Genomic DNA, 72,089 nt, shown 5'->3' on the forward strand with positions numbered 1-72,089 from the left:
TTTTTACGGGTGTTTAAAAGAAGATGGAGCGAATTGGGGGCCTCTTGTAAGCAGCTCTTGAGCATCGGGGGTAGGTGTTTGTGGCATAGTGGAATGTGCAGGGCTCAAGGAGCTTTTCACTCAGGGGTTTAGGATCATCTTCCTCAGCTGTAAAAAAAAACAAAAAAAGAAAAGAAACTCGAAGGCCAAAGCTGTTTTATTCTGCCATAAAGGGGCCTCCTGCCGCACAGCGCTGTTTACTCAAATGACTTTTATGTAAAGTCGCCAAACTACCAGTGATGGCATTAAGAATGCTCCAATAGATTGTTTCCCACTTCAAAGCGGAGGGAAAGCATACCTCATGGAAATGAATTGGCCTTGAGCTGAGACTATTAGCGACAGCGCCATCGTTGGTGACGATGTCTGCCCGTGAGCCAAAAATGAGGTTTGAGGTTTACTGTCAAATATAAAAATAGTGAAAAACCTTCAAGGGGGAGGCCACCCAAAGACTTTCTTTACAAGAATATGTATTATGCAGGCCCACTAAACGAAACACAGCATTCTGATTAATATGGCGTTTGTTGAACATTAGTTAAGCAGTAAAATCCACCCTTTTTAAGCCATCTCTGGGGCAGCCACCAAAAAATTTGGAACATGTTGAACATGGCCAGGACAAGTCATTCCTCAATATTGAAAATTTGATGGCTACAAGAAATATTGTTTGCAACCGTTAAAACAGTTTGCAAATGTCTGGTGACTTTGAACAAACGCTGATGAAGAGTCAACATTCACTATGTGCGCAAAAACGTGCAAACCTTCGCCGCTCAGTGGGATACGGCCTTAAGCATTGTAAAGCTGTGCAAATGATGCGGAGAGTCAAGCAAAATAAAGTGACCAGTAGTGCAATGACTGATGAATGATACTACGATGATTGTGCAAACAATGCAAAGTAAATAGATAAATAAATAAATGAACATCAATAGCTAACAGATGGATTTAAATGGGATTTAGTGAACTCTCAGCAAGTGCACTCTCAGCAAGTCATTGACTATAGGAATGCCCCATATTTATCCAAGCTTAAAATACTTAAGATTTATTAGTCCTAGAACTTTATAGGTACAAAGGTACTTTGATGTTCAAGATTAAATGTTTTCATGACCAAGCTTGTACTTATACAGTATGTCAAATTAATATCCCCCATTGAAATGAACTGGAATGTCATTAATCCAGCATCCAAAAAGCACCACATTTTTTACATTTTTTAAAAAAATACTACAATATTTTGGTTTGAAAACCTTTGTTAAGGAAAATTTGGATATTTTATGTTCTCTGATTTATGGCAGAATACTATAGTTTTTGACTTATTGTTTGTGTCATCTAGCAGGTTCTTTGTCTCAATTTCCCTTGTATAGCAGTATTTCAATAGCATTTCTTCAGACTGGTCTTCAAAATAAAGACTTCCGAGAATCAATTTACTGAATAAAGAATAGTGGGCAGGCGAAGCCTACCGGGGTCAATTGGGATCAAAGCCGGATTAGAGTGAAGCTGTCGTTTGCAGATTCTTTCTTATATGGATAGAGAAATAGTCTGCCGTTATGACCACCTCAGTCGCGGAAGATTTGAATCCATGTTGTATATCATGGACTATTACAGTTCGTTGTAGTCAGAAGGTGATGAAGGAAAACTCATTCAAACGTCTTTGTGAAAATTAGGACTTGATCCAGTTTAATGTCTGCAGTAATTTATTTTGACATTCTGTAGGTATCAAAGTGAATCAGTTTTTGAACAGTCAACGGGAAGCCCGTTTATTTTCGTCGAGAAGATTAAGCCGATTACAGTTATACTAAAATCCTGGAACAGCCATCATGACTAATTGCCGTCACTGAGAGTATGGCTCTGTCACTGGTCTCGATGCAGATGAGAGCAGCTGTACAGCTTTGCTCTGTTAAAGCACATGGCATCTTAAACCTCTGGTGTACAATCAGGATAAACAAACTAGTAAGCAAAAGGGGTAAATCACTGCTAAGCCCGGTAAAGATGACTGCTGTTGTAATAAACCTTGGCAGCTAGAGAGTTGGAGAGCACTCTTACTTGCCAAGATTCTCTTTTTACAAAATTCATGTCTACTTTGCTGTCTTCAGGTCCATGTGAAGACTCATCTAGTGTCCAAAGACTGTTTTTACTGCCATCTTCAGTACGCACAGAATGTGTTAAGAAATGCCACCTCACAAATATGTGATTTTCACCAATTTTCATTTCATTTTATTTATGAACCTCTCATTAATTCCTGACTTAATGAGTCATGAATGAGAAGTATATATATATATATATATATATATATATATATATATATATATATATATATATATATATATATATATATATATATATATATATATATATATATATATACACACAGCATTACAGAATCCAGTTCATTTGGTTGGTCCGTCTTTTCAAACCTTGTTTTTTTTCTGTTTTTTTTTTTTTCATCCTCGCCGTTTGCCTCTCCTTGCAGAGAAATCCATGGGGGTTATGACAATCCCACCTGCAGAGAGAATAATATCCTAAATCCATATTAGTGCTCTTTCCCAAAAGCTTTGGTTAACAGATGGTTTACCCAAATCTCCTGGACCTCCATTCCAAAAAGCCCACCCCCGCCCCATTTGACTGAGTTGGTTGGGACCTCTTATAACAAAGGAGAACCCTAATTCCCTTTGAAAGTGTTTTATCATTTTTTTAATGGTCATCATTATTTGAAGCAAAGACTGAAAGGTAATATTTTTCTGCATCTCACATATGTATATACACCGCATTAGTCATGCGTATTTGACCTTCAGAAGGCCAGAAATGTACAAATTACCAATCGTCAAAGCTGTTTAATCATGTGCTGCTCCGTCAGAATTTTCTGCAATAGGCATGTTTTGATTCACACTTCACTGCTGAAAAATTTCAGTTGGCTATGAGATAAGCAGTGAGGATTGCCGTGCCAGAACCAATTAGGCCTAAACCGGCACTGCTCAGGAAGTGTCCCCGCTGCTGGGCTTTTGCAGCACTTGGTCATTAAGCCTCAACAGGAGTGACCAGTTAATTGTAATCCTTGGGCGCTGGAAAAACAGCTACACTGTGGTGAACGCAGTCCAGTTCAAATTACGTTTTGCCTTTCAAATGGTTTTGTCGCGGATGACTTTTCCTGGCAAAGAGCAGAAGCAAATCAGCACTGAGCAACAGCCATGCTAGACAAGAGAAGGCATGAAACACAAAATTCTTGAATAATTCTGTATTCTGTCATTCTGTATGGTAATATTCTTGTTTAAGCATATCTACTTGTTAAACCTGATGCTCCCATGAAAAAAAAAAAACAGTACCATTTTATATTACCATCTGGACTATCTAATGGCTCTCCTGACTGTTTATCTCCCAGTGTTCTTGACAGTGCCCCACTTACAGTAGCAGGACAGTGTTTTTTGTTAAAACTTGCCTGAGGAATGTTGTCTTGTTGGTCCCATTCGGTGGGGTCCTGTTTGTGTGTTCCAGGGAGGAATGCCAGAAATGGAGGCGTTGACACATGCACGCATCAGGGGACATGCCATGCCAAAAGAAGAGAGACTGATTGATGCACTTAGGTTAAATCTAAACACGGTTAATGGTATTTCATACTATTGTCGAACTGTTTGCATTAGTCTTGACATTAGGACTAGCTCTGACGATATAGCTGAAAAGTCTAGCTTGATTTATTTATTTATTTATTCATTTATTTATTTATCAAAATATGGACCTAGTGGGAAAAAAAATCTGGATTCAGGAAGTTTTATTTTAACATTAACCTTTAATAGGAGGTCAACCCAACTATGAAAAAGTCAAATAAACTGGTCAATATAAAGATAAATAAATAAATGCCTTTTAAACATAATGTGATTAGTAGGGCTGGGCGATGTGGCTTTCATATCAGTCGATATTGATGATTATTGATTCTATTTAAAGGGGAAGTCAACCCCCCAAAATGATTTGCAAAATATGCTCCATGTGCCTTCTCTAGTCTAAACTTGGTGTAAACTGCTTAACTTACTGTATATTCCACAAACGCAATATTAATCAGAATGCTGTGTTTCGAATAGTGGGCCTACATAGAACATATTATTGTATAGAACATTTTCGGGTTGACCGCCGTCTTTCAAATGAGCAAAACAATGACATGTACCGGTATTAAACAATCAAATTGATTAAAAATCAAAATAAATAAAGCACAGTCATTACGAGGAAAAATACCATTGAAAATATATGGTAGTAAAACAAATTTTCAACGAATGTGTACACTGTTTTGTGTACATTGTAATGTAGTGAAATGTGCAAACTTGTTTCTCCAGCAGTGTACCATAAAAGCTTATTTATGGAAGATGCTTCACCAAAGCAGTATCGTTGACACAATACAAATGTAGCGAACTAATACGCTCTTGGAGTGCAGGCATTACAGTTGACCACACCATTTTAGGACTATTCTATATTTTTACCGGGTTCATTATTGCCATAGTCAGTGCTAAGAAAGTTCAGTTTATTCGTGAACTTGTTAAAAGTTCACCACACACATCTTAAAATGAGTCCATAATTGACATTTTTTTTAACGAAGTTCATCGTTCCAAAAATGAACTAGTTCATAGCCATCCCCACCGCCCCCCCCCCCCCCCTACCTCCCCATTGTGTTGCTGCAAGCTGTTACCCTCTGGCATACTGGCATTGGACCATTGTTGCCACGCATTCAGTCCACACTAGTATCCATATGTAGTTATCAACCTAAAAAAAAAAAATAGAAAACATATTACTTGAGTTGTCGTTATTAATGAATTAAAAGAAAAACAGGACTATGGTCCTAAATGTGCAAACGGAGCCGCTACTGTACGCTATTATTGTTTTTTTTTTTATTGTTTTTTTTAATGATCTGTTTTGACTCACCGTTGCCATTTCTTTTTACTTTTTTATTTTTTTTAGTCGCCAACACATACCGCGAAAGACTAGCAGGGAGTCTAAATCAATGTGGTCTTTCAGGTTCTCTATTGATGTAATTTAAAGTCTGTATTTGCTTTTTGAAACCGGGCGGCATGGCTTACACAAAAATGTTAGATTTTTTTTGTCTGCCTTATGCCCAATAATACACGGACAACAACTGCGTGCTAAAGGTTACTTTATTCATTCTAGATGTTTTAGAACAACAGCAGTTTACAGCACTCTGTCATTACCTTCGTAAACACCTCACACAGAATACGGCATACGGTCACATTGAAGTGATGAGTAATATTTTTTCTTGTTTTGTTTCAATGACGGTCCTGCAAAATGTCATCACACAGTCAGTGGCATTATTTGGGGACCGCTGTTATATAGTTAACAAACAAAAAATTATACCTTGTGCTTTTGCATTGTTGGAATGTCAGTGCTTGTTAATACTTTTGTCATGAATTCTTTGTCCCTAGGTTCAAGAGTGTTTTCTTTTCAGGCTCCAGTACTCTGGAATGCCCTACCCACAGAAATTAGAGTCGCTACCTCAGTAGAAATATTTAAAACTCAACTTAAGACTTATTTTTATACGCTTGCATTTAGTTGAACTGCATGTTGGCCTGTTTGACTGCCACTTCGTCTCTTTCTCCTGCCTCCTCCTCCTTGGTGAGGGGGCTCGGCGACGATGACCGAATTAGATGTCATTGTACGGATTCTGCACCGGACAAAGTCTGAAGTAGACCATCTCCTGGCAGGCGCTGCTATGGACCGGCCGCGGCCCACCGGGGAAAACATCCCCATAGGCCAGTCCGCCCCTGTTGTATGCTAGGACACTGTACAGAGCAACATGCTATACTACCCTTACACTGTATAATATACTGTACATGTCCACAGTGTTAGCACAGTACAATTCAGCATTCACATTGTTACTAGCGTCACATGTAAATTTGATCTGTTTGATCTCTGGAGGAGCCGTTAACCGCATGGGATTGTGACACTCCTACTGTACCCGTCAGTGTGTAGTGTCACCTCATGATGGTTGCGGCGTCCAAAGTTAACACGCAATCTTGTGTCTGCCACTTTCAAGCTGCTGCAGGTGCTTCCAACATTGCCTTTCCCACACTGAAGGGCACTGGGTGGGGGGATGGACACCTTAGCCGCCTATTCAAGCAAAACAGTGTAGGGCAAGCAGCAAGGTCAGGCCCCTCCCCTCTCAATAGTACAGAACCGCTCTTCTCCACATAGATGAACAATGGGCAAAACTATTACTGCCTGGCTACACAAGCTAGGGTGTGGGCCCGCCAAGAGCTCATAAAAGACACTGTTACTTCATCACAAGCAAGATATTCCTTTATGAAACCCAAAACAGGCTTTCCCACTCGCTTGGCTCCTTCCATCAGGGTTTACCACTATTCATTCGGATGATTTGTTTTTATAGCTTGAGGCGTTCAACCTTGGAGGTATGTCTAGTGGAAGCAATAATATTACAAGGTGGTTCCATACAAAGATAACATTGTATATACAATATACTGAAAAGAAACTGACAACTACATTTAATGTACTGACTATTTCAAGGAATTTAGTGCTACGTTTATATGACTGTAGACATATAAACATCATCTGTGGCATAAATGCACTTCAAGAAGCAACGCGGTATATTGGCACATATCTTCAATATGTGAACACGAGTTGGTCGACAATGGTATTTTTGTTGTATGTCGGTTCTCTTAACCCCTAACCCTCAACAACAGGCTCATGTGATTCATTTGCCTTTGTTATTCTCAAAATACTTCCTTGGCTTCAAAGATTAGCTTCTCAATGTTTAGCTAACAAGTGTTGAGTTTAGTCATAAAAGGGATTTTCCCCAACAAATATGGAATTGTTACTGGTGCTAAGCTTGCATACAATAAGTTCATTCTCCATCGAAGTCTTAATTTTTCTTGGCCAGAGACCTTGGAAGGAAAGCTTGATGACAAAACATGATTTTGTCCTTTCCTGTCTAGTTCCCTCAAAACCCATTGAGAATTCATTAATACAGAGATTAATGTTGTAATGTGGTTTGGAATGTGGCACTGCAAACATTAACATGCTAATGCCCACTTTTGCAATACAACTATGCAGGCCTCAGGCCATAAAATCTTTAATTTACCCTGCTCTAAATACATACTACGACTACTACTACTTTCATCCATCAACTATTGTAGAATGCACAAAACAAAGAACACATGCCAGTTTTACACTTAATAGAGGCACTGATGGATTTATGACGGCATGAGTCATAGCTCTACTCTTGTTTTGGCAGCACATTGGAAAAATCAATTTAAATGCAACAACATATATGTTCATTATTTCACTTTGAGCATGCAGTCACCGTGGCTCAAGTAAATCTCTGGGGAAACCATAAAGCAGCTTCTAACACAGCACCTCACTGTACACATTTGGCTCTTTTGTCACTTTCATGAGGGGAAAATGTTTTTTTCTGAAATCACTTTTGAGACTGTACTGAATGCCTCGTATGTGGCTGATCTCCCTTGTGGCACTGTCATAAAAATTACAAGTGTTTTCCTCATTCTGATGACGGAGTATGTGCATTTATTCATTTTGACAACAGTATGAAAGTGTGATCCAGAAATCAGCGGAAATAATGAGTGATGTTTTTATGATGCGACACAATTAATTTCAATATATTAATCCGAAATGGTTTCCGGTGCTGCAGACACTGAGAAAGGATCCAGACATGCTGTCTTTATCAAGGACCACTGCATTTTCTTGCATGCTTTCGTTTAAGTAGATTTTTTTTTTTTTTACTAAAAGGTTTTCTTTTGAAGCACCATTTTCTGAGTAAAGCCTTTTCAAGAAAATGGGAGCTTGGTGAGAAAGGTAAATGCTAGAAGATATAAAGTGGAGGCTCAGAAGGGATCGAGCCTTTCCTATGGAATGGCCTTCCATTAGGCAATCCTCCTCTCTGTCCATTTTTAAAACTTGACTTAAGACACTGTTTTATTCTTAGGCTTTCAACTCAGCATGAGGATTGGCATTGTTCTAGTGATTTATTGTGTCTGCTGTATTTGAGTTAGTTAGTTAGTTAGTTAGTTAGTTAGTTAGTTAGTTAGTTAGTTAGTTAGTTAGTCAGTGTTAGGGCGAGGGTTAGGGTTAAACATGTTTTTTTCAAGAATATGTTCTATGCAGGCCCACTAGTTGAAACACGGCATTGTGATTAATATTGCGTTTGTGGATTATGAGATAAGAAGCAAAATCCATCCTTTTTTAGCCATCTCTGGGGGTGGCCATTTTGTGACACTGAAGATGACACTGAAGTTTCTCAGGGCTCAGATAACCAATCATGGCTGACCTGTTTTCTGAAGCTGAGCCGTGATTGATCGTTACCTGAGCCCTTAGCAGTTGTGATGTCATTTTCAGTCAAAAGAAGTGAAACGGGTGGATTAACTCTTATTCCACAAACACAATATTTGTCAGAATGCATTGTTTCAACTAGTGTGCTTGCATAGAACATATTCTTGAAAAAAATATATGTTTGGGCTGACATCCGCTTTATCAATCAATTATCAGTTAATTCATACCAAATACTGAAAGACAACAGATCAACAACAACTGCAACAGACACATGCAAAACATCTTAGAAGCAAAATGCAGGACAATAGTGACACATACATTAACAGGCAGATCTAACGAGACATGTTCTTATTCAAAGCCCTGATGGCATTTGTTTGAAGGCAAGTGCTGAAAACAGGTGCAAAGACCAAGAACAATTTAGTACCAAATTGTTGAAATATTATATAAAACTCTTTTTCACCTTCTCAGTTGTCTGTATATTTGGGGCAGAGCTAAAACGAGGCCAGATGATGCAACCAGGCCTCTGGCTTGAGTCACCCGTCCCTTTTTATATAACTACAAGATAGAAGATCTGAGGTTGACTACTGATAATCAAAGGGTAAAAATAATTAGGTCAAATAAAACCACTTGAGAGGACCCCAACAGCAGCCGGTGCAAAGATGTCTGTGTGACAGTCCTGCTTTAATCGTGATCTTTAAAAGGTTGTACAGTATTTGAAGAAAAACTAATAATGTGCAGAACAGCGCAGTGTTTACAGGTTCTCGACACTGTGAAAGTACTCTGGATGCACCACGTTGTTGCATAGTAAGCCTGTAGTGTATGTGATTCAGCCATCCTTTAAGCTGTTTATTGACACCCCAGTTGGAGTTTTTATGTAAAACTAAATACACAATGAAAATAATTGCACACATTGTATGTTTAAATAAAAAACATGCTTCGTTCTTAAAACTTTGCTAGCGCTAATACTAAAGTCAATGTCCCATTGAAATGCCAATGTAGTTTTTTTTATTTATTTTTTCAGTCATTGACGTTTCAAGTTGTTTTTAAAGTTGAGTTTTCAAGAATTCTAGGAATTGTCCTTTCCTCAAAATTCAAGGATACAAAGATGTGAGGACTTTTTTTGTTGTACCAACACACATTTCCACATGATATGGAACGAGATACAACCCCTGAAATCCCAGGTTAGCCACGTAAGTCTCAAGACTTACTTGAAATAACATAAGATAAAAATAATTATGATTAAGAGGTAAGGGTAATGCTTATTCAAGGCTTCAATGTATGCAAAGATGCAAGGCATCAAACGTGTGGATGTAACAGTACGATAATGCAAGAGCTTGAATTTCACTTGATATTTACAGGGTAATTTGTATTCGACAAAAATAAACTGTTCAATGTGCAAGGATGAATAGGCGTGAGGCTATGATTTATTCCTGGTTTATTCTTAAAGACTGTCATGCATGCACTCACGCACATATACACACTTGCACACACACAATGTATATAGTATGTAGCAGAGGTGGCCATTCCGTCTGACTGACTGAACGGTCTGTCTGTCCATCACTCACGGATGCCCGTTTTGATGACGTTAGACGATTGACGGAAAATATATACATATATATTTTTTCTTTAAAAAGTCGGACTAAGCACAGACGGAAATGGACTTTCATTTGTCTATGCAATCATCACTAATCTGGTCAAGTCCCGACGGACCTCACAGTGCATCATTGACGAACGCCTATTTTGCTGACGAGAGACGGAAACGCGATCCGCTTGTCTCGAGTGTGTTGTTTTGAAGGCATGCTTCCGCTTCCTGAAGTAGACTGCATTAACTGAATATGTACAGTAGGTGGGGGTAGGCACCAAAGAGAGAATCATGAGTTAAGCTGGCTGTAGGGCAAGAACTAATTATGCGCTAAGAGCTAATAAAGTAGCATTGAATAAAGAGACAGTTTTCCACAGAAGTTCTTGTGAGTTAAGGTTGACATTTCTATTTTAATTTTTTGGAAAGAGTAGGGTTAGGAGTGTTTTGCAGCCCCCCACACTCCATTTTAGAAGGTGGCAGTAATGCACCAAAAATTGTATGCCAACCGCTGAATGATAATAATAAGAAGAAAATGAATTTGAAGAAAAAAAACATTCATTTATTGTAATGGCCAGAGGTGGGCATTTTACTAAAGTTTGCCCGCCCGTCAATCTTCATCCATCTGCAGCCTGGGTAGCCGTCCAACATATGTCCATCCATCTATTTTTCAAGCCGGACCAAAACTGTAATCAGTAATGTAATCATCGGTCAGTCCACCCATTATTTTAACCGCGCTTCAATTATCGCTTCCATGATAGACGAATACATAGACGTTTGAAAATCCACTTCCGCTTATGCTTGGTCCTTTTTTTTAAGTTTCCTGTTTATCGCCTGCAAAAATTGACGATTGAAGGACTGGCGGACCTTTGATGTTTACTGATGAAAGCGTGGTTAAAATAACGTGACATTAGCACGCTAGTTCCTTGTAATGTCTTTATTAGCCTCTTGCTTAAGCCCCTATCCCACTGATGGGCGAAGATTTCCGACTGTTGGCGAAGTCAGCTAAATGCGCATTCATGTCATGGTTCGTCAGGTTTCGTTCAAGGTCGCAAATGATCGCCAAATGGCCGTCAGACGTTCACGTATACTTTTCACATTGCAAGGGAATTTTGAACATGTTCAAAATTTCCTGGCGACAAGAGAAATTGCTAAAACTCTTGACGAACGTCTGGAGAATGTTTTGCAAACATTTGCGACATTGAACGAACCCTGACGAACTCTGACGTGAAGGCAACATTCACTATCTTCAAAAATTCTTGCAATTGTTCGCCGCTCGGTGGGATAGGGACTTTACATGATGGATTGCTTCAGTATTTTTTGACATTAGAAAAGTAAGATTGTTTATTTTGTTTTTGATAAAACTAGAGGTGGAGAGCAGTTTGCAATTGTTATTAGCCTCCTGCTAAGATGCTTGTTCACAAAAGCATTTAAAGCAAGTGACCAATCCTCTTAGCAAGAGGCTAATGAGGGGCCTTCAAGGATTTATAAAAAATGGAGTGAGAGATCTATCATTGTTGATTGCTCTCCTGTTGTCAGCCACACAGAACAGTTGTCAGTTTTGAGTCAAATTGAAAGAAAGAGCCACCCCTTGTTAAACAACATTTCATGGAATTTTTAGAGGCATTGCCATGGACAAATGTTTGGTATCTCTGATTTTAAATAAATTGGAGAAATGAGAAATTCCACTTGAAGACTGCAGAGGACAATGGACTTGCACGGCATCTCATTAGGTATTTCCTGTGGAAAGATTCGGAGGCATACGAGCTTCCGGTCTTTGTTTATTCCAAACTACCAGGACGCCACCTGGAGCAAAACTAACCTCATTCTTTAAAATTGTGTTAACGTGGGTTTTTGTAATAGATATATTCTATAGCTTGGACCTGGTTCTTTTCTAAGTGGACATGTCTTCCGAAGTAGTAGCTTTTTGAAGAAGAAGGAATAGCTCATCCAACCAACTCTGTGGTGTGTCGGCTTTTTATATAAACACGTTTACCAGTCAGCCGGTACTACCAAGGACATAGAACGTTTATACAGTCGGGGAGACAATTTAACAATTGCAACATCAAATCGACGATGGTCCTCTGTCCATCTTTTTTTTTTGTTTCTCAATGGCTCGGCTTCCCGGCGAGTGACAAAGCTTTAGTCTTTCTCACTCCCTCTGTCCCCCACCGTTCATGCGAGGCACCCGGCTACAGCTAGGCGATGATGTCGGCAGTCCCGTCACAAAGCTTCGTGGGAACATTTATCCTCATTCTGCGGTTAGTTGTATCGTAGTCGTCCTGTGAAAAACACATATGTCCAATTTTGGAATTATTTTAAATTGTCACGTTAATGCAATGTCTGTAATGTGGAAATGTATATACAATATGCTTGTCATTATTCTTTTTGTTATTGTTTGTTGTCTTTTATTGTTTCCATAAGATCAATTTTGTTGCATCTGCAACATACAACGTGACAATAAAGTCTTACTATTTTGTTTATGGTTGTTTTTGTGCCCTCTAAACAAAATTCAGTTGAGTGTGTCAAAATAAGGCATAACATCAAACGGCCCTGCCTGTACTGTGAAACAGCAAATGGCTCATTAAATCAGATATGGTGCTTTGATCGCTTCGCCGACACTTAACTGGAACAATTAATAAGATAATACATCATTTACGATAACTTGACATAATTTCAGCAGACTGCGAGTTTATTTTAAAGTGTTTGATGCTATCGCTGTGCATTAGACTAGCGACTACAGTAAAAATTAGTATGCCTCCATACCCTAAATGCGGGAATGTTGTGTGCATCGACTCCATTGTATGATAATGAGGCCAACATGTGAAGAAAAACAAGGTGGTTCAAGCCATGCTCTTAAAAAAATCCCACAGATCTTTCTGGGCCATGTGGGGCACACACGCTTCCAAGGAATCAATTGATGCCATAAGAAACTTTGTCGTCTTTCAAAAGTTTAGTACAATGCAAATATTAAAAGTGCACTAGATTTAAGCATTTTACTCCACATTTGCATATAATGCATTCTGTTGTAGTGCAGTTTGAAACAGATCAAGCACATTTGACCACAAAGCTAGAGGAGCTGTCTATCCTCTCTGCTTAGCTGGAACTAATTGGCGCTAGGCTATCTTGCACCACACCAGCAGCGAACTGCGACTGGATGGCTAACACAGCTAAAACACTGTCCTTTCACAATGCAGAGCCACTCCTGATCCTTGCCTTCATTGCAGCAAATAAGCAACACTTCTCAAGGTCTTTTTTGTTACTAAAGGAGGATGAGCCGTAATTAACAGGAGAAGACGGAGTAAAACTGCTAAGCTCTTGTGAATTGTACTGGTGAAACACCAAAACGAGAGTGCTTGGAAGTAATATTTAATATATTAGAACATCAGCAATGTTATTTATGTTTGTTTTCACCAAAGAGTGCTGAATTTTAATTTTGAGTTTTGAGATCTGCACAACAAATGTTCTCAAAATTACATCATCATTAACACAAAGTAACACAGGCAGAACAAAAGCAAATAAAAATATGAAAAATGTGGTGTGCCGAACAACTGATTGGTTGTTACCTGAGACCTGAGCAACTATGATGGCATTTTCAGTCGACAGCAAGTGGCAAAATGGCCGCCCCCAGAGATGGACAAAAATGGGTGGATTTTATTGCTTAACTCATATCGTACAAACACAATATGAATCAGAATGCCCTGTTTTGACTAGCAGGGCTGCATAGACCATAATTCTTGCAAAGAAAATTTGGGGGTTGACTTCCGCTTTAACCTAAAAAATTTCAACTTGGTCTCATCTGATCAAAGCACCTTCTTCCACATGCGGTTTCCCGTACATTGCAAACGGGACTTCTTATGCCTTTCTTTCAACAGTGGCGTTTTCCTTGTCACTCTTCCGTAAAGGCCAGACTTGTGAAGTGTACAACTTGTACTTGTTCTGTGAACAGATTCACCCACTTGAACTGTGGATATCTGCAACTCCAAGAATGTAAACATTATAATGTGAATTTTAGCTGCTACTCCGACCAATGCTCTCCTCTTTGGTGCTCCTACACCTAACATTGCTTTAACTTTACCCCTGACCTGTGAGTTCTTTGGTCTTTATGATGCTGTTGTTCACTAGTGTTCTTTAACAAACCACTGAGGCTGTCATAGAACAGGTGTTTGTGTCAGTCAGTCATTCTCCGAACCGTTTATCCTCACCCGGGTACTGAGAGTAAATTATACACAGTTGGACTCTTTTTACTGATTAGGTGAAATGATGAAGAACGTTGAAACAACGCTGCAGTGATGATGGTTGTTTTCGCAGAGCGTAAAAATATGAGTATTGTTATATGGTATCTATTTGTTGCTGTGCCATATGTGTATAAATATCAATTGTTTATAACTACACTGGTATTGATGGATTTCCAAATCAAGTGTTAGCATTCAGCTAGAGGACTTTTATTAGAAAATGTTATGCGATTTGGTTCAATATATTATGTGTAATTCTCTTTGATGTATGTTTCCTATTGTAGTAAATGTCAACTGGGAGTGGCAATGAACAGGTGACACATGTCGACAGTACATATAGGCATTCAAACCCTGGCGCACAGCAATGTACAGCATTAGAAAATAAAATTATATTGGATTGTTTGACCAGAGCTACTGCACTGAAATATACAGTATTTTGGAACATTTGGAATATTGGGCACCTCGACTAGTTGCACTTGATTTGATAGTTTCAAAACCATTTAGATATAGATGGAAATGACCAGATGATGAAAATGATCGCATATTTTTTACTAAATCTGTAGTTTGAACTCTAATACCTACAGTATATGTAATTGTTTAAAGAGTCATGATTGATGCCACTGCATATGTAAAGATTAGTTATCATTGTTAATTATAAAAACATGAATTGAAATGTTGTATGTTTTATATTACAATAGGTAAATATATCTCATTCAGTTGTTTGTCGTCTGTGAGTCAGGGATCGTAGCAAAATGGCAGTGGGAAATTGGTGAAATGCAATTACACAGTAATTACTGATTACCTCTTCCGTGCCTTCTCCTCCCAACCCTCCTCCAGCCTTTCTGTAATCCTTCTCAATCCTCCCCTGCAGTCAAAGTAACTCCCCCAATTATCTGATCAACTAAGGGGGTTTATTTAATGTGGATTACAAGGTGCATCTTGTCATACACCTTTAATTTGGCAGGGTATGAAGTTTAGAAAAGGGCATTTTGTGGTACTTGATGTTTTCTCCCTGCTGATGGAGGTCATTAAAACAAATATGTACATAACTTAAAATATAAACGAAAACCAATAAGACATTTTGTAATATACCTTTACACAGAGCTGGGCACTTGACCCTTTTTTGCCGGTCCAGCCGCGACCCTCCACCCTTGACCTGGGTACCCTTCCGGCCTCGACCCCCCGCCCTCATTCATAAAAATTATCACCCCCCGCCCCGTTCCGCCCCATGCCCCAAAAAAAACAACAACAAAAAACATGGATGACGCCTCCACGGGAGAGATGCTAACGGCAGAGGTTTATTTAAAGATGATTAGCTGGCCAATTTACTATTCAAACCCGTTGTGGACATGCTTCAAATGTACTTACCAAACTACACGTGCTTACTTCCATTGCGAGCCCCGGGGTTGGTTTTGTCGTATTGTACAATTATTTCGGTCCAACAGACAGCATGAAGTCGCAGTCAACAAGTTACTTATTTACTTTCCACATTTCCCCTCCTTCACACTTACCGGCCTTCAAACTAAAAGCATTCCAACAAACCACTACACAGCAGGTTTGCTACGGCATATTTCCGGAAGTAGGGAAGACGCCAGAAGAAGTGCATGAACTCCACCTTGATGTGGCAGCATCATCCTTGAGTGCTGTGCACAGCTTGACTATACTCGTGGACACAAGTTGTTTTGAAACAGTTACGTTCCAAGTCGGGGGGCGTCGCTTCAAAAAGACAGCGACAACAATGGATATCGTGCCTGCTACAGCCATAAAGAGACCGAGATGTCTAGACGATGCATTTCATTTTATTGCGAAAACGATCTGGAAGGTGGTGGCTAAGGGGGAACGTGGGTGAGTAGCTTCTTTACACACACATACGTGATATAACACCCATGCCGCTGCCAAACTAGTTTGCTTTGCAGCAGCAACGAGCTGCGTGGTGCATTCTCTCCTCCGTGTGGGAAACTGTATGTCATCGCAACATGTGACATAATGGACTGGTCAGAGAAGCAACAATTCCTGATGTGTGCGTGGCATGTGTTGCAGACCTGTCGCCAACATCACAATGCATCGGTCATGTGAATCAATGCGGCAGTTGTCGCTTGCGCCGACGCAGGAGTATAAAGAAGCCTAAAAAGAAGCCTTTCACCGTAGGCGGAGATGAAATTTGGCCGCCTCGCGACCACGTCACACGCATGAGGGCAGATTAGTGGCCGGACGAAAATCCACTTCCGGCCATGCTTAGCCCAGCCCTTTTTTAAAATTTGTCAGCCCCCACCCCAAAAATGGGCATCCGGCCGGGTCGGAGGGTCCAACTAGTCCGGCCCTGGGATGGACTGCCCAGCTCTGCCTGAGTAATATCCAGAGATGGGCACTTTACCCATTTAACCCTTTAACCCTAGCACTAACTAACTATTAACACTAACATCAATAACGTCAGGTACATTTAACCCAATATAATATTCCAGATAAAATACAGTTTTCATCAATTTCAAATTGGAAGTTGTCTTCTTTAATTTCCCAATACAAAATCCATCCATCCATCCATTATTTGCGCTTATCTGAGATCGGGTCACGGGGGCAGCAGCTTCAACAGGGAAGCCCAGACTTCTTTCTCCCCAGCCACGTCTTCCAGCTCTTCCGGAGAGATCCCAAGGCGTTCCCAGGCCAGCCAGGAAACATAGTCTCTCCTGGGTCGTACTTGGGGCCTCCTACTGGTGCGACGCACCCGGAACACCTCACCAGGGAGGTGTCCAGGAGGCATCCTAATCAGATGCCCGAACCACCTCATCTGGCACCTCTCAACGTGAAGGAGCATCGGCTCGACTCTGAGTCCCTCCCGGATGACAGAGCTTCTCACCCTATCTCTAAGGGAGAGCCCGGAGACCCTGCGAAGGAAACCCATTTTGGCTGCTTGTATCTGGGATGATACACGACCCACAGCTCATGACCGTAGGTGAGGGTAGAAACGCAGATCGACTGATAAATTGAGAGCTTCGCCTTTCGGCTCGGCTCCTTCTTCAACACAACTGATACAGAGTCCGCATCACAGCAGATGCTGCACCGATCCGCCTGTCAATCACCCGTTGTATACTCCACTCCACTCGTGAACGAGGCCCCAAGATACTTGAACTCCTCCACTTGGGGCAGAATCTCATCCCCAAGCTGGAGAGGGCACTCCACTCTTTCCCCACTGCGGCCTCCCTGTGTGGAGTTTTCATGTTCTCCCCGTGCCTGCCTGCGTGGGTTTTCTCCGGGTGCAGTGGCATTTCGCACAGGCAGTCATGCAGTCCTCTTCACAAATGTATTTTATACTTAATACTAAGTGGGATTCACTTCCTTTTAAGTATGTATGACTGTTTTATGACAACAACGAAAAAAAGAAAGGATTGTAGCCTAGGGCGGCACTGTGACCGACTGGTTAGCACACCTGCCTCACAGTTCAGAAGTTGTGGGTTCGATCCCGGCTCCGGCCCTGGAGTTTGCATGTTTTCCCCGTTCCTGCCTGGGTTTTCTCCGGGTACTCCGGTTTCCTCCCACATTCCAAAACCATGCATGGTAAGTTGATTGGACACTCTAAATTGCCCCTAGGTGTGATTGTGAGTGCGGATGTTTGTTTGTTTCCATGTGCCCTGCGATTGGCTGGCAACCAATTCAGGGAAGAGCGGTTTGGATAATGGATGGATGGATATATATATATATATATATATATATATATATATATATATATATATATATATATATATATATATATATATATATATATGTCTTTTTGATACACATTTTAAGGATATATTTGCTACTGCAGGACATGAAAATATCAAAGAGAGTAAGGAAGATATTACAGTTTTGTGGGTACAATTTTTAAATGTTTGGCACAATCAAGGGAGAAGTAAAAGTGTGTTTTGCAGCAATTAATGTACAGAACAGAACACGGTTAGAGAAAAACAGAATTCTTTTAAGGTCTCATTGGTCTAACATTAAATATTCACTGGTTTGGTTGAGGCAACTAAAACAAGGAGTCTGCACTCAAGTACAAATGCATGCTGTGAATGTGAAGATTGTAACCAGTGACCTTTAACCCATCCTATTGTCGTATCCCCCAAATCATATGTCTGCACGACATTGCTAAGTCCTGCTGTCCCAGGTCGATCCGAAAACAGGGTTCTCCATGAGACTGCACTAACAGTAACATCCTTATTTGTTCAACCTCCCCAACATATGATTGTGGATATGGCTCCTTGCATATCACTGTTGTTAAATGTAGGCTTAGAACTCTTGGACATGTTTGAGTAAATGTTCAATAAATTGGCTGGGGGTGGGTGTTGTGTCAGTGTTGACATGGGTAACCTCTGTGACCCTCAGGCCTATGTCCCTTGAATAAGTGTTGCCCTCCCCAATGGTAACAGAATGGTCAAACATTATGTCAAGGGTAATTAAGGTCCAAATGCTCCTGACCCTGATATAATCCCCTTTGAAAGGATCTCCAACTGTTTGCTGTGATTAACAAGGACTGCTACACTGGGAGGATCTGCCTCTGGTGAGAAGGCTTTATTGGTCCCTTTTTTATCACCATATAAAGCGGCCTCCAAGAGCTTCATGAGATGTCCACAGGTCCCACAGACAACAAGTCGGTGCTTTGAGCTGTCATTGAACATTACTGACCAAATGGCTGCCTTGTAACAGACTTGGTAGGCTATAAAGGACTCCCCCAGGTCTGAGCACATCTAAAGAGGCCTGTAAGCAATCTACTCACAGTGTCTGAATCTCACCATTCTAAAGGGATGTTGCATTGCCATAAATCCTTAACAGGTACACATGGATTGAAAACTCTCATATGAACCATTTTGCACCCTCTTTTAATAACTTTAATGACTTTTAAAAAGACTTTCAGAATCAAAAATATAAATACCCAGCAGTCAATGAGCAATGTTTGAATTTTTCTTCTTGGCATAATCCTTTGACAAATAAACCCCGCACCCCACACACTAAATGACAAACAAACACTGACCACACGCACAATCTATTTGTCCAGGGGGACTTAAATGATAAGCTATCCTTGCCCACTAACGGTCACTCTAATGCCCTACAGGTCATGTGATTAGTTTCAGGGGTCATCTTGCAGGTCTGGAGTTTTTAATATGAATTGGATACCAAAAGGTCTGTGTCCAGGGGAGTGAGTGAATGAACGATGATGAGATCCACCACACATGCACATAGAGGCCCGCTTTGCCCCTTTCCCCAGAACCAAAACCCAAATCCCCACCCTTTGCCCCCCTCCTCCTTGCAACATCCACTCCACCCATCTCCCCACGAGGACACCATCACCCCATCGTCCATCCTTTATCTCTTGGGGTAGCGCAAGTCATGCAGAACTCACGAGAGCAACATGCTGTGTGAGCTCATCAGATTAGGATACAAGATAGGGGTGGAGTGCCTCAGAGAGAGCTGGCGTCGCTGCTACCTCTACTTCATATCCTTTTTCTTCACAGTCAATATTTGCAAACACTCAAGACATGAGACAAAATAAGCCAAAAATCAAAACACCCAAATGTATCATAATGTCAAAGAAATCCTGACGGAAAGGATGTGCCACTTGTTAAAAATTTTCAAAAAACAGATTAATCTAAACCCTAAGGATGTTACCAAAAGTTTGGCTGCCTAGTTCTTGTTTTGTATAACAAGCACAGATCCTCCACCCTGCCCTGAGCTCTTTTTCCTTTATTTAATGTAGGAGCAGTCCAAAACAGGAAGAAACAAACTGTAAACTGTGTCTAAATTCATTATCTGGAGAAATGAAAAACCAATTCATTAGGAATAGTCCAAGTCACAATGGTCATTTGTGTTGTAACTTAGTGAATAGAGATGGCCACGTGAGAGTGGAAAATAAACATAATACGCCACAGGTCCCAGTTAGGTGCAAATATGGTACAGTTCAAGGATCAAAAATGAGTCCGACTAAGAGTTAACATTACATCAGATTTCGGGATGCTTTGTTAGGTGTGCTCAACAATTTCATTTTCTTACTTTCTTACGACAGGAGCAGTGATCTGTGTTGAATCAGATGAGCATATTTCTTTTGGAGTAACACAAGAAAACCTAGAAAAGAGGCAGGAACTTTGCAGTGCCGAAAATATTAACCAGAAGTAGTGGCGGATAAAACGGGCGATAAAAAAAAGCACTCGATCACTTATGATGACAACTTTATCACAATCAATCCAGTGACCAGCACAAATGATAATCAACATCCCTGGACTCTGGTCCCAATTTGCAAGGCCCCATGACTCCAGCCAAATGAGGCAATTTCTCTTACTGAACGTCTCTTTATATCTTAGCATTATAGCATGCCAATCTGTCAATGAATATTAGTATTTATTGATAGGGCCTGGTGTAAAGGCAATTTCTGATAATCATTTGATGTTTTGAGATTTTAAAAAAAGTTGATTGTAAATAGGTCATTCTATTTGGATGGGCGTTGAGCATTTCTGGTCTGGATAGAGACTATAAGCTTTGCCAAAAAGTGGCCTCCAATTGTATCTTTTTAATGGGCAAAGAAAACACAACCATGTAAATTGGCATTGTTAAAATCAATTGCCTTTCTTGTCTTATTAAATTATGGCTTGGCTTTACAGATAATTGTGTCATCTGATCTTTTTCCAGACACATAAACAGCAGATTTTTATCAGAGATACAAAAGCCTACAATATTCCAAAGAGACTGGATTCAAGTTCATACTCTTCTCCCTATGTTGCAGATTAATATAGCTTTATAAGGTGACATACAGTAGCTCTGGACATGGTCAACATTGTATTTCCCCACTTACAGTATTCCCCCATGTTGCACGCAAAGGTGTCACCGTGAGCAAGCCTCGAGCCCCACCGCAGCCAGGCCGCACTTCGGAGGCTACGTTGAATCTTTCGATTCGAAAAGCGCTCAGGGTTTGGGGAATGTGACGTGGTCAGATGAGTCGAAACATTGAACTTTTGGCTTCGAACACCACTCGCCGTGTTTGGAGGAAGAAGAATTCTGAGTTTCATCGCAAGAACACCATTCCTACTGTGAAGCATGGTGATGGAAACATCATGCTTTGGGGATGCTTTTCTGCAAAAGGGACAGGAAGTATCAATGGCAAGATGAATGGGGCCATGTATTGTGCCATTTTGGGTAAAAACCTCCTTCCCTCGGTCAAAGAATTGAAGATGACACGCGGCTGGGTCTTCCAGCATGATAACGATCCAAAGCACACAGCCAGGAAAACCAAGGAGTGGCTCCGTAAAAAGTACAATCTGTACAGAGTGGGCCAACATACCGACCAAAGTGTGTGTAGACCACGGGTACCCACACTTTTTCAGCCTTAGCGCTACTTATGACATGACCCAGTCAAAAATGATCTACCACCTACTAAAAATGCAAAACACATTATTTATAAATATATTGAGAATTATTTTTATATGTACCGTAGAGGTGGGCGATATATATCGTCATCGATATCATCGTCAATCTTGCTTTCACGATGTGTATTTTACATTATCGAATATTAATACTGCCTCGAAAAGCATAACTAGTCAGTCGATGGCCGCAAAGTATGAGGAAATGCTGAAATCCTCATTCGGCGAATCGGGGTGCATTGACGGCAGAGGAGGAGGAAGTGATAATCATTCACCCAATCAGTGGGCAGGACCCAGTCACGTGACTCTGTCCGCACTGCAGCCGCTTCGTTTCAAGTATGGAGGAGTGTCCAGTGGGGAATCATAGCAAGGTGCAAGTCCACGTCGTCCGTAGTAGTCTGTAAATGGTTTGAGCTTGACAAAACTGACGTCGGTGCGAATAACATTGTTCAATGTGCCAAAACGGTCACCGGGAAGAGCAATTCTGTTCCACCATGGGCCATATGGATTACGAGGAAAACTTGGCGACCGCGCAAGCATTCTAAACAAAAGCTTAGTAAACACACACACACTCAGAAAACAGTCGCCGAATTGAGCCAACAAACACAAACACACACCCATTTCTTTCTCATTCTGATTGCTCTAGTAGTTGGCAGTGGTACACCAGTACTTACTGCAGCTCAAAATGTCACATCATTATGGAATAACAGCAGAGACATTTAAATGACATAAAAACAGCATTCCCAAAAATCAATGTAAGTCAATACATAATTTTTTGTTTTTATTGTTAAATATTGTCGTAGAATATCATTATGTTTTGCAGAAGCTTACATTCTCTCCAATTCAAACGCGCCGCCAGAAACGCTCCCAACGCAGTTTGTGTGAACGTAGCACGAATGTAGCAATACAAGAGTGAGGACGGATGATAGGCTGGCGATCTACCCGCAATGCCTTTGCAATCGACCGGTCGATCGCGATCGACGTAATGGGCACCCCTGGTGTAGACACTTTGCTCAAGAACTACAGGAACCATTTGAACTCTGCCATTGCCAACCAAGGCTACATTACAACATATTAGAAGTAATTTTGCTAGCTGCCTAATACTTATTAGCCCACAATCAACTTTGTGTGCCAGATAGTCTTATGGGAAAATGGTTGTGACAAAAAAAGCCAGGCAATTGTGTTTTGGGGATGAGTGGTTGCACAAGTTGACCTGGCTGAGGGATGTAAGGGAGATAAATTCAATGAACTGCAGATTTTGCTGTCAATATCCACAACATGCAGGCAACATGAAATTTGCTCATAAAACTGGCACTAGGGTCACACTTCACATACAGTGTCTGCATTTAATGTTAAAAGTATTTATCTGTCATGAAGTAAAAATTTGTGGAAATGTGAATGTGAACTTCGCAAGTTGTTTGTTCCCACCTAAATTTCTAATTGTGCCCCTGATATTTTAGGGGCCACTGTGCTCCTAGTAGAAAAAAAGAGGTAGTCTGGATCCCTGATACATTAAGTGATTAATAAACTGATTCCTACATCCTGTCTTGCACTCCTCTAATTCTTTAGACAGACCATCCATAGACAGGTTAAAAAGAATAAGTGACAAAATACTACCTCGTCTTACCCGGTGGTAAAAATGAATGGGGTTGACGTGGGTTTGCCCTATCTAACTTGCATGGTCCGGTGTGAGTACAAATGATGGAAAATTCTTCTTAAATATGGAGGCACTACTCACTCTTGCAGTTTCTCAAACTGTTTGTGCAATGAAAGGCTTTGGAAGCATCCTAAAAAACAAAATGTTGGGTTGTGCCTTTAGTAAATTATTTGAATGTGTAAATACACAAAATAGATAAAGTTTGCACGGACGCGCCATGCATATTTTTTAATCCAAATTGGTTGACAGTTATAGCAAATTCTTGAAGTGTGCCAAGCAAAATCTGTTCGAACACTTTGAATAGTGTAAGCAATTGGTCTATAATTAACTTTATTTATACTCTATTTATATTGTTAGAGGGAATGGACACGCAATTTAGTGCCTTCTTTTTGGAATCCCAGTAAAGCAGGCCCTTAAGGCCCAATTTTAGTATATCACGCGCAACACGCCGACTAACAGCGTGCACAATCTGTTAGCATGGTCAAGCAACCCTCCATTTTATGGCATTTCTTTTCTGCCACAATTCCGAGCAATTAATGTGAGCGTTTCAGCACAAGTGCTTGTTTTTTGGAAGAATTGCAACTTATATTTTTTATAATAGTTATATTTTCCCCCAGTATCGCCACACTTGTTCACTGCATTTTTACGTACGGATGGGCGGATGGGCGATACCAAAATATCGATATTCTCAATATCTCCATATTCTCCAAGTAAACACAACTTGTCTGCGTTTACAGTGTACAGGTGGAAAATATTTAAATTGAGGGTTTTTCCAGGTTTACAGTAATGCTTGTACAAATGTTAACTCAGAGCTAACAAGCAAACACATCCAAACGGGTGGCTGAACAGATTTGCATCACTGAAGACATTTTTGTGTCAGTGGAGTAGTTACAGTGGAATGGGCAAGGAAACATTTACAATGGCTTGAAAGCTGATGATTATATACTGTACGTAGACCAGACACTCTGTCATCATGTAATGGCAGTGTAGTTTGTATGAAGCTGCTATCAGTTCAAACGTGAGATGAGCCTCTCATGGCAGATGCTCTTTGTGTGCAAAGTAAAACCAAAATTAAAGCCAAGATATAATTGCTATTTCAAGGTATAATTCAAAGAGACTCACCTTCCATTTTTCCAGAGTCGGTTCACAGGGGCAGCAGCTTAAGCAAGGAAGCACATGCTTCCCTCTCCCGAGCCACTTCATCCAGCTCTTCCAGGGGGATCCCAAGGCGTTCCCAGGCCAACCGAGAAACATAACAAGTAAAGGTTTAGTTGGACTCGCTGACAGCCGGCCGTTGTAAATTAGAGGCGTACCGGCCTACAGACGGCTACTGTTGTTTCCCCCCGGAAAAAAAGGCGAATGACAAACGACCGAAGGGTACCTAAGCTGCAGATGGATGACGGATAACGGACGCTCAATTTATTGTAAAATGCCCAGCTCTGCTGGTAAACAAGTCAACTGTAATACTATAAGTAAATACGAAAAAATAATTTGACCTACCAAGAAATCTAAAGTTGACGTTTTCATTTTCGGCCACTTATCTGCGGTCGTCGGGTCGCGGGGGCAGCAGCTTTAGCAGGGAAGATCAGACTTCCCTCTCCCGAGCCACTTTGTCAAGCTCTTCCAGGGGAATCGCGACGCGTTCCCAAGCCAGCCAGGGGACATCGTCTGCCCCACATTGGTTCGTTTTGTTTTTCAATATATTTGAAAAATATATTAAGATATTTATTTATTTTGGTGAGCAAACCCTTAGTTTTTGTGAAAAACGCTTATTGAAGACTTATCCCTGTTTTTTGAAGAATTTGGTTTTTTTTACCCCAATTTTCACTATTCATGGGCCAGCCAGGTCCATACAATCTTATCACTGTAAACCACTAACAATGACGTACAACAGGTGTCCCAGTTTTAATCTCCACTTCTAAATTTCTTAAAAGAGAAATTATATGTGTTATAAGAGTCAGACAACACAGCCCGAATTTAGAGTCGAAAACACCTTCCTCCGAAACTAACACTCCTCATATATACATTTAAGCGCACACACTTGAACAGATTGAACCACTGTTGCTACCAATAATTTAAAACAAAAAAAATCACAATTACAACAGTTAACCCAGTGTTCTTGGGTGCAGTTCTGGAACCAGAAGTAGGAGCTACAGGAAAAACAGATTACAAATAGTAACTAAAACCATTCAGCGTCTTTGGTCTCTCCATTAATCCATTAACTATCAGATGTTTCCCATGCCGGGTGGCACATACAGTAGCTGACAGTAGGCAAGACATGGTTTACAGCCAGTATTCCTCACATGCACCAATTTCTAATGTGAAGGATTGTATATTATGGAAGGAAGCCAGAAGACCTCCTTGCAGGTGCAACACAACGCAAATACTCACCAAAGATTCTTTACAGCAAATGGAGGAAATAATAAAATAAAGAAAAGTGTCACACAGCAGTGATTGCATTTCTTTCCTATAGTATTGACATTGTATTGTTCATCAAGCCATCGTTTCAAAAAAATAAGACATTTAGGCAACTTGTTTTGCTATAAAAAATAAATAAATACTACTAATAATTTAGGCCTATACCAAATATCCTGTTCATTTTTTAAACTATTGTATTATAATACTAAAACATTTTAGAACACAAGACTGTTCTGCACAGGAATAACAACAAATATTTAAGTTTCAAATTTAGTATTTAATTTGAATTTTAAGCGATCCAGAAAATGAATGGATGGATGGATGGCTGGATGAATGGATGTTTAATTGTCTGATGTCATTTTAGGTCATATTGATACATATTATTGTCTTACTTGTCGATGAAAGTCCATGCGCTTCTACCTCTGAACAACAATCTGTTACCATGCGCTAAAAGTCTTCATTTTCTCCTTTGAGCTTCAAAAGTCTCTCTGTCTGAAGATTATTGCGAGTAAAGAAAGTCTTCCTTGATCAGTCCTATTCCAAATAAATGTTTCGATTCTTTTTAATGGAATACATTTCCACATGCACGTTTGGAGCGGGCAAAGTGAATGGAAGCTGGAGTAACTTTGTCGCCTTCAGTCTGGATCAAATCTTTTGGGGCAAAAAAGCTGTGAAGTTGTCCGGGAGTTTTGCATGGATTCCCCTCCGTTTGTGAACGATACAGTCCGATGAGACCAGCCTTCGCAGCAGAGGTCTCAAACTCAATTTATATGATAGAGTCTGGATGTCTGTGGGCCGCATCAAGTTAAGTATTCCACAAATACTCAATGTATCCAAAAAGTACAACGAATCCAGTCTTCTAAAACTTTTATTAATTAACGGTTCTTCAGAACGTGAACAAGATTGGTGATCTGGTCCTCTCTCTCACTGTCCTAGTGCTTTGCATACTCTTCAACATGTCTAGTTGAGTAATGCCGTCTGATTTTTTTGAGCAACACAACTTTCTCCGTGCATTCAACACCTATCAGGGTGCCCTGCCTTTGCTAAAAAAAAAAAAAAAAACATCCCATCTTCTGTGTTTTTTAAAATTGTCTGTTCTTATCGCCAACCTTTGTCTTCATGGCTGTTTTTCAAATAGGGGGAAACAAAATATCATCCCATGGGCCACAAATGGCCCCCCGGCCAAGAGTTTCATAACTCTGTTTTACAAAGTCAAAGAACCTAGGCGAACTAGCGAAGTGTCTGCGTAGAAGAAGAACGGCACAGCGATAAACCTGTTTGATCTGGTGCGCCCCCTTAAGGGAGGCCGCCCCAGCCGCAGTGAGGGAGGCTGACTGCCACAGTATCTGCCTCAACTTGCTCTTTATCTGCTGTTTTATGTGATCGACAAAACTCAGTATGTGAGACTTGAATATTAAATACATTACACAGACTATGGAAAATCAGAATGCATTTTACAAATGACAGAAAATATATTATAGACGTGAGGAGAGACAGAATATAGATTGTCGTACAGTACAGTAATTTTACTATTCAATGGTGCTTTTGTGCAGTGCTATTTCTGCTTTTTCTTTGGGAGGAATTGAGCACTTCCCGTTTCACCCATGTACCGGTATTTGAACGGGCAATACTTCCACACGCAGGTAAGTCTCTGCCTCCCCTGACTGCACATAACTGCTTCACATATGCTAGAATTGCTGTTTCTGTGTCAAACTTTTATCTTGTCTGCTTTTTATCTTGCCAATTCACCTTGATCTCTTTCACACATGACAGTTTTGTACAATGTACAATGAAAACATGAGCAAATTGTTTTAAAAATATGAGCATACGTAATATTTCTCTGAATAATCCACATCGTCTTATTGGAAAAGTGGTCTTCCCATTGTGTCAGAATTTTGATCAAGGGAACTGGCTGGAAATTAAGCGTACATGTTTGTATTTGTGAAGTAAACTGGATCACCACACAGGCTTTGGGAGAAATTCAAAATGCACACGGAGGACCCATTTGCTGTGACGCAGCAGTGCTGATGGCTCTTGCCAACATGCCCACCATAGATCAAGGCCATTGCTCCTCTGAATGTTCTGGCCTTTTATCTATTCACAAAGTTCTATGCCACCTCTGTAGGGTGTAATCAGAGTTGGGTTCATCTCAGGGAAGCTTCCTAAGTATGTCTGACAGTCACTCTAACAATCCCTTTCCAGTCCATTCCAGTCCAGTGCTGGTGGCAAGTAAATTTAAAATCAATAATAGAGTGTAGTTTTGTGTGAACCTTGGTGGGGGGGGGGGTTGGATTTAATAGCTCAGTCGGTGAGTCAAGCAACTACCGGTATAACATTACTTATATGTTTGCCAAAAATGCACCTGAAAGAGGTGTCAGATTCAGGTCCACATAGTCAACAATTTGCCTTTAGCCACAGGTGCTTCTACTCAAGAGCTCATTTACCTGCCGGTTGAGTGAGGAGATATTTTGGGGCCACATTGTCTTTGGTACTTACAAGTGGTCCAACGGGTCACATAAGTCACGGTACGGCTCGGTCACGGAATTTGAGTCACGGATCGGATCATTTTTTGTATGAACAAAACAAAACAAAAACAAAAAAATAAATAAATAGAACTTTGTCTTCATGTATTTTATATATATATATATATATATATATATATATATATATATATATATATATATATATATATATATATATATATATATATATAATACACGTATAATAATTCTATGATTTAAAATTTACAGAGATGGCCATTCCGTCTGACCGACGGATGCCCGTTTTGCAGGCGATAAACGGGAAAGTTAAAAAAAAATGTGTCACTGTTTAACTCAAAACTTTTAAACTGTCAGACTTCAGGCCTATATGATATCATAAAGGACAAAGCATAAAGGGACCATAGCAACTGCAGAGCAACCGATACATCACATAAACAACCAGTCAAAAAAAAAAAAAACTCTAAAAAGAGTTCTCAAATTTTTGAGATGCTCGGATCCTTGGTCTACACATGCCTACGGTCCAAACCTTTGATTGGTGGTGCATAAATAAATGCAATTCATCTCCTCTTGTTTTTTCATAGCCAAATCCCAGGAATAACATCCATCCACTTGGCCATTCATGTGCACTATTTCAAAACAATGAGGGTACTTGGAGAATGATAGCCACTTAGCTTCAAAGTAGTAAAACAGTGTCCCCTTAGTATATACATTGCGAATGTCACAACACACGGTGGTAATCTGGGCAAAGTGAATATTGCCAGCTGGACGTGATGAACCGTAGCATCAACACAAAACCCATAAGAAGGGGATAAAAGGGGGTGATAATCCCTTCCATTGAATGATTGTGGACAATACATACAACGGTCTTAAGTGTATGTTGGTTGTGAGAAATGGGGCACATTATTATTTTTCTTGGGACAAGGATAGTTCTGAATATCCAAACATTATGCACATGAATTCTCCATTGGCCTCAGTATCTTTGCACATTAAGGATAAGAATCTGAATGGGATCGGGTGTGTCATTGGAGAAAATCAAAACCACTACTTAGATTTTTAATGAGGGAAAATTAAACGGACTGTATTTAATTATATTCAGTATTCATTCATTAAATGTGATGATTACGCAAAATGCATTTGATCTCATCTTAAATTTGCCAAATGTTTGCATTTTTTATCTCATGAGGGTCTCCAGTAACATTTTTCTAAAAATAATAATAAGGTATCCAATTTGATTATCATGACGCAAAGTAAATTTGTCCAAAAATAATGTTGGGGTTTGAAGTTGCATGTCATACTTTACTGCTCGTCCATCCACCAGAATGACTGGCAGTATCCGTTTATGACTGAAGGCATAAAAACCACAACAGACATCACACTGACGATGGATTGAGGTGGAAACTGGAGTACATGTGGTCCGCCAATGAAGGTGGGTGATGGTAAGGACTCGTTTACACTGGTTGCTGGTAGTGATTGAGCTCAGTCAATTTTTTAAAATTATTTTTCTTTGAAATTATTTTTAAAAAGTCAAAAGTCACCATTCAAACTGTTCATTTTTTCCTTTTCCCCACCAGTGTTCTCTGGGCTACCCAAATTGTGCAGGAAAGTATTAGAGGACATAATAAACACCTTTTTCGCCTCATCAGTCTTGAAAAAAAGTAGTCATGTTTGTTTAATTTACTTTTCTAAGGTAATGTGAGTTGATCGTTGCATTTGAATTAGGCAGAAAAGCATCTTAGCCAATCAAACTTTGGAAAACAGAAGAGACCTGGTGGCAAATTTGTCGACTAAGAACAGAAAATGGAACAACAACTACAATTTGCACTGGCTCACCCTGATTTCACAATATGATGTCAAATGGAGAGAGAAACACTGCCTATAAGTGCTGCCTCCACAATATTTGGGTGGTAGTGTCGCAATTTTCAATTAGCATACATTGTGTTCCAGTACTAAACAATGAGGTTTCTTCGCCATGTGCTTCCATTTTGGACAAGTAGGATTATGTATGCATTCTTGTTGCATGCAGCAATGATCCATTGTTTCACTTGACGAATATTTTCAGCCAACGAGTGTTTCTTTGTTGTCTTTAGGAACACTATTGAGGTGGGCAACAAATATAGAAGGCGAATCAGTCCGTTTCTTTTTATAAATTTGACAAACTGCTTATTTCTGAAACTTTTTGCGGCTAGCTTCACTATTGCTGCTTTGTCTGCTTTGCCACCACCAGATAGCACCATCAACATTTAAAAACAATGCCAGTTTGGTACAAATTTTAATCTCCTAAATCTACCAAATGCTGTTTCTTAGGGTCTTGTAAAAGCACTTTTGGTTTTCAGTTTGATTCAACATTTACCTCATTCAACCAAAGCTCATTTTATCATATCACTCTAAACAGTGCGGTTGCGAGGCTTTAACCCTCTTAAAAGCTTGTTCTTTTTAATCGAAAACATGGGTAGAACTCTACATCCCCAAATTCCTCTAAGACGGCTCAAACCCCTCGAAGAGATGAATGGGGTCATGTCTACAAAGAGGAATAATCTTCTTTTCTCCGCAGCCTAAAAAAGGCCTGTCAAATGGCTTCATTCTCAACATCCGAGGAGACTGTTTTCTAAAAGTGTCAAGATCAAAGGGCTTGACTGACAATGCACGCTTTTTGTTATTGCAGTGATAACTCACCAGCTTAATGTTAGAAATTACAGTCATTCACGACAGGCTTTACAAGCCTTGGATCATGACAGATGCTCTGAGGAGTTAACCGCAAATCAAAAAACAATACTAAAGATGAGAGGAAGAGGGGTGGGTGTACATAAATATCAGCACTTTGAAATGTTAAACTGTGACAGTGCTCGCCTCCGGAGTCACTTTAAAGCAACATCCATGATTAAATTTGGGCAAATTGTATCTTTGGTTTTGTATTTGAAAAAAAAAAAGACAAAAAATGGAATAGAAAGAAAATTGGGGGGCTAGTCATAGTTGAACCACTCACATAACGTGCAGTAAATCCAACAGTGAACTAAAACAATTATTGTGTGTTTGTGGCACCCTTTTCCACATGGACAGTGTTACTGACCATTTTTTGCATTCATAGGCCATCTCACAGAACTGAAAAATAGTCACAATGATAGAAAATAGTCATGTCATGTCATCTTCCAAACCGCTTATCCTATATAGGGTCGCGGGGAGTTGCTGGAGCCTATCCCAGCCGTCAATGGGCGAAGGTAGACTACACCCCGAACTGGTCGCCAGCCAGTCGCAGGGCACACATAGACACTGTCACTGAGCGGGAATTGATCCCACGCTGCCCGCACACAACTCAGGCGTGTGTACCACTACACTATCAGCGGACTGCAATTAGAAAATAGTCACATCTGTTAAACAACACTAAAAAAGGAACCTGTTTAAAATGATAGGCAGCCTATTGGAGATTACTGTTTGGTCTGGCCGGACAAAATTGACGGATGGAGGAAGAGAACCCCGGCTGTTGGCGGATGGCGATAAACGGAACGCAAATTTTTACTAAAATGTCCTGCTCTGGAAACACTTTTACTCATATTGTATGTAAGCACGGAACGGAAAACATTTTTGACTGGTAAATGCTTTTGAACGTATTTGTAAATACGTTTGAACATACTTGCAAATACGTTGTAATGTACTAGTAGCCTAAATGCCTAAAAACAGCATTTTTTACAGTAATGCCATGGGATATTGACTTGCGCATGTGCAAGTAAACGAAAGGGTTGTTTTCTTTTTAGCATTTGGCCTACACTATACCAATTCGTTCAAAAATTAAGTTAGTAAATATTTTTTTATTTGTAAATTTCATTGTCTGCAATGCATGATTTCATGATTTCCGCTCTGCATTTTTTCCCCCCATACTGGCACAGGGTATTGACTTGCACATGCACGTATCCCGTGGCATTATGGGAAAGAATGTGTTCATATATGTTCAAACGTGCTTGCAAATACGTTCAAATGTACTCGCAAATACGCTCAAACATATTTGGTAGTCAAAAATATTTACTCCACATAGGCAGTTCCAAGCTTCCGTAATATTGCAAATCAGCAGATAAATTCTACATTAATGGCACTCTAGAATAATATTACCTTTACCTGAGACTGAAATATAAAATCAAATGAAAAAAATAAATAACTAATATCATTTCCTTAACTTTGGGCATAAATTAAACATTTTTTTTCCCTTTTTTAGCCTGACTGAGAGTAATGTTAAGCGGCCACTTTGTTTTGCCTCAACAATGCCTGTTCAGATGCGAAATAAAAACAAATGAAAAAAATGTGTTGTCTATTTAGTTATTTGCTTGTGTGCCTATTGACTACTTTTCCCCCCTTCGCTATCAGTATGGGGTTTTATGAAGAAAATCTTGTTGATGCTCTTCCGTAATTTTTGTGAAAACACCATTAACGACAAAACTATAAATAATAATACGTATGCTAATGCATTCTGGCCTAAGTGTGATACAGGGTGACCCAAAAAAAAAAAACAGACCACAAAAGAAGATTTGGATTTGGAAATTTGGAAATTTGAAATGGATTTCAGAAGAAGAAAAGGCCAATGAGTATAATGAGTTTTAATGTGATGTTCCAAACACGATAACTCAAGTTACATTTGATTCCGTAAAAAATGTTAAGAAATGATGTCTATTGAAATTTGGGATCTGTTTTTTTTTTTTTTTTTTTTTGGTGACCTCCACCCTGTAGAAAATGAAGTAAAACCAATGCCCAGGTTGATTTGAACAGTTTTGCTTTCGTAAGACAAAAATACAAATGATCAAGAAATGATTTTCTATCATTACAAATGCGGTGCAATTTTATCTCTGTCCAAATCGCTGTCTTGACAAGCATGCGGTGCACTGTTTGGAATTGCCATTTGAGTGGCCAGTGTGGTGAAAAGCTGTTAGGCAAGGGTGACTTGGCCCTCTCCTCATTGTTCGCAAAGCTTGGTATTCCTCTCATAGCATGCCCTGGGCTCTCGGAGATGTACTTTTAAAGATCCCAGGCCCTTCTAATGGCCCCGCTTACCTCTCCAAGACTCAAATTTGAACACACCCTTTGAACTTAATATCTTTACCATTCAACTCCACACAAAATGTGTTTCTTTCATTTCCACAGAACGAAAGCAGTCATAGTATTTTCCTCCAATTATTTGCATATGGGAAATAATCACACTCCAGTGCCACCTTCTCTCTATATATCCCACTCTTTACCCTCTCTGTTTACCCTTCCTCCCTCACGCTCCGGCCTCTCTCTCTCTGTTTCTTTCGCTTTCCTCTTTTCTGAGTGTCCCGCTCAGCTGGCCAGCACCTTTTCAATCTTTGCCTGGGGAATTGTCCCCTGCATGTCAAGTGTAGCCGTGGGTTTGGATGAGAGGTGCTTTTCAGGTCTCCCGTCCCCCTCACCTTTGAATGGAGACAATGGAGCTGTTCTTTATGTCCAGATGACCACACACAAACACACAGATGTACAAACTGCAAGGGAACTATTCAGCATCCTGCAGCAGCAAGACCAAGCACACTGTATGTACTTTTCAAGTAACAAGTGTATTACATAACAAAGTCATGGTTGGTGTGGTGTCTAAGTAAGTACACACTTGTTGCCAAGACAACATTGCTTGAGTTGAGTTAGAGTTTGCCTTAAGACCATGTATAAAGAGAGATGTGGCCAAGTTTAAACCAAGCCAAAGCGCAGAGTGGGCTCTGAAAAGACCAGCACTGGTCAGCTGTTCCACCAAGGCCAACAGCCCACACTTTAACACAATTAAAGCTTTCACGCATACTGTACATTTGTACTAATGCTCTATAGATAGATAGATAGATAGATAGATAGATAGATAGATAGATAGAGATTGATATGGTATGTCACTAGGGGGTAAGAAGTTGAAGTCTTTTTAGCCATCTCTAGGGGCGACCATTTTGTTACTTCTGTCGACTGAAAATGACATCACAGTTTCTCAGGGCTCAGGTAACGACCAATCACAGCTGACCTGTTTTCTGAAGCTGAGCCACGATTGGTCATTACCTGAGCCCTGAGCATGTGTGAGGTCATTTTCAGTCCACAGAAGTGACAAAATGTCCGCCCTTAGAGATGGATAAAAACGGGTGGATTAACTCTTATTCCACAAATGCAATATTTATCAGAATGCCTTGTTTCAACTAGTGGGTTTGCAAAGAACATACTCTTGAAAACAATATGCTTGGGTTGACTTTCCCTTTAAATAAAATTGCAAAACTGACAATATGCGTGAAGGAGTACAGTTTTGTTGCCATGGTTGTTGTTTTTTTTTTCAGATCATTACATGCAGGAGATTCAGCTCTTTAAAAAAATTCATCCTGAGAGTCGTACTTCCTATCTGATGGAATACCATAACCTTGTGATTCCACTTTTCCATTGCTCAGTGACACCCCTGAAATAAAATTTCAGTTAACTACTGATAAATGTGAGGATAAATGAAACACCCTGAAAGATACAGTTTAAAAAACAAGATCTATGTACAGTACGCAAGATGACTGAATTGCCTTTATGCTTTAATAATGTCTTCACAACCATTGAAACCTTTGAGCGTGGCAGGACAACGGGAGCCAGGTCCAGGCATTGTCTTGGGCAATCGTAAACCAAGAAACTCCGAAGAAGCCACTGGTGAATGTGGCCAAAGAACTTAAAGCACATTCTCCTTGAGAGTCACGGGTGTCAGAACATGTTATTGTCCGTGCCAACTTTTTTCAAGATGTGGCCGTGTGCTTTTCACGCGACTGGACCTTGACAACCTTGTCTAAATGGTCTCTCAAATGGCAAGCTCACAAGAGAGTGACTTACAGGACATTGCAAAACACACGTTTAAACAAGTAAGGGAGTCTGCAAATGAAGGAGGGTGATTGTACGCCGCATGACGTCATTACCATTCCCACCACCACCATTAGAGGAAGCACCATAATCATAATGTGTTGTACAGTGTGGCCCCCACGATTGACTGAGAAAGTCACTCATACTCGAGGATTAGCTGAACAAACAGGGGCCCTTCACCTTTAAACGGCATACGTTGCTGTTGCATACGTTGACATGCTGCAGCATGCAGAGTCCCGACTTCCTCACCTCCACCTCTCCTCTCCTGACACTTATATACTGTATTTATGTTGAACACTGAGACTATGGTGGTAGACCTGTCCTCTTCTAGCGCTAACTTTTACGATCATTATCATTTGGAGAGCCGTTCGAAATATACCCCCCGACCCACGTCATCTTTACCCATCCTAAATGTATAATATGTACAAAATGAACATAACACAGCATGAAATGTTGTTTTGAACTTTTGGAAATTAATGATTTGTTTCAAGCGGAAGTCAACCCAAACAACATTTTTTTCAACAATATGGATAAGCGGTATAGATAATGGATGGATGGATGGAAGCTGGAAGGACCAATTACCAAGGCTGGACTGGCTGTCGGGCATAGCGGGCAGATGCCCGGTGGGCCAGCATTGTCAGGGGTCAATATGTTGCAATTAATTAATTTTTAAATACTTTTCCCTAACGTTTTTCCCCAAGAGCCCAGTCCACAGAACAGAGAGAGCAACCCAATAAGCAATGTATAAAGCAAACTATAAATTGTACCAATCAGGACCATGCATGATTGTCAGGAGTGGCACTGGCCATATGGCACATCTTATTACCGTTGCTGACAGATTATGTCTCTTGATTACAATCATATAATTCTCATAGTCAATCTTAAAGTTAAGCAAGAACATGGCTGGGAGGTCATTGTTTGTTGTGCAGTCCACAGTGATGGTTTCAGAAAGTGGAATGCATACATGTGTGGAATCTTGCTCAACACATTCGTGGTGCAGGCAGGCACACCTTTACCAACGAGTTCCAGCCCACGCGCCGACACCAGTAAAAAATACATTTTAAGTTAAAAATGAAAAATCCCAATGTGTTGATTTTTCTGTCCATCACTTCGCCGCCGCACCAGTTCAACAAAGCCAGCACTAGAGGGCCTATCTGAATGGAGGCGTGGCTTCAATCTACTCTTCCAGAGGCTCTGGCTAGTCCTGCCGCTGCTGTAGGAGGGGACACGGACTCAGGCAAGTCTTATAATACAGGCCCGGCACGCAGGGGACAGCCTGCGGTTGGAGAAGAGAAGTTATGTGCTTACCGGACCACAATTGGACCAGAACTTTGTCAGATAGGGATGCTAATGTGTCTGCTTCGGAAAGCCAGTTTAAACACCACAGATGTTATTTCTCCAAAACACACTTGAGACACCAATTTATTAATGGGGAGAGTTTTAGAGATAGAAATTGACTGTGCTACTTTCCTCAAAGTGGCAATATATTTTTGCTTTGCTTGCATACTTTTTGGCGGCAAAAATAGAGACAAATCATATTTTCTGAGTCAAGATTTTTCTGATTGGATGAATTGGATTGCATGAAACCAGCCACATTCACAGAATGGATATGACAGCTTTTATTATTGAGTCAGCTGAATGCGCTGAGGTGGATTCTGAGCTAAAAAGACAATTCCATCATGAATGTCAGTACTTAGGTCTGATGTGCTTTAGAGAGTCTTGCCTGTTGTGAGATTTTTGTCCACAATGGTAACTACGGGTATTTGGAATGTATGGAACTTCTAAGCCAATTTGACCCTTTATTGAAATCCCACATTGAGAAATAAAGGAAATGCCCTTCCAGCATTGGAACACCAGCATATTTGTCTTTAAATGTGTGTGAGGAGTGAGGACTTTACTGATTTGATTCGTAAAAAAATGAAATTGTTGGTAAAGTGAAAATGGTGCAAGAGTGCAATAATTTGGTTAAGTGTAGTTCTATATTACGTCAGTGCAATACTATTAAAATGCATTTTTTATTAATAGAAGTGATGGAGAAAAACAAATCACCTGCGGTTTGTAAAAACTATATTGTCTGAACCTTTTGCCTCGTTGGCTATTCTATTTATTAACATAGTTGAAAAGCATAAATATGTGTGCTTATCTGTGCTGACCCGAAAGAGATACTACACTATACGATACTATTATGTTTTGGGGTTTTATTTTCTACCCATACAGAGGAGGCATCATTTAAATTGTGGCTGGACAATTTATTGAAATAAAATGTGTTAAATATCGCTAAAATATTGATATTGCAATATGCAACATCCATATTGCATGTTTTTCCAATATTGTGCAGCCCTACTTTAAATATATTAGAGTTATCATGTATGGCATCTTTGACTATCATTTCAGTTTCTTGAGGTCGGGGCGAGTGTCCTCTTTTTTGGAAATCAAAATATGGTCACCCTACTTAAGGGGCAGCATTAAAAAAAACAAGCAGAACTCCAACGAACATTAAAACATACAATAAGTGCTGCAGTTAAAATATTCCAGCTACTGTCCAGAAAAGTGCTATGTGCATTCAATTAGTCAGTCGCAGTTGGGACAAGGAGGGGTTCAAGTGGCCCTCCTTCGCTGGGTTCTACAATGTGGACATTGCAGCTTGCGACCTGATAAGCCACTCCAACATTAAATGTCATGTGTGTGAGGCGTTCGTGCAAGATTCTGTGAGCGGAGCGCAAGGTTTGATGGTTGCAAAAGCTGACAGAGCTCTATCAGGGAGTCCGATCATTTTTGAGCAGACTTTGATGATGTGATGTCAGCAAGTGACATTGCACCTAATGATGCTGTGCGCCATATGGCCTGTAAAATATGATACACATGACTTGTGTGTTTTCCTTCTTTCTTTAGGGGATTTTAGATGTCAGTATAAAGCAAATTGCGTCCGCATATTACTAACAAATTTTAGAGTGACAAAAACAATCGGGTGGCTATAGGATCAGTATTAGCCCATCCTTGAGGCTGTAGTATTGGTAATGGTATCGGATATGAAAAAGTGGTGTCGAGCCACCTATAGGTAAGACCCTTGAGAAATTAGATTCCTAAAAAAAAGATGAAAAAAATAAAAAAGCTAAGTTTACTCTCCCAGAAAGTAAACATTTCGAACAATATGACAGTGAAAATATCCAAATTGAAATGTCATTTTAGGTTGAATAAATTCTCAAGTTGTGGTGAATAAACCGATCGAATGGCGATACAAACCACTCGCTACGATCAAATCACATGTTTTAGACTGTTGCTCTCTGGACATTAGGTTGTCAAAACAACCAGCATCATCTTGTTAAAATAGAACTTTGACTTTAGCCCTTGTAACACCTGCCTCTACACCCACAGAATCTAATCACGTCCGTACAGATGGCTTGGTGCTCAAGGACCAGGCCAATCCATCCTTACCTCAGCTGATATGTATGTAGTCAAGAAAAGGAAGTGGCTGAGATAACTGAGGCGCTTCTCGGTTGGACAGGCGTGAGGTAAGGCATCAGGAATCTCTCGCAATGCATTACCTCAGTCTGCAGGCCTACAAATGGTTGTTGCAGTGACAGTCTAAAAAAAGAGAAAAAGCTAACTCCCCGAAGGTGCTACCTATTTTAGGCACCGGGCTCCGGTTTGTCGTCATTATGATTATCTGCTGCGGTCGGAGAAAACACTGTGAGTCATGATTCAACTTTATGAGGTTGGATAACTTGGCGTATAATTAAAGGCTGTGTCTGCTCTTGTTGAAACAAAGGGCTTGTCAATTGGCAGTCTTACAAGGCTGAAAAACATTTGTTTGGGGATGTGTGTTGCCAGCTAAGAGACATTTTAGTCAACATCAGCAGTAACTTGTGTATCCTTGGCAAGGCTACACGGAATGTTCAAAATTCACCCGGAAAGTCAACAGCGGTGTTTAGAAGGCATTCAAATGCATTTTGTGATTCCCACTTTTGTGGGTGCATTCTTTGAGCTCACAGCAGCGGCTCAGCAGCAGCAAAGAACCTGTCCCGCTGCTGTAATCGTAGATGAAAAAAGTGTTGGGGGAAGAGAGACTTAAGTGGGTGTGTAGCTTAGCTTCAGATGGTATCTCGTCTTCATCTGAGCCATTAGGGCCGATTAAAGATCGTGGGTGGCGTACTCATTTGTCCCTAAACCTAAACCAAGGGTGGAAATGATTAAACAGGGTCGTGTATTTTCACTCTAAAAAGGACTGCACCTGAAGCCATTGATGTCACTCTCCATATTATGCTTTTTGTGCCCAACGCAGTATCTCACTTATAAGGCTGCTAAATGAACATGATCGTGTTAGGTCACTCCATTCCTGCACTCTGCATGCACATCGACTTGAACTTGGCCTATCCGGCAGCCAACCGAGGTAAATATTTCACCGCATGTGTTCATCACCCTGAGTTACGAGGGATTTGTTTGTTTGCTTTGATTCTTACTCATGGATTTTTTGCTTTTATCTTTCTTGGCAGACGGCTCCACGCATGTCTTTGGATGAGTGACACATTGTGTTTATTCACTCAATCGGGGATGCTGTGAAATCTTTCATATCTAAGGGTGTATGGTATACATTGCACACGCTGCCCACATATATGCAAACCAATGACTTACCACATAAGACAACACAAGTAAACAGACGGAATCTTTCATCTTCATTTGACTGTAGTTTGAATTTATTTTGTGCTGAAAGCGAATCTCGTTTAATGAGAGAGAGAATTACAGCATTTATGCAGCACATTTAAGGCTCGAAATAAGCGGTTTCGAATGCTGTTTTCTCCATCCTTCCATCCATCCATTATCCATTCCACTTCTCCTCACAAGGGTCGCGGGCGTGCTGGAGCCTATCCCAGCTGTCTTCGGGCAGTAGGCGGGGTACACCCTGAACTGGCTGCCAGCCAATCGCAGGGCACACAGAGACAAAGATCCGCACTCACAATCACACCTAGGTGCAATTTAGACAGTCCAATCAACCTACCATGCATGTTATTGGAATGTGGGAGGAAACCGGAGTACCCGGAGAAAACCCACGCAGGCACGGGGAGAACATGCAAACTCCACACAGGGAGGCCGGTGCCGGGATCGAACCCACGACCTCTGAACTGTGAGGCGGACGTGCTAACCAGTCGACCACCGTGCTGCCTGCTGTTTTCTCGTCAAAATGAATATTAATAAATATTAATGAAATCAATTTTAATACATTTGATTTTCTAAAATTACATAACAACTTTTTTTTGAAAAACAACTTAGCTTTGCTTCTAGACAAAAAAAATAAGTTGACTGCTATGCACAATGAGAATTTAAAAAATAAAAACCGTTGATTCTATATTACAATACAATACATCTTATTTTATAGCACTTAAAATAAACAATTGTTCATTCATTATATTGTCATATTTTTTATTGTTTAATAAAACCCTTGCTTCAGTTCCCTGTGATTAACCTGTGCACACAATAAACTAGTTATACTTCAAGTTGCATTTGATTCCGTAATTTTTTTTTTGAAAGTTGAGGCCCGTTTTTTTGGGGTCGAGTGGAAGTTGTTTGAAGTTTGTAGACGGAAGCGCGAACGGAAGGCCGTTTAAAATGATAGGCGGAACGGCTTATAGGCGATTACTATTTGTTCCGGCCGGACAAAAAGGCAGATAAACGAATGGAGGAAGAGAACCCCTTGCTGCGATAAGCGGGAAATTTTTGTAAAATGCCCAACTCAGCTGAACAGTATGATTTGGCACATGGTTAAAATTACAGCATTTTACGAACATTTATGACATCTAAGACAGAGTTATTTTACTATTTAAACTTCCTCCTATCAAAAGCGCGTGCTTCCTTTTTATTGCAAAAGAAAATTATTTTCCTATGAGATACTAAAAGGCATGCGCAGTGTTCCACTGTAGGGGGTGTTCGTTGCCTGACAACAACATCATTGACCAGAACCCGTTGACATTAAAAGGGGACTAATATCTAAAGTGACTCAGTAAAAGGAATAAAACAAGTCAATGCCAATCATGAAAATTACTGCAGTAGATTCAATCATGTTTTAATTTACCAGAAAAACAATGGGCCACACTTGTTGACCTTCATTTTTATATTCAATCAATATTTTAATCAGTCCCAATTTTGCTCTGTTCATGCTTTAGAATTACTTTATAGTAGGATCTAGTGTATGTGACCACTCTAACCAAATATTTACATGAACATCACTCCTGTTCAACTTCACCTTAGCAGTCTATCGAAACAAAGGTTCTGCTTTTCTTTTGATGTCAGAGATTTTTTTTTGTGTGCGTGTGTGTCGTCTCCACTTTGACTAAGACGGCTACCGCCACCCCTCCCATTCTCCTCCCTGCATATTTCGGTGTTGTGTTTTTGGTATGCTCATGAAAAGACCCACAAAGAAGGGACAATAGGGCACCTGCCGGAATAATGAACCCTCAGAGAGAAATGCAGCTGGGGCTGAGAGTCATACAGGAACACTGATGATGGCCCCGCTTTAAAGTGGTCAGAGATGATCCTTGGCCACACCTTATAGCCCCCTCTTTCTGGAATTTCCCGTGACACACAAAACTATACACACTCACGCATACAAACACAAAGCATTTATACAGTACAAACACCTCCACAAAGTGCCATCCCTCTAGCAGAAGGCACTTTTCGATTTTTCCCATTGCATTTGTGCTCCTCTTGAATCTAGACAGAAACTATGAAATACGTGGACAGAAACAAAGGCCACACTGTTTACATCATGTTTCTGCATTGAAGTGCCGTGAGCACATGGAACGTTAGTCACCAGAATTCCTTTCCCTTTTACAGATTGTTTAAAAATCTCTCATCGGTCCCAAATACCATTAGTGAACTAAATTTAGCCGGTCTTCAGGTTTTGCTGGGGGGGAAAAAAACAGCATGTCCAAAGGCATGCATGATTTGGAGACGGGGTGCCGAGCAGGGATAGAGTGAAGGAGGTGCTGATTGTTCGGCCACATGCTCTATTAGACCCACACAAATGTTGTGTTTTGTGCACTTGGTGAGCATAGTGTTAGTCACTCCGAGAGTGGAACAATGGTGATGATTTGAATCATTAGATGTGTAAATGTACTTTTTTTTTTTTTTTTTTCTCATGCTTGTCTGTGTGGGTGGTATTGGCCGGTGTGTTTATACAAACATGCATTTCTGTGGTATACAACAGCCACAAACAACATTGCGTATTCTCTGAAAAGCAATTACTGCTCGGTAGAGAGGCAAATTGCTTGAAAGATGCAACAAGTTGAGAGCTGACAAAAAACATGCAGCAATATGACCTTTGACCCAAGCTACTTAAAGCCACTTGTCCGGGATATCGTCAGTAAGTTAAAATAAATCCATGAACATTTGAGGAAGATTGCTTGAGAAATATAACTGAGTCAAAAGATGCCATGCAACATGTGCTGACTTGACCTTTGACCGCATCTACCTTAGTAAGATACATCTTGCGCTTGTAATAGAGCAAGACTTCATAAAAGTGTCAATTGCTGAATAGCAGAACATTGAAAAGAAATGTACAATGGATAACAAATCTTAATTTTCTCCAAACCTATGTTTAAAAATAGTTAAGATTTCCATTATGTTTAACAGAAAATTCTGCCTAAAATTCTGCTTATTTAAAGTAGCGTCCATTCAATAAATGATCAACTTTGAGACCTCTGCTATCTTGGGGTCATCAGTCTCCTATCGGTGAAATTTGCACATATGAAGAAAACCAATAATAGGTCTACTGTTTTTTATTTTTCAACAAACACATTAAAATTGCATAAAGGGGCTTCTTGCTTTTATGACTGAGTTCTGTCCCAACGGCGTAGATGTATACCGAAATTGTACGTATGTCAAAACACAGCATAGTCCCTCACTAACTTTAGCAGTAGCGAGCCATAATTCTCATAAATATTTGCAAGAAAACACAAATCATAAATAGATGAAGATAAAACAAATCAAATGAAAAACAGTACCCACTGCAGTAATTAAGCCGTAGGCAAATTAAGTAAGCAGCAATGAAGGCGCACTCTGTATAGCAACTCTACGACTAAATGAACCATCCCAAGATGTAATGAAATGGAAAGCCGCAGCTGCCATAAAGACATTGTTGACCAGTTTAGTGATGATTTCATTTGGACACAGTAATTATTCACACAAAAAAGTAACACCAGAGGTACGTGGAAAAAAAGAATAAGAGAGAGGGAATCTGCCACATCTTTGACTGTATTCATCCAATGTTAAGCTATCCTATAGCATTCACTGCAACGCTCCACTCACTGACTGGATGTGTGGCGATCCCCGGGCCAGCCTGAGCCACCAGAGACAAATGAGAGCTTTGTGTACTCTGGAAGGAGTCAGGAGGTCAGTACGGTGGAAGGTGGGGTGAGGAGGTGAGGTTTCGGGGTTGACAGGGAGACATAGTTTTTGGGGGGTGGTGACAAGGTTTCAGTTGTTTTGCTAAATTGGGAAGGAACAACCATGACATTATGACACGGCAACTCACAAAAATACACTTACACATCACGCACTGTGCCACTGTGACCCTGCCACCTCCTTCACTGCAGCATTCATGAGAGCGAAAGTTAAACAGAGCTACAAATCCGATGAAAACATTTCGAGGCAGTGCTAATGGTTCGCCCGACCGTCCGACCCCCCACCCCCCCCGCCCCCACTCCCACACCACCCTTGTTGGCCACGCGTGACCAGTCAAGTGTTGCTTTTGTTGTCAACCTGAATGTCTTTCAGCCCGTCGTAATCTTCCAACATGCTCATGCTTCCCCAAATGTACATAAACGGACAATGTGGCGCATGCGTAAGGTTGAAAACAAAGCTCCCGGTACAAAGTATCTTGCTGAAAACTCATTAGCGGGGTTTACATGTCGCAGGAGGTGAATGGTTTTTTTCGCCGCTGTTATTAACATGACAAAGCAAAAGAACAGAGAAGAAATGCAGGGATAAAAATGCAGCCATTAAGAATAATTGGATTAATGAAGTTTTTTGCTCATTAGCGTTCACAAATATGCTTTCATGTTGCAAAGCCATTTTACTCCTCCAGTAATCCGTCTGTGAGAGAGCTTGCAAGGACCACAGTCCACGTTTCTTCAAAGGTCAAAATGTCACTTTGGGTTGTAGGGAGAAGTAAACAGGAGAGGAATAAGCCTCCTGTCTTAGGGGGCCATGCACCATAAATCCTTAGAATAAGAGTGCCTCGACATGATCTCTAAAAAGCTGAAACATGAGGTCATGCTTAAATCGTGAGTAATAGAAATCCTGTTGTGTTAGTTCAATGGACTTGTTTGTTGTCAACGTGCTAATATCATGAGTTGTGCAAAAAAAAGGGCTACGGATTGTTTTTTTTCTGTTTAAGGAAAATTCAAGATATACTTCTGGAATTGCATTGGTTTTTATGTATTTGCTTATTAATTACTATGATATGAGGGAACTACAGAGAGAGAGGATGATCAGCGCATTTTTGCACTCCACCCAGCTAAATACAAGCAATGTGACGCAGAGGAATGCTGAACCCGAGGCAATGAATAGTCATAAATTCATTAGTGAGTGCGTACCAGGCTGGATTGGAAGAATGAAAGCTATTGCAGTGATAAACCAGTTGACCCCGTCAACTTGGCAGCTGTCATGACCTCAACCTGTGGCGGTATTAGACCAGGGAGGGCAGAGGGACAATATTTGTTCAAGCTGATACCTCGGGGTTGGAGAGGTTGTGCATGTGTGTGTGTGCGCGCAATACTTGCGTTGTGTCATGTTTATAATGCATGTGTGTGTGAATGACTTTGGGATGATGGATGCACCATTATGTAAATAATTTGGCATTAAAAGAGTGTGACATGATCAACCTCAACGGTTAATTAATGCACATATAATGTGGCTGTTTGCATTTGGAGAATCCTACACCTGTTACAGGATTTTCGATGCGCAAGTGTGCGACACTGCCTTATTGGCTACGTCTACATGGACACACGGAGTAAAAATGCTTCATGTACACACTACCTTTCGGAATATTCTGACCCGATCAAGCCCATTTCTATCGAGCGAGGTGGTTTATGTCGATTGTTAATCCGATCGGCGCGCATGAAATCACTTACTCTGAAATTTCAGAACAAACTCTCTTCACTGTGACGTTCAACTTGTGTGAGTCTTTCTTTACTTTGCACGCCTTCTTGAAAGATTAAACAAACACGCATTGGAAACTAGTTGTTTTTTGGGAACGAATAATTGAGCTTATATCCCAAGTGAGTGACCTGCTGAAATTTCCAACGTCACTATACTCGCTGCGTTTCTGTTATACCCGGAAGCAAGTAGAAGCATCGAGCGAAAGACTTGACTGGAACATTTAAAGCTCCGTTAGCAAGTGCTCATTCAACGTAACATCACAAACAGGAAAAATATGCGAAATAATGCTAATGTTTAAAGTAGAAATGGATGGAGTAACGTCTTGGTGACATGGTGGCTTCTTCTTTTACTTTTATTTCTGCTATATTAGGTCAATCCGCGCATGTCAAAATAATTTCGTCCCATTGAAAGTGTGATGCATGCAATACTCAATAATCAATAACTTTAGTGTCCATGAAAACGGTGTGTCTGATCATAATTTTAATCCGAACTCTGATTAAAGTGGAAGTCAACCCAAACATATTTTTTTCAAGAACATGTTCTATGCAGGCCCACTAGTCTATAAACACGACATTCTGATTAATATTGCGTTTGTGGAATAAGAGTTAATCCACCCGTTTTTAGCCATCTCTGGGTGCGGCCATTGTGTCACTTCTGTCGACTGAAAATGACATCACAGGGTTCAGGGCTCAGGCAATGACCATTCACGGCTCAGCTTCAGAAAACAGGTGAGCCATGATTGGTTGCTACTTGAGCCCTGAGCAGTTGTGATGTCATTTTCAGTCGACAGAAGTGACAAAATGGACGCCCCTGAGATGGACAAAAACTGATGGATTTTACTGCTTAACTCATATTCCACAAACGCAATATAAATCACAATGTCGTGTTTCAACTAGTGGGCCTGCATAGAATGTATTCTGGAAAAAAAAAATATGTTTGAGTTGAAGAAATGTTGTCCATGTAAACGTAGCCACTGTCATCTTATTTCGCGACAATTCAGCTGTGGAGATCTTGCTGTGGAACATGACATCTATCCATCCATGCTACACACCAACTGCATAGCATTGATTCGTTCAAAAAAATAAAAATACTTTCATTTCTAATAGTTTTTTTTTTTTCTAATATTTTATTTGCTTTCTCCCCTTTGATTTTCTGCCGCTTCTCCTGGTGAGTCATGTATGCAACCAGTAAGTGGTATTTAGTTACACTGATCCCTCCCTCATGCGCTATTTGCCCTACAGCCAAACAAATCTCGCTGCACTCATCAGCAGATCCTGATAGATCCATTTTAAGCATTTATCAGATGATTGGGACACACGCTTGTTTAGAGGGAACCAAAACACTACACATAATCCAGCTGTTGTTAGGTGTTGCCAAAGTCAGATGTTGACACATGAAACCCAGCATTTTTGCAATGGTAAACCTACCTTGTGAAACAGAAACGTTGCATGTAAATCCATTGCAGGGATTTGACCAAGACATAGTGAGAATCACCTCACTAAATTACATGGCATTGAAATGGCATTAGTGTGTGCACACTGCATATAAATTGGAATCAAGGAGGAATGTGAATCTGTGTGCTGGCTGATAATATACTTGACACTGAAACCCTTAATCATAGTTGTAATTACCGCTCTTGCTAACGGGAGGTAATCAGTCCTGACAGATGGCGGCAAGTCATGTGTTGCAACCAGTATAGACACAGGCTAAAGTGTGAAGCATGTGTTTTTCTTGTAGTTCCCAACTCCCTCAGCCACTCCTTTTAAGTTGGGTGGGATAGGATAAGCCCAAAACACCTTTCCTCGGAAAGTTATTTTGGGCTCTGACGGATTCAACTTCCAGACTAACCTGTTTTCCCGAGAAAAAAAAAAACAAACAAAAAAAACACAAGACACGAAGAGTCAGTTTTACAGTTACAAAATATTTTAAGAAAACATTTTATTTTACATAAACTGTACAGAACATCATTTATTTGGCTAGATAATTCTTAAACAGCAACTAAAATAGTGTTTTATTAAATAGAAAACTGAAACAAAAAATAGAACTAAAGGTGGAAAGTGTTGCGTATTGACAAAGAGAATCATTTATTGTACCCTGATACAAGTAAGCCTTTTGCAAATGATCAAAACAGTATCGTACACTCAATGACCATGCCCTCTTGGTACAATAGCTAATATCATGGCCTCTTTGGTTCCATTAGTTATGTAAAATACCTCTGACACAAAATTCAGTTTCTTTACCTACTATAAAAATAACTTTTCAATGGCAGTTTTTGTTTCACTAATCCTGCAACTTTTCAGTGCAAACATCACAACAATCATTCGCCTTAGAAAGGATGCGAAAGATTACATTTCAAGTATTGATTAAGAGTCGAGGACTGAAGAGGGAAAGAGTGAGAAAGCAAACACGAGGGACGAGAGAAATGTTCGGAGAAAGAGCGTTCAGTCTAACGGGACGTGTTGTAGTATGGGTATAGTTTACTATACATTGCATAGCTCATGTGGCACTTATTTAGTGATATGACAGGACACTCAGTACCCCTTGGAAGGCAATTCTTTATACAAGTGCTAATCAGGGTGTGCATTTCAGTTTCTCCAAGTGCTGCGCTTGCACTGTGGCGACCCAGCAAAACTCGTGTCTCTGTGACTACAAAGCATTCACGGGCAGAGGGAACGAGTTCTGTCCCGGTGCACGAGTCAAGTGCGCTTCTCAGATCTGCCTTGTCCGGGTCATCTCATGGTTACAGGGCCTGCAGCACTCTCGATAGGCAGGAAGCTGAGGTTCGAGGCCTGCAATTAACAGTCGAAATAACGACAGCAGCTCTGTGGAGGACTTTCTTTCGCCGCCGCAGTGCAGAGGGAATAATCCTGTGAGGCATTAAGCGCTGCTGGTCTAATTCCACCAGAGGACAGTCAGACTGTGTCTGTCGCCATTCTAGTGAAGTGCTTGTGTTCTGAATTGTGTAAGCTGATGAACTGTCAGTGCTTTGAAAAAAAAAAAAAAAACAAAGGAAAAAAAAAAAAAAAAAGTCCATGTGCTTAAAGTACTTAGGGGGCCTGAGGAACAGGTCGGGGAGACTGGGGACAATGCTGCTCATGTCACTTTCCTTAAATGCTTCTTATCTTCTTTCGGCTGGTGTTGCTCGGCCAATATATCGGAATGAAAAAAAATTGGCCAAGTCGAGCAATAGTACCATTTGGTGATCTTCATTCCCTTCTCCTCCCAATGCCGTCGAGGTCAAACTCGGACAGCAGGCGTTTCACTCAGTCCGATAAATACATACACTCATATGAACATGTGCGCCCAAACCTCCGCACATTTTGATACTAGATTATACTACAGTGTGTCTCGCCTGCACATACAGTAGCAATGGATTTCTTGTACTGTATATGTACACTGTACAAAGGGCCTTGCTGATCGTTCAAAGAGGAATTGAGGGCCAGAGTGGACTCAAGCACAGCCGCACTCTTCCACAATCATGTTGGGCACATCTCTCTTGACGATGTTGTACTCATCATCAAAGTAGAGCATAGACATAGTACTGAGTTTGGTGGGGATGCAGCAGGAGTTGACCGAACCTGGGCTGATTCCCCTCATGCGGTACTGGTTGACTACTGCCGTGTGGAAGGATGAAGCCGATCCGAGCACGCCGGGCATGTAAGCCGGGCAACTGCCCTCGCAGTAGTTGCCGTAATAGCCCGCGGGTGCGATGATCCAGTCGTTCCAGCCAATAAGACGGAAGTCGATGTAAAACTGCTGCCGGCAGCATAGACCCCCGCTGGTGCCGTCACACTCCAGCCCCCGCTTGCGAATGCGGTGCTTTCCGTCCACTTGTCTGGCACGCACCACCAGGAACGGCCGGTGGGACGGGTCGCCCGGGTCCACCAGCACCGGAGCCACTCCGGCCGCCTCGCATCCCTCACAGTGGACTTCCAGGTCCTGTCGACGGCTGCCTTTGCCAAACACGGCCCGCACTGCCTCTAAGAGGGGGAAAGTATGCCAACCGCTGCGTTTCAGCTCAACTCGCTTCTCCACCTGGGCCCAGCGCCCCGTGACCCCTACACCGCCTCCTCCTGACACTCCTTCTACACCGCCGACAGCTCCGGCTTCCTGGTAGTGGACCTTGACTGTCACCTTCCTTCGGAGGCCTTTCTCGGGACCGGCCGGCAACACCCGGAAGAAGAGCCACAAGTTTGCCTGTGACACATACAGGTTCTGGTTGCCTTCATTGGAGATGAGGAAGTAAAGACTGGACTTTGAGGATGTGTACTCATCTGCGGGGGACACACACAAAAAAAAAACATCATCAGTACAAAGGCGGAGAACATGGCACTGGCTAAATGAATTGAAAAAAATGGTTTTCATATGTTTGTCATTAATGTAGTCATCGCTCACTATATTGTGGTCCAAACAACGCCAACGTCAAATGCGTCCGTGAAGCCTTCTGCACATTATTTGTATTGAATTTGATTTTGCAGTGAGCTCATTAGCATACAATTTTCTTTTTTTGCACAGGTGATTATATCATCATCATCTTTATTCAAATGTTGTATTGCACTGGCAAGATAAATATAAATGATACTGTATGCACGCGCTGTATATATATACATGTGCGTGTGTGTGGATAACAAAATATAAACAAAATAAACCTATATAGATATTTACTGTAAGCATGAATATAAATACATTTACATATCATCATTTTACAGATTCTGCTCGAACCTAATTAGTCGCACACAAGGTAGTCGCTGGAAAATGCATGTACTTGGAAATGTCTTTTATGTTTTTGTGTCTAGAATGTGTTGAAAGAGTATGGGGTGGTAAACTCAAACTATAGGGGGAAAAATGTATTTTTAATGTGATGCCGTCCATTAGTTGTGGATTTGCACTCTCCACGTGGTGGTTTGGATCTCGCGAAAGGCGAGGCTGTGTTGTAACAATTTGTACTGAATTGGAGATTTGTACCCTATCACAAGCTCAAGTCCTGGATTCTGATTTTTTGTTGTTGTTGGCGCAGATCTTTCTTTTGGTTATCCTCTTAGTTTTGCTCATCATGGAAACAATACTGACATATGAAATCCAAGTATAATTTCTTTTATACTGTATAAACATTTTTGATAAATGTTCATTTCGAAAAAAGGGAATCAAAACTTCTTACATTATAATGGGAGTCTTTAATGCATTCGCTGCCATTGATGAATTTATTTGTCTTTTTTCTGTCCAGCCATTCAATCCCAGGAACGTATTTATATTTTTTCTCAAATTTGTTCAAACGTCAGGGTAAAAGCGTGTCTGGAAATGTCTGGCAGTGAATGAGTTAATAGAGCGTATGAACACCCACAGAATCCTCTTAAATCATGGACACTATGTAAAAAAAAAAATCCTATAGAATCTACCCAATAAATGTAGGGTAACAATTAGCAGCCATTTTAATTAGGCAAATTTAAATCATATGGTTAGGTAAAGCATACCTTAATTCAAAAGCTATGAAATTATTACATACATTGAGTAAAGCTTACCTCACATTTTATTACATTCCACAACTAAATAACTCATTAAAATTGAGTAAAAAAGCCTCAAGATTTTTTTAAACTAATACTACCATGAATTAATCATTATTAATCAAGATGAATAAACATGACTAGTATGGTAAATGGGCTTTTACTTGTATAGTGCTCTTCAACTTCTGAGATACTCAATGGTCTTTAACGCTAAGACGGTCTTTTCATTCACCAACTGGTGACACAGCATCAGGAGAGTCTGTGGGGGTCCAATATCTTGCTTTTACCGACACTGCGACATGCTCACAAGAGCAGAGGATCCAAACTACGACCCTCGGGTTGGGAGTCGAGTGGTAACCCATGCAGATATTGCAGTATGTATACAAATCTAGCCAGCAACCAACTTTTTTTTTTTTGGGGGGGGGGGCATATACAGCATGTACATGCCGATGACTAGATGTGCTTAAGGGCCTCGAAAAGAATATTGCTTGCGCACTCACCAGGATGATGTCTTGGTTATCTCCAGACAAGGTGACAACCAATTCACCAGGAAGTCACTGATATAAGGCCTATTTATCCTATTTCTATATAAGTATATAAGTGCATCGAGTTGAGTATATAAGTAAAGCTGCCTTGCCTTACCCTATTTACAGTATTCAGTATATATCCTTTAAATATCGTGTGTGTGTGTGTGTGTATGTGTGTCTGTGCGTGCGACAGAGGCCACATTTCATTTAGTAATGCAGACACACTGGATGAATAACAGACCGCAATTCAGAAGAAAACATTTACAATTTCAATGCACGGGCTGGACAATTAATCAGACTTGATAGATTTTAAATATACACAATTATTATTTTTGCCATAATCTCGCATACCTAACTTAATGACACAAGTTTGTTTTCTTTTGCTGTCAAACTCCCAAATGAGCCACGGATCCCCGAAGTATCGTCGGGGGCCCTCCACACACAGAGTTCCCGGAGCGAGCCAAGGAGGTCGCTCGCAGCCGCACGTACTCGTTCCGGCCGTTGGCCATTCATAATAACGAGACGGCGCAGTGGAGGACATTGTGAAAAAAGAGGGCAACATTCACCCACTATGTCATATATTGTGAGACTGTGTTAGAGGGAGCATAAAAACATGCAGTCGTGCCAATGTGACTACCGGTAGTTGAAATTTGAAATGTGAAATTGGAAAAAAAATGGTCACAAATAAGACCAATTTGGTCCCAGTGTGGAGCACTAAGCACAGTTCTTGAGTCAAGCCAATTTGGCCAAAGGACAAAGAGATTCACTTATTAATGTTGGGTGCACACAAAACTGGACCTGAAAGATGAGTACGCAACTTCCCAGGCAAAGTATGAGAACTGTATGTGCATCAGTGCAGAAATACTGACTCATGCGTATGCAACTTTAGGAAACTGGGGAATTGGGTGACGCAGTTAGTGAGGTAGTGAATTGAAGTCAGATTGTATAATGATGTCTCTCATAGATTCGATTTTGCACTTTGTGAACGATTTTAGGTTGGCGAATTGTGTCAGTCTTTAAGCAATCAATGCATATAGGAGTGCTTCTCGGATGTTTTGAGTTTTCTCAAAACTGTCTCTTTGGTGCTCTTCAGTCGAGGGATCAATGCAGGACTTCAAAAACTGGAAACTGAGGCACTCAAAGTATTTTGGATTAAAAAGCCTTTATTTTAACATGGCCAGTTGGTGTGGAGTGGACTAGCATGGTACTGCTTTTACACTAGTAGGTCACATGATCTCTGTGGGCTGGGCCCATGCAGTCAGCTGGTGCAAAGCATCCAATCGGCAACATTCCAAAAGTAGCTACTAAAAATCAATCACAATTAACAATTAGTATATACAATTATTAACAATATCCTCTTTACAAAAAAGACCTTAAAGGAAAGGGATAAAATCCAGTTCGCCATTGAGACCAGGAAACTCTGTGGCTCTTAATGTATGAATCCAATAAGATTCCCTCTGAAGTAGTCTTTTTAATATGTTCAATACCATAGGCTTTCAAAGTTGTACTGCAATGGTTTGAGTGTTTATAGTGCAGTGCCATAGGGCATAGAGGGTTACCGGTCCTTAGGGCTTGTTTGTGCTCCGCAAGTCGGGATTTGAATTTGCGTTTAGTTCTACCTATGTAGAAGCGGCCACAAGGACATTCAAGTCTGTAGACTACATAGCTGGTGTTACAGTTGATAAATGAATTGATATTATATTTTTCATTCAGATTCATAAATAAGCTAGTATTTAGTACTTAGTCTAGAGTTTTCTGTGTCACAAGTTACCTTTCTAGATTTAAAAATCTATCTCATGCCTTTTTGATTTCTCCTTGGGGATAGATAAGTCATGTGCTTTGATTGATTGCTATGGAGCTGATTGACATGATCATAATGCCATGGTGTGAATCAATCACTCTGATTGCCATGTAAGCATATCCTGTACATTCTGTGACATTCTACAAGACGTTATAGATGGAAGAGTTGCAAGAAATAGGAGGGAGCATTCAGGGACCGCAAAGATTTCCTGGCTTGTGATGATGGCTGGCAAGTCTCTGGATATTTGTGCTGAACTGCCGACACTCGGCAGTATCCCCATGTCGAGCCAGGGTGTGCCTTTGCCCCCACCAGCGATAGCAAAACTCTGTTGATTCTTTTTTCTGGGGGCATGTACTTTCAAGACAGACCACTTTGAACAAAAAAAAAAAACCATGTCTCCCGCCGTCCTCCACATCGAACCAATTGCAGTCACCTCAGCAGTGACCTCCTGCCACTCACTGCATTTTCTTTTGATTGTTGTGCCGCTACCGCTGCCACCAAACAATATGCCCTTCCTTGCTATCTCCTCGCAGATTAGCGCCTCAATTTCGGTCTCTGAGAAATTGCGTTTCTTGTTGTTTTTTTCCCTGGCCGCCATGATTCAATCTTCATATACTGTAGCATTGATCGACATGGCTCATTTACATGAATGATCAAGGTAAGATTTCCTACAGTTGTGCAATTTGTGCAAACAAATTGTCTCATAGGTCTGATTATTTTTTGTTGAATGCCATTTTCATCTTTTAATAATAATAATAATAATCATCATCATTATTATTATTATTATTATTTTTTTTTTTTTTTAAGCGCTTTTCAAAACACTCAAAGGCACTTTACAGCAAGAATAAATGAACAAGTACATAAAAGCTACAGTTAAAACAAATACCCCCCCAAAAAATGGGCATACATGTAGTAAGAATCCTGGTCAATCGGGTAAGTGAGGCCCCAATTTGTAAGTGACAGGGCCAAAGAGCAAGGATGGAAGAGATCTGAGCAGAGGAAGACAACATGAAAGAGCGAGGATGTAAGCGAAAAGGTGTTAGGATGGTGGACACGGCCAAGACCCCTGGGGGGTTCATTGAGTTCACTGTTAGCACCCCACTGAACCCCACCCATTCCCTCCTCCTTCCAGTACAAGTACCCTAAGAGTGACAGCACAAAGCCCCCTGTGAGGCACTGGGAGACAGCCGCGCAGCAGCCCAGCATTGAAACACGTGGCTTTCCAGCAAAATGCATGATGGGCTAAAAAATAAAAGCCATTTACATGACACTAGCCACTTTCTAAAAGGGCACAAAGAAGAGATTCCAGAAGTCTAAAGGTGACGGTGGGCTTAGCGGAGAGAGAAAAAAAAAAATACTGCCAATGAGAGCTCAATTATGTCTTCCAATTTACCGAAAGCCATCTTGAAAGGTTTCTATTTCAGGAAACTTGGCACAAGTTCTCAAGCAGAGCAGTGGCCTAAAAGTGGCTAAATTACTTTGTTTGCAGACTGATTAGTGTTTGTCAGTGTCAACATGTGGCCACCAAAGATGGCCCTCTCTTGAAGGCGCCTCACGCCTCTTCCTCCTGTAAACCACAGCTTTGCATTCACACACGGACTTGTTCAGACCAGCTCAAGCGCAACCACCGTACAGTACATGCACACAATTCCATCCAACCGTGAACCCAAGCACCGCCATGTAAAGCAATACATCACATACTGTATCGGGCCTCCCGATGCTGAGCTATCGAGTGCACAGTGAGTACATGCTCGGGTAAAATGCTCGGTTTAACGACAGCTTTTATTAGTGATGGCTGTCGGGAAGCTTCCCGCAGCACCGTGCATGGTACTTGCCTCGACAACGCCAAGCGTATAAAGCCTTAGAACTGGGGGAGCTTTCAAAGAAAAAAAAAAGAATACAGTGACAGCATGATTAACGGTCCAGAGACTCAGTTGGTTTCTAAGAAATAGAAGTGCTCCATTTCAGCTTGACAAGTATGGCTTTATTTTGGAGGTTTTTGATCTGTCCTGAATCAAATGTGCTTCATTCATTATTTAGATTGTGGAACATAATCACGGACATAACTGATCTCCAGGATCATGAGCGTATAAACAGGAATTGCATTGTTTTATATTGCTCAGTTTTGTCAGTTAGGCAGCGAAACGGCAACTAAAGGTCGCCTTAGCTTGTCCAAATTTAGTAAGGAAAGCTACCACAAAATCAGACAAATGTATGAACAATTTGCAGACACTGTACTAAAAAAAAATTGCACTGGAAAGAATACTGATTGTAACTCAGAGATCATCAAAATCAACAATTAAACCTAAGTTTTACTTACATGAAAGAACTTATTTTGAATGTAAAGGCCTTACTTTGGTCCAGAAAATAATTTTCAGAGGACTCTATACCTGCAGTCTATTCTGTCATTTCTGTGTTAAAAGCACACAGCGAATGTACAAAGCAAATTATCTTTTTGCCACGAACGGTCCCTTTGAGGATTTTTCTTTTCATCCATTATTTCAGAGCGTTTTGAACTGGCCCTGACACGTCTTGCCTGACCCAGCAGAGTGAGGTTGCTCGTGAATATCAGCAGTTAGGACACCTGGGTGGGCTTGCGTGGATAATGGGCTGCTTCAGCTTGTCCTTACCTGCACCACAAGCCTCTGTGGCGCAGGTGAGGTAAGGGGCCATGGAAGCAGTCGAGCTGGCAGAGAAGCAACTCATTACTCAAGGCCGCTAGACACGGCGGCACGTCGCAAAAAAGACGAGGGTGTGGCCACGGCGCGGTCGTTATAAACATGAGCCGAGGCGTGTGCGCATATCGCTGCCACTGTTCAGGCATGATTCCTCAGCACTTTGAATTCAGCGTGGGGGCGGGGGAAGGGGGGGGGGGGGGGATAGATGATGAAGTTGGTGGGCCAGTTTTGAAATGTAAAACTTTTGGTCAAAACTCTGGATCTACACTGCTATGGTTGAAGTAAACTGGAGATGCATTTGAAGGATCTCTGTGAATTATGTCTCGGATCATAAAGTACAGTGAAAGGTCATGACTCTGGAAAATGTCTGGGGTAGGTCCGAGGGCGCCATGAGAGACAATTCCCACATGAAAGAGCGTTGTCCTGGAGTGAACCTGCCCACCTGTTACCTCAGTGTTGTGGTAGTAAATCACCTCCCACAATGAAGCATCCTCTCACTGATGTTCACTTTTATAGACAGCAATTAGAAGAAAACAAGGACCTCCTCTCTATTATTGCATTGATACATTTCTTACAGCAGAATTGAATTTTTTCTTGTCATACGTCAAACATATTTCTTTAAATTTTCATTCGAAAAGTCCAATCTGGACATTTTTTCACGAAGGGCAAATGTGTGATGCATTAGATCAACCAATGATCAATCAGTTTTCTGAAACAGCTCAGAGAAAGTGATGATAAATGTTCTGATGTGGATGAGACTTTGTAGCCCAAAGGAAGTAGGAAGACTGCTCTCTAATTCCTACATTATTGTATCTACATTTTTCCCTACGAAGATTGTCCCATGGTCACATTTAAACTTTTTTGGGGTTAGATTTTTTCTTTGTGCTCTGCAGTTTTGTCTTCTTTCTGTATCACAATGACACGGTTTGACCACAAATTATATTGCAAACAGTAATAGTGACATTTGAATCTTGCCCAGTCTCTTGCAATCAATCTTCCACATGCACCAAGGTGCAACCGACAATTTAGAATAATTGCCATGAAAACTTTAGTCGTAGTTAATATCAGAACATCGGTCCAGTGTACGCTGTTATATTGACTGATACAATACTGACATGTTCAGTGATGCAAATATTTACTTCGGAGGGATGTATTAAGAATTTCGAGAAGGTAAACGGCTTTTGCAGGTGAACCGTGATCTTTTGCTTTTTGTATGAACTTTGTTGAGAAGTGCATTCAGTGTTTTGCAAATTTCAATTCTGATCTGACAAATGTACCGTAGCAACTGAGAAAAACGAATTATACCCTATCGACGAACACAAACTGGCCTCTTCTTGCTCACCTGACACAGCAAAATGACGCACCTCTTACTTTGACTAGACCAAATTTAAACCAGAGGATAAGTTGAACAGATATGAACCACCATTGCACCACAAAACACAGTATCATAATCATCATCGTCGACGTTCCTTTTGTGGATCGCCATACTTCACTTCTCAACCTGCCTTGTGTCAAACTGGAAAGAACAACAACAATTGAGCCTCCCCGATGCAAGTTTGCCTGGCTTTCGAGAGACCTTGCCTCTGAGCCCTGCCCCAGCTGGCAGTATGTGATCTGTGGGTCTTGAGCCAGCTGGCTAGGAGGCAAACGGGGACCGGGGAGCAGGGACCCAAGCCAGCTCCGTCGTACAATACCGCACAAAAGCTCAAAGGTGTGAGGAAGAATAGAGCCAAACAGAAAGAAAAAAAAAAACAGAAATAGAAGAAGAAGCAAAGGAGCCCGTTGGACATTTAGAATGACAAAAACATGCTTTACAACACTGCATTATGGGCACACAGACAATATCACCCCCGCCCTCTCCCTCCAGCATCACCACAACTACACCCCTCCACCCACACTCACCCCATCCGCTTACAATGACTCAAATGTCACATGCATTATTCTGCGCAATTTCTTTTGTTTTCTCACTTTTCTTCCCTTATCGTCGACACGTAGAGTTCAGCAGGAACACATGGAGCTCTAATAATTGCCTGGCTTTTGTTCCCTTGTCATGAGGGTGCTCAGATCATTCCCATTCCATGACAGCAGCCCTTTCAGGCAAATTGGAACGGCTGGGCCAATAAGAAAACGCAGGCATGGTGAGTGTGCCTGTCTTAATGCCATTGTGGTTTTAGTGTACCTAAGTGCATGTTTACTCAAGTTAAAATAACATTTTGCATTCATGAAAGACGTTTCTGGTGTTGCAAAGTTTTATTATTATTATTATGGGATTTTGGTCAAGTGCAGAAAATTGCGGAGCACCCACTGCGTGTGTGCATGTATGTGTGTGCGCGTGGGTGTACGCTTGTGCGTGTGTGCGTGCGTGCACGTGTGTGTGTGCCTGGACCAACTGTGTGTGTGCAAAGGGAGATAAGGGTGTTCTCTTTGGACAATTTAAAAACGATACAGGAACAAATATGCAAACAAGCGACTTGGAATTTGTATACACAGATGGATAGATAGAAGGATAGATAGCTAGATGGATGGATGGATGGATGGATGGATGGATGGATGGACGGATAGATGGATAGATAGATAGATAGATAGATAGATAGATAGATAGATAGATAGATAGATAGATAGATAGATAGATAGATAGATAGATAGATAGATAGATATGATCATAGTTTTTCATGCTTTAATATACCAGGGGCCATGTCATTATCCATCCATCCATCCATTATATCGAATCCGCTTATCCCCACAAGGGTCGCGGGCGTGCTGGAGCCAATCCCAGCTGTCTTCGGGCAGTAGGCGGGGTACACCCTGAACTGGTTGCCAGCCAATCGCAGGGCACACAGAGGCAAACAAACATTCGCACTCACAATCACACCTAAGGGCAATTTAGAGTGTCCACTTAACCCACCATGCATGATTTTTGGAATGTGGGAGGAAATCGGAGTACCCAGAGGAAACCCACGCAAGCACAGAGCAAACTCCACACAGGGAGGCCCGAGCCGGGATCGAACCCACGACCTCTGCACCGTGAGGCGGACGTGCTAACCAGCCGACCACCGTGCCGCCCCCATGTCATTATTATTATTATTATTATTGCCATAAGATTTGTTTAATGGTTTTGCTACTTTGAAATGCCTTACATTGTAATTCATTTGAAATAAATGTGTTTTGACTGATCAGTTATGTTTTCTTTAAAGGACATTTGACAAATTCTGCCAGGGTATGCAAACATGATCACAACTGTATGAATAGATTAGGTAGATAGATAGATAGATTGATAGATAGATAGATAGATGGATAGATGGATGGATGGATGGATGGAGAGAGAGAGAGAGAGAAAGAGAAAGAGAGAGAGATAGATAGATAGATAGATAGATAGATAGATAGATAGATAGATAGATAGATAGATAGATAGATAGATAGATAGATAGATAGATAGATAGATAGATACCAAATGATATCTAAAATATATTTAAATTAGGCGTGATTACTACATGCTTCTGTCCATTTCCCCTTCAGAAAACATGTATATGATTTGCGAGTAATTGGCTTGTTGTGAAAATGCCTGAATAAATTAATAAACTAAAATTAAATTATACACTATTCATTTCTGAATATTCCCATTACATTTTTCATTGAAAAAGAAAATGTTTGCCATTATTTGTATCACTACCTGTTGCTTGTGTATTTAAAAACAAATAGGTGAATTTCATGCGCTGCCAATTACTGCTAGAAGGTGAATAAAGTTCATCCAGGTATAGTGACGAATTGTTTATTAGAAGCCTACCCGTTTCTGCGAAGCTGATAATCTCCGAGGTCTCAGTGTGAACCTCGTTGCTGAAGGACGCGTGTCCGTCAAAACTGGGGATCTCCACTCGACCGTCTTCTCGCACTTTACCGGCGTGCAGCCTCCTCAGCGCTGTCACCATCGCAGCTTTTGGGATGGGATGGGTGATGTTGGGTCGCTCCCTCATCTGCAACCTGTTCAGTATGTGTCTCTTGACCGCCTCCAAGAAGTCTGCGTTCACGCGTTCAGACTGATCCGGTGCCCTGAAGCCGCACGACGCGCACGACTCCGCGGGCGAACTCGGAGTCTCTGGCACTGAGCTGCAGCGCACCGAGAAAGCGCACGCAATTAACAACACCGCAGTGGCTGAAGTCATTTTCACAAATTAAACTCCAGTCCACGGAAGAGAAAAAAAATTCAACTAAATAGTCGCAGTAAAGTTAATTAAAAAAAAAAAATCGGCAACTTCCGTGCATGAGAGCACAACAGCTGAGTCCAAAACTTAATGAAAAAGTTCCAAGCCTCCAAGTGCTGCCTAACTTGCGAGGTTATTAACTCCACTCATTAAGCTTTCGGCGTGTTGGTCCAACAATGAGTCTTGAGTTTGCTCGCAGGTAAAAGAAACGTTAAACAAAACGTTCAGTGATCTAGTCAAAATGTAAGTAAAACCTCTGTACATGGCCAGTTGTGTGCAGTCCGCTCTTTTTCATTCATACGCAGGAACTCATCTTCTTCGGAACCAGTCCTGGTTGTGAAAGAAAGTTCGGTGGCTGCCCGGATTGCGCGCCCGTACCTTGTCCCAGTGCGTTGCTGTAGATGACCGGCTAGGTTTTGTCTTGCGAGATGCTCCTGACTGAGACCCCTTTCCCCCTCTACAATCAACGCAACAAGGGTTCCGCAATTCCAAAGTTTTTTTTTCTTTTTTCTTTTCTTTTTCTATATAGAGAAGTGGGAACCACGTGGGGATTTCCACCAACTAGACGCAAGGGATTCGCAGGGACTATGTTTCAGAGCAACGACTACTCCGATTGAGTTGACAGGCTTTTATTATGGACGGACGTAGCATAGGTTTCCTATTCATAGCCCCCACCCCCGCCTTCCGAAAGGGTTGCCTTAATAAACCCACTCCGTGACACGCAGTGTGAGGGTTCAAAAGGCACCTCGTCACGTGATTATTAATTTGCAACGCTTTTAAAAATAAAACCATATAATTCACTGACAGCACTTCCTAATCACATTAAAAACGCTTCATATTGCATAAAGTGTATCTTTTACACTTTTAATTGGTGTTGTTGTGTTTTACAACATTCCATAGCGAGCGTACGTATGCAAATGCGAAAACTATGCTCAAACATTTTAAAACGTGAGTCGCGCAACCTGTTGCCTATACATTACTAGACGCACACCACCATCTTCTGATCATGTACTGTCATTACACTTTTCATGAAGTTTGAGCCACTCCAGGATTTGGGAGATTATTATTGTGACTTGAACAGAGTAAAATGCTCAGAGTTGCGACATACTTTCATAGTTCCAATCTTCGAGTGCTAATTTATGTACCATTTGTTCTTTGGACGTGAAGTGAATCCTGACCAAGTGACATAAAGTAAATAAAAAGATGTACAATTCCTTTTGTGCCCTTACCTTAATATGACACCACATATTTTGCACAGAGTAGCTGTAATGCACAAGTCATAAACAAGAAACACTAGTTCAGCGGAACACTTAGAGCAGTGCATGCTGGTTAAAAACCTTCACCAGGAGCAAGAGTAATGAGAGGCGCTCAAACAACGAACTTCAGTGTTTGCATCGACCATTCAGTATATTATTTAACTCCGTATCGTGAGTGGTGACTTACAGAGGTTAGGTTTGCATTTTTCAGTGAATTTTGTCTTGGTGGCTTTGCTTTCATTTCAGTTTTTATGGTTGAACTTCTGACAATATGATACAGACGAATGTTTGAGTTGCACTTGGAGAAGAGAACAAGATTTGTTTTTTAAAGATAAATAAAATTAAAATGAAAACTACATTTTATATTTATAAAACTAACTTTTTTTTCGTCTTGCACACAACAAATACGCAACATGTTAAAAAAAAACATTAAAACTGAAAAGAGAACTAAAAAGACTACAATGAAGCATTTATGAAAATAAAAACTAACAAACCTGCTCTAAAAAAAATAACAAAAACTAACTGATTTTACACCAACTATAATGAAAAATATTAAACTTATAACACTGGTTCATATTTGACAGATTTGCTTCAGATAAAGTGAACTCCTGTTGTGGTTTTGCTTATGATGCAGGTTATTTGAAGGATTAATTCAATCCTCTATTAGTTCAGTACTCAAGACTCAACAGTGTGAAAATACACAAGACATAAATGATGTTCAATCAACCAGATTGTTATTTCAACCATATGTTTTTTATTTGGCCACTTTCGGCCTGATGTTGAAGATACCAACGTAAACATTCAAATGAACCAGGACCAAATGTGCAATGCAAAGTACACAATTGATCCATTTTCGGCTTTGACCCAGACCAGAGAGACAAATTAGAAGTGTTCACATGCTACAACACAACAAAGACAAAAGACATGGACCTGACCAGCAGCAGGAAGCTATCAGAACTGTGTGAATACAGTCCAAGATAATATTGTCTAGCTTTGTATTGATCAATTTTTTAAAGTGGAACTCAACCCAAAAACCTCTTTACTCAAGAATATGTTTTCCAGTATGTAGGCCCACTAGTCGAAATATGGGATTCTGATTAATATTGCGTTTGTGAAATGTGATTTAAGCAGCAAAATCCACCCATTTTTGTCCATCTCAGAGGGTGGCCATTTTGCCACTTGCTGTCAACTGAAAATGACATCACAGTTTCTCAGGGCTCAGATAACAACCAATCATGGCTCAGCTTCAGAAAACAGGTGAGAGGTGATTGGGCGTTACCTGAGCCCTGAGCAACTGTGATGTCAGAAGTGACAAAATGGCCGCCTACTGGGATGGCTAAAAATGGATGGATGTTTAGACTAGTGAAGGTGCAGAGAACATATGATTGCAAATTGCTCAATAGTTCCTCAATAAGGCCTTGCAAGATGCGCATTCCGATTTGGTTCTCATGTGTAACCTCATATAGAAAAAAGATGTCATTCATTTTTCACAGGACTGTATGTGTGAGCAATACAGAGTAATCGATGGGTGGGTACACACAGTCAACAACAGCAATTGCATATCCAAACAATTCCCTTTATCAGCTCCCCAAGAGGAAGGTTTTGCAGATGTGTCATAAGTAAAATTATTGAAAATGTTACCCTCTTTTCCTGGACATGCTTAAGTGCATAAACTAAAAATTGAATATATAATATAAAATGCTTGTTTTGGACAATAAAATCTGTTAATATTACATGTATAAGTAACAAGATAACATACTGTAACACTGTTTTTCACCCCATTCTGAGCGCTCTTTAAAACCTGTCAAAAGTCAGACAGAGTCATTTGCCAAACTGAGAGAGGATTAAGTCCGGAACACGGTCTGCCGCCTAAAACCAGTAGCAGGTCAGGCAAATGCTGTGATATATCTTCATCCTCTTCTTCGAGCAACTCCTCCTCCGTGCAGCTCCAGTGCTTACTGAAAGCTTTATTTTCATATGTTAGGCAGCTTCCAACCCGATGCACATTTTTTTCCAGTAAAACACTTTTGTCCGGTTCTGTTGCATTCCGAAGAGTTTTGAGGTGACATTTCTCCATAGAGAACGTTTGCAGCTCGATCGCTCCCTCTGATGCGAGAAAAGTGAGCGGGGCGGGAAAACATTTGTTTTTGAAAGGTCTATTTTTCTCATATTGCAGCTTTGGGTGACTTCCTGAGCAGATGCTGGCGGTATCGGCTGTGTACTTCGGACCCAGACCAATACAACAGTGGTGAATCTTATCTGGAGAGTTTGATCCTGGCATTGTGTTAATTTGCCACCATGTACAAGTGGAAAAGTTGTACCTCCATAAACGGTTCTTTGGATAGTTCAGGCTTTCTCCTCCTCCGAAAAGAAGCATGCTATCCTTGTAGGCTACAGCTGAGTGACCAATTAATTTCGAGGGTCCAGACCTGGGGAAAATAGCAATAGTTGGTGTTAGGGCATTTGAAATTTTTCTGAAATTTTTGGTTAAGAGGTAGGAACGTCAGTAAATTTTGCAAGTCCATCATTTGTCATTCCCCAGCAGCCGTCGCTCATCTTTTCTATGCCTTTCCACTAACATTTTTGCCCACAAAGTTTGAAGAGCCCTGCTAAGCGTAATATTTTCAACATTCAGTGTCATTACCGTACTACAACTTCAACATTTTTGATCCACAACAGAACTCTCGTCATCTTTTTTTTCTAGTACCTTACTTGGTTTTGAGTGAACTCCATGTGTAGCTGGCAGGATTCCACTTCCAGAAATCTCTCTGCTCTCTCAAGCCTTTCAAGCCACCAAACAGGTACATGCAGCTCTGGTAGACCATTGCGGAGTGACTGTGTCTTGGACCTGGGCTAAGAGATCCCTGCTGTAAACCAGTGAGCAGCGACCAAAGCATGGTTTCTGTCAAGCAAATGGACACATGCAATATAAACTCAGTCATAGTTTGGTAACAATATATATATATTTTTGGCAGGTATTTATCTATGGAATCCAATCGTAATGTAGGTGAAAAAAAAGGGCGTGCACTAACACTGCAGCTAGGGTGACCATATGTCCCGATTTGCGCGGGACTGTCCCGCATTTTAATGATTTTTGATGCGTCCCGCAAATTGACACGCTGTCCCGCATGTCTGATCATCAGGCTCCAATTTTCAAACGTGCGTCTAAAATCTTGTGTTTTATTAAACCCCTGTGTGCTGAGAGCAGACAACACACAGTGGAGGCTATTATGGGGGCGGGTCTCGGGATGTTTGTGTGTGTGTTGGGGGGGTATGGTGTCAATCAAACAGCCGGGCGCACATGCAGGCAATAGTTGTTTTTAAAGATACGCCTACCAAAAACAAGCGTCTTAGCGATGCGTTCCATACTTTTGTGATGAATTAATGAAAATGGAGGACTCTAAGGAAAGTAAGAAGACTGCAAAGAAAATGAAATGCAGTTACAACAAGGTCTGGGAACTCATTGTCCGTGGGTGAAGCCAGATAAAGTCAGATAAAGCTTTCTGTGAACTTTGTGGCTGCTGTTGCTGTTATGGAGAAAACTGAAAGACTTGAGTTGTGATGGACATAACCGAAAGTGTTTCATCAGTGCTTTCCTTGGTTCTGGAAGTGCATAGTGCTGCTATGGTGGACACGTTTCTTTACAACTGAATGTATTGTAGTTACAGTATTGTTATCTCCTGACTATTTTTGATATACTTCTTGTTTTATTTTCGTTTTATGCTGTTTAATTTGAAAATAATTTGAATTGCAGTAGTTGTAGTACCCTGTCTTTGTTTGGATTGTCTTTGTTACTGTAGTAAATTGTTACTGCACTTCATGCTCTACATGTTGACTTGAGATTTGACAAATTTTTATTGTGTGTGTGACTATTGTTAAAGTGCATCTACCTCAAGAAATGATGAGACTGACTAATTTCAGCCATTATTGTAAGCTCCTGTTGCAAGAGGCCCACCCATTAGCCACGTTCTGGCTCCACCCCTGTCCTATTCATATTAATGTCTCAGAGATTTACCTTTTTACTAGCAGTTTGTGTTGTATTTTTGTTACTGCAGATAATTTCAACTGCAATTCTGTGTTCTGTGTTTTTATTTGTAGATCTATAATTGTTATTTTGTTACAGTTTATTATATTATATGTTACTGAACAGTTGACAAGCTGTGTCATATGCATTTTTGGTGTCTGTCGCGAGCGTCAGCTGCGTCCCACATTGTCCGCCACAAGCATACTCCATGTCCCACATCTGGTGAGTTTGGATCTGGTCACTCTAACTGCAGCTCAAGTAACAAGCTGCATGTAATTATCTGTGTTGAGTATTTTTAGGCCTTGAAAAAAATTCTACAGGTTAACGGACAATCTGGGTCTCTAACAGATGACCCCTCCCTCCAATTTATCCATATCCATATCCATATCCATATCCATATAAATCAAGGTTCTAGTGTACGTTGTTCCTGTAATCATTTCAAATTTTTACATTTCTGTACTTTTCTTTGTTATTTAATATGTTGATGCCACTTTTCCTACACAAAATGTATACCTTTACACTGGTACATTTTTCCTATCTTTTTCAGTCTTCTAATAAAATAACAATAACAATAATAGTTACTATTGGCATTTTGTACTCACCACAATCCAAACTCCAAAATTCTTGAGATGATCCCTTGATATCTATGAAGCCACCGTACACCAGCATAGATGAACCTATGACCACCGCACTGTGGCCTTTTCTGTTGGTCGGCAGTGGGGTCTACAGCCATAAAAATCACAACACATGGGCAGAAGTAGGGGTGGGCGATATGGCAAAAATATCATATCACGATATTTTTAAAAATAAAGTCACGATCACGATTTTATCATGATATTTTTTTCATAACATCATTTTTGTAAGACTAATTTGCACTTGTCTGACCATTTTCCTCATGTTAAAAATATAAAACATATTTAAAATGCATATAAAACTCTTAAAAGAAAAAAAAAGACATTTGAAGCCAGCTAAGCTTTCTGAACAGGTTTTAATTTGAATAGTGCCAATTTTTATCAAAATATGCAGTGAATGTAAACATAAAAGGTAACATAACATAAACATAAAAACACAGCTCATAACGCAGGTCTAGTACTTTGAAGAGTCTTTTAAACTCCTCGTTTTCCACTGTTTTAATGTGAATCATGTCTTCAGCAAGGTAATAAGTCGCTGCCTCAGTTACTTCTTTACACTGCTTGCTTGATTTTTCATATGCAGTGCATTTTTTTAAATGACTGTGCTACCGTGGGTTGCGTTAGCTTGGAGCTAGCGGCTGCCTCTGGCTACCATGTGTCTGCTCTCCGTTTGCTTTAGCTGTCAGCGCTGGCGTCCTAACCGAGTCTCTGCAAACTTTGCAAATAACTGGTTTGCGCTTTCTCCTCCGAGGAAAAGCCAAACCAAATCGACACTGTGGATGTGGAGTTTCTTTTCGGGACCAACTCTGCTTCGTGGTGACTTTCCGCTATAGCCTCCCGCTATACAAACAAAGAGGGAGGCGGGGAGTGTCACATACCGTGCACTGTGCGTGCTGTGATTGGTTGGTGGGGTATACGCGTCTGGTTAAATCTTACGCATTATTGTATACAGTGATGCGCAAAACACAGCAAATCCTGTGCAAAAAGTTGGCAGCACCGGTGTTACTGTGCAAAAGTATGTCAAGAGACCGGCTCTGGTATGTTCATGCAGCACTTTGGTGCACTTTTCTGCAGTAGCAATATGAAAGAATGTCCATTTTTTAATTCAAGGTGACGCCATCCCAAAAAATTATTTGCAATAAAATGTTCTATGCGCATTCACTAGTGTCAACATGGCATTCTGATTAATATTGCGTTTGTGGAATAGGAGTTAAGCAGCAAAATCCACCCCTTTTTAGCCATCTGGGGGGGTGGCCATTTTGCCACTTCTGTCACTCAGGGGTCAGGTAAAGACCAATCACGGTCACCTGTCAACCTTTGTGTGTGTAATGTGAAAGGGCCAAATTAATTTGAAAATAAAAAGTTCAAAGAACCAAAATGTATCTCTACCTGAGGGACACTTGTTTTTCTTGAACAGTGCACCCATTTCTGCTTGGCTGAAACAGACAAAAAGATTTTGTATGATGTTGTACATTGTGATTCCAAAAGAAAACTCAAGTCCACAAGTAGTGCCCTTTTGTCCCGCAACTATATTATTATTATTAGTTGTAGTAGTAACCTTTTTTACAAATCTTTCAAGTTACGCACAACATTTGTGTAGAAAAGCTAACCGTATGCGTAGACAGGTCTGTGTTATGCTTCTCACACTATTTGACCAGCATCGGATCTGTGCAGAAGCGTGGTGGCCATCGGGAATTTCGGGAGATTCCCAAACAGTGGCATGTTGGCCGCCGTCCGCAATTAGTTTGTATGTTATTTCTTCATAATGAAGTATATTTTCACATATTTGTATCTTGCATTGTATTTATTGGGCTGGAACTGAGCGAATTAAGTCTGTAACTTGAGCTACCACTGTAGCAATAGAGCGGACTCCCTCATACCCGGATTCACCAATTTAAAAAATAAAATAAAAATAAAAAAGTAACCTTTTTTAGGAGCCAACACACGTTTTTTTTTTTCATGGAAGACGCTTATTGGCAGCTTATCCTCGCTTAACTCAATCACTGTCAGACATTTTCAGACCCTCTTTTACCCTAACGTTTGATAAAATAGAAAAAAAATGTAAATACGTTCCTGGGATTGAATGGCTGATCCCTGAAAAGACAAATAAATTTGTCCTTGGCACTTAATCAAGATTTTTGCGGGTTGAAAAAAATGGGGGAAAAAAAATGTAATTTATAATCTGTGTCAATTATATGCGGGGTCCACTATAGTAGTAATAGGAGTAGTAGTACAGTAATAGTAGTGAGTCACAATAGCAGTATTTATTTTTTATTGTGTTGAATAACTGACCTTATCTACATCACTTTGTTACATCTGTGGCTGTTTTTAAAGTGCTCTATAAATAAAGTTTAGTTGCGTTGAGTCACGGTGGTTTAAACAAATTGCAATAAATAGAACATTGGAAATTTTGAGAATGGATGTGCCGTGTATCATCATAAAATCCTAAAGTTATGTTCAGTTAAATAGGTCAAAATGGAAATTTAGTCAACTCTCAAGGGACGTTGCACCAGTTGTGAACTTTTGTAGCAAGAGTAAGCAGCACACTGGCATGCATGCATGTTGTAACATGTTTTGTCTTCATTGAAAAACTTACCAATGTCAAACACCCAGAGAGGACATCTCAGAGAAGTGTATGCTGAATCTAGTGTGCCTCCAAACACGTATATAAAGCCCTGAAAGTTCAGATTACTTAACATCGTGCAGCCAATATGAGCAATGTAATATTTTCAAGCATGATGTATGTATGTATGTATGTATGTGAAAACAAATCCAATATTAAAAAAGAAATAGAACGTAATTTTCACCTTGTGAACGACCATAGAATGTTCCTCCACTTCTTCTGGTGCAGCCTCGCCTATGCAGCTCAACTCTGTCCATTCATTACGCACTAAAAAAAAAATTAGGCATTGAAGAAGAAATTTCAGAAGGATAGTAACAAAGACCTCTGTGGAAGCCGCAGACAAATCCAATTGTTTTGTATGTATTACAATAATATGGGTAAAATGGAAGCTAAGTTATTGTTGCTACACGCAAGGCGGGTGTTTGCCGCGTTGCGCCCTCACGTTGAAAAATGTTCAACTTGAGGGCGGCGTAGCAATGACGTTAAAAGGCGCATCCAACAGGAGATGGGCTGGAGGAGAGATTTCGGAGTGCTAGCGGCAATAGACCAACCATATGGAAAAGCTTACACTGGGGCCGAGCCGTCCTTGTTGCGCTGTCCTGCGGCCAAAACACAGATAACCAAGAGCAGGCAGAAAAGGCCATTTAAAAGTCTGATTTAAAATTATGGATGCCTGAAGTAAACTTTCCTTTCAACTATGCTACATAAAGTCATGGTCATAAGTTAACATACACCCATCATGGGCATAAACATCATATTTTGGGCTTTAAATGTTTCATTTGAACCGGTCTTTTGAGTGTTATTTTTTTTTTTTATCCTTGGGTTATTTTGAGGTAAGAGTCCCACGGACATGTTGAAAAGAACCTAGGAACTGTTTGAATGTTAAAAAACGCATAAAATGTGTCCTTCAAAGAGTCATGCTTTGTCTATGGCTTACCTACACTGTACCTCCAAAAGTCCTTCAGAGTGCTGTTGTCTCTTCCTCCCAGAATATACACGTTCCCGTCATAGCTGCAGCATGCATGCTTGTAGCGGTCACAAGGAGCACCGATGCTCTGCGGAAGCTGGCTCCACAGGCAGGGATTATTTTGACTCATTGTTGGTCCATGCCAACCTTACTGGAGCATTTTCTAAATGAGGAAAAGCAAACCACTTTCAAAAAGGGAGAACCATAGACACAAGCAACACGTGCTTTTACATCCCTCATGAAACCACTGCCACAGACATCTATGCACAGCAGTCTCTGATAGCGGTCACGTTACTTGTGAGTTAATACATAGCGTGACTGCGCTCGTAACGTGAGAAGCGGGATGCTAGGCAGATGTTGCATTCTGTGAATTTCACTATAGTGGGTGAATATAGTGTCTATCTACCTATTTATCCGGATAACAAAAGTCTACATAACTCTGTTCAGTTTTTTCGTGATATAAAAAAAATGAGAGTCATACATCATTTCAAAATATTTTCCACCATTAATGTGGACTACAGCCTGTTTATACCTTTAGTTTAACCTTGGTCTCATCAGACCATAACACATGACACTGACTAAATTACAAAGGTTTACTGGCTACTCTGAGTCAGAATGTGTCACGTTAAACTTCGAAGTCAAAGTCCAAATCGTGAAAGCAATGGATGTCATGTTACTGGTATACTTTAATAAATATTGATAAACTGACTGTGGTGTGAACACCAAACACCAAAGCTGAATAATTATTTTCTAACCACAAATATATATTTGTTCACTTATTTATGACAGTGATGTCTAGTGAAAAGCAGAACAATTAGATTCAATTAACAATGAACTTCCATTAGATGGCAGAAGGTATAATAAACTATCCACATTTTGCCATTCATACGGCAGAGTGAGTCATGGATTCTTTGCAAGTATATAAGCAGCTGTGGCTAAGCACGGCGTGGAGAACCACATCACCACTGCAGGCCCCCAGTCTATGTTTGTGCGGATCGCCTCGACTCAGCCAAGCTTGCGATCGCCAAAGAGAAGTTCGCCGTTTGAACAGCCCATGGGCCTCGACCCCTGCACACGGTGACCAAGGCTGATGGCGCTTGCCGCCCCTGTGGCAATTTCCGCCGCCTGAAGAATGCCATGACCCTCAACCGTTACCCCGTCCTGCATAATTATGCAGGACTATTCACCATCTTTCAGATCCATCATCTTTTCCGAGGTAGATCCGGTGCGTGGTTGGTTACAATCAGGTACCAGTACACCCACAGGATGTACCCATTACAGCAGTCATCATCAGATGCGGAGGACCACCTGACACACCTCCGACTGCTGTTCGAGTTTACATTTGCCGTGGCCAAGACGTGGACGATTGGGATGCATTTTCAGTTTAGTGACACATCTCAAAGGAAATTTAGGATAGCAACTATTTGAGAGTAGTGATAAACATAATACAAAAATTACTGCATGTATTATACTGCCATATCATCAGAAAGTAAGACAGAAAGAGTAATTGAGAAAAATGTGACACTCTACACATCAATATTGGTTTAGGACTCTTATGCCCACACTTAGATTTCAATCAGTGATCCACTACAAAGGACCTTTAAATTAAAAACACTGCAACCATGATTCCATGAGTCTTAATCAACAAACTACAATACATAATAACATTCCATTTGCCAGTCACCTCCACAAAGAGTATTGTATGTTGAGCCAATGTATGTTAGTTGTTATGGTTAGTGAGATCTAACAAGTGTTCCAACTGGGACTGCTATTATAGGCTCTGTCGTCTGGAGGAAAACATACCACTCAGGACTTCAGATGCACAAGATGAGTAGGCTATCTCAGACTATATACCAGCCAACTAAGCTCACAAGAAAAATAGCAATAGTAAGCATGGTGGTCTCAAAGAGTAAAAGAAGAATTGAATAATAAAGACGGTACATATGACACTGTGGGTGTACATTTCGTTAATTATACTAAGGTTCCAGACTGAATTATATATGACTAAGAATGTACTCTCATGTCCTCGAAAAGCGTCTGATCACCTTCACAACATTGAATTTTTCCGTTTGATTTATCAGTGCCATTTGGGAAAGCAGCCCTAAGGGTCACGACAGAAGCTAACCACATATTGTCCAGGCAAACAACTATTGTTTGCTTCATCCTCTCTTTGTTATTTGGGGTTAATAAATAATAGTGTGGAGAGAGAAAACATTTGTAATGTGGACAACACCGTGGAATGAAAATAAATATGACACAGATTCAAATAAACAGCAGATATAAAATAATAATAATACAGTTATAATCATCTCCGACATTGGGGAGCATTTTAATTCCTTATTTTCCTTCACTTTTACTTTGATGGAATCAAACGGAAAATTCAGTATGGAAAACTTTTAATTATGTAACACATCGCCGCGGTTTAATGCGGCATCGTTCAGAGTACTCTGGGGTTTAAGCATCGTACTACCAGGAATGTATCTTACACGAACAGTGGATGAATGTTTCAATAACAAGTCGTGACTTTTTCATCTCACTATTTTGAGAAACGCATTTTCTGTCAATTGAGAAGCAACCCGCGGCCACAATAATAACGGTAAAGTTGAAGACGAGATGAGGAACGAGTTCACGTCTCCTTTTATTCAGTTGCGTTTCCTGATGTGACTAAAACTTACAATCCATGCGTAGGTTGTTACTGAAAGATTACATATCTGCAAGACATTCAGTTAGTTGTAGTGTTTGTGTGTTACTTACGAAATCGTCGCCGCTGCTCTTTTATC

At 40.6% G+C, this 72,089-nt stretch overlaps 2 protein-coding genes and 1 long non-coding RNA gene across 10 annotated transcripts in view; 1 reads left to right on the top strand and 2 right to left on the bottom strand.

Annotated features, from left to right (window-relative positions):
- The first annotated feature begins 26,852 nt into the window (after nucleotides 1–26,852).
- LOC147136211 (uncharacterized) lies at nucleotides 26,853–36,669 on the top strand. 4 transcript variants are annotated; one of them, XR_015089445.1, is made up of 4 exons: nucleotides 26,853–26,989; nucleotides 27,147–27,236; nucleotides 29,413–29,520; nucleotides 36,072–36,669. It is a non-coding gene; the product is annotated as an uncharacterized LOC147136211 (long non-coding RNA). The 4 variants fall into 4 exon arrangements; XR_015089443.1 differs by lacking the exon at nucleotides 36,072–36,669 and adding an exon at nucleotides 29,666–33,943 and having other exon boundaries at nucleotides 29,413–29,530; XR_015089444.1 differs by lacking the exon at nucleotides 36,072–36,669 and adding an exon at nucleotides 29,666–33,943.
- A 10,333-nt stretch (nucleotides 36,670–47,002) lies between these two features.
- Nucleotides 47,003–60,411, bottom strand: inhbb (inhibin subunit beta B). Its single transcript, XM_086052446.1, has 2 exons — nucleotides 59,393–60,411; nucleotides 47,003–49,375 (listed from the first exon to the last, which is right to left on the bottom strand). Exons 1-2 carry the CDS (start codon nucleotides 59,766–59,768, stop codon nucleotides 48,552–48,554), a joined length of 1,200 nt encoding a protein of 399 aa, XP_085908572.1. The 5' UTR covers nucleotides 59,769–60,411; the 3' UTR covers nucleotides 47,003–48,551.
- A 1,374-nt stretch (nucleotides 60,412–61,785) lies between these two features.
- Nucleotides 61,786–72,089, bottom strand: part of klhdc3l (kelch domain containing 3-like) — a 14,517-nt gene continuing 4,213 nt past the window's right edge. The window contains exons 1-8 of one of the 5 annotated variants that reach the window (XM_086051754.1): nucleotides 72,064–72,089; nucleotides 69,280–69,472; nucleotides 68,527–68,609; nucleotides 68,316–68,394; nucleotides 67,109–67,155; nucleotides 65,690–65,810; nucleotides 63,776–63,965; nucleotides 61,786–63,492 (exon numbers count right to left, since the gene is read on the bottom strand). The exon at nucleotides 72,064–72,089 is cut by the window's right edge and continues 313 nt beyond it. In XM_086051754.1, coding sequence (XP_085907880.1) covers nucleotides 62,868–63,492; nucleotides 63,776–63,965; nucleotides 65,690–65,810; nucleotides 67,109–67,155; nucleotides 68,316–68,394; nucleotides 68,527–68,609; nucleotides 69,280–69,439 — 1,305 coding nt within the window. In that variant the 5' untranslated portion in view covers nucleotides 69,440–69,472; nucleotides 72,064–72,089 and the 3' untranslated portion in view covers nucleotides 61,786–62,867. The other 4 variants (XM_086051756.1, XR_015089572.1, XM_086051757.1 and 1 more) reach the window with 4 other exon arrangements.

The sequence above is a fragment of the Filicampus tigris genome, chromosome 14 (assembly GCF_054856515.1).
Source record: "Filicampus tigris isolate MCC_2025a chromosome 14, RoL_Ftig_1.0, whole genome shotgun sequence".
NCBI lineage: Eukaryota > Metazoa > Chordata > Actinopteri > Syngnathiformes > Syngnathidae > Filicampus > Filicampus tigris.

Bases quoted from the DNA above. Each gene is read 5' to 3' on its own strand.
- inhbb (XM_086052446.1), bottom strand. From the start codon at position 59,768: ATGACTTCAGCCACTGCGGTGTTGTTAATTGCGTGCGCTTTCTCGGTG. The intron at 49,376-59,392 runs GTAGGCTTCTAA...TGTCCCCCGCAG, and splicing joins TATCAGCTTCGCAGAAACGG to ATGAGTACACATCCTCAAAG.